The 72,089-nt window shown below is 43.5% G+C and overlaps 2 protein-coding genes across 2 annotated transcripts; one reads left to right on the top strand and one right to left on the bottom strand.

Annotated features, from left to right (window-relative positions):
• Positions 1 to 15,059: 15,059 nt before the first annotated feature.
• On the top strand, positions 15,060 to 37,418 carry LOC146194951 (monocarboxylate transporter 12-B-like). Its single transcript, XM_084596683.1, has 7 exons — positions 15,060 to 15,285; positions 15,507 to 15,909; positions 20,689 to 20,734; positions 23,814 to 24,066; positions 28,894 to 29,037; positions 34,390 to 35,241; positions 36,746 to 37,418. The coding sequence occupies exons 1-7, from the start codon at positions 15,060 to 15,062 to the stop codon at positions 37,234 to 37,236; spliced, it is 2,415 nt and encodes an 804-aa protein (XP_084452809.1). The 3' UTR covers positions 37,237 to 37,418.
• Positions 37,419 to 46,562: 9,144 nt separating this feature from the next.
• LOC146194950 (uncharacterized) lies at positions 46,563 to 50,675 on the bottom strand. Its single transcript, XM_084597595.1, has 2 exons — positions 50,346 to 50,675; positions 46,563 to 46,886 (listed from the first exon to the last, which is right to left on the bottom strand). The coding sequence occupies exons 1-2, from the start codon at positions 50,652 to 50,654 to the stop codon at positions 46,857 to 46,859; spliced, it is 339 nt and encodes a 112-aa protein (XP_084453721.1). The 5' UTR covers positions 50,655 to 50,675; the 3' UTR covers positions 46,563 to 46,856.
• Positions 50,676 to 72,089: the final 21,414 nt, after the last annotated feature.

The following is a 72,089-nucleotide window of genomic DNA, read 5'->3' as shown; positions in this document are numbered from 1 at the left end:
CACACACACACACACACACACACACACACACACACACACACACACACACACACACACACACACACACACACACACACACACACACACACACACACACACACACACACACACACACACACACACACACACACACACACACACACACACACACGCACACACACACACACACACACACACACACACACACACACACACACACACACACACACACACACACACACACACACACACACACACACACACACACACACTAAATAGCCAAACCACGTAAGCAAAGCTTTGGTTTTAGCTAGTTGGTTAGCCCGTATGGTCAAGCTACCACGTCTTGTGAAAGACGATCCTACCCAAAATGAAAATCCGCTTTAGTGCAGCCTTATTGTTAGCCCTTTAGGACTAAGCGTAGTGTCCGGCTAGATATGCTAATGTTCCGGCCGGTTTGATTCTCAACTCATTCTTTATCTTAAGAGGGTTAGCCAAACTGGCAATTCTTGCCAACGCTTCCTTGTTATAAGGTCTACTGATGTCACACAGCCCGACGATCAGTCAGTGCGTATCTGTGACACTTGCTTACGTCATGGCCGTCAACGTTCGGCCACCGTGCCACCGTCATGGCCTACACTAGACTTTCTTGAGTACTGGGACTTTATAGTTATTCAATTGTATTTAAATTTTAACATTTCCCGATGGAATCTACAGAATTCGAGACGGTTATGCTTTGTTGTATTGTATACAATGCATTCTTAATCTACTTGCAACACATCATATAAGCTGGGCTGACCCGTGTTTGGTTTCGCGACAAACAACTGAGTTCAAAATTCAGTTATGACGTCTATTCTACCCAAGTCATGCAGCTGCTACAGGTTAGATTACCGGTGTGGCGTTCTTTCGACGATCGAAACGCACGGGCCTAGCGTGTGCAGGAGTGCCAATGACCAAGGCGAGAAATGACGCTTCCGGTAATTTCTCCCTGTGTAGAGTTTATAGCTGCTTACGTGTGCTTTGAGGAATGCATATATGTAGGTGCTTTACTCGGCTCTGGTAGTCAGAGTGGTCCGATTGTTATTCTTTCCAAAGTCATTGAAATACTTCCTGCATTATAGCCCCACGTGTGCGCCATCAGTTATCCTGATGGCGTGATAACCTTCACCGTGCTCCGCTTAGCCCGGAATAATTCCGCTGTAATTGCTTGCAACCTTTCTCCACATGTGTCCACATCTAGTGTTCATAGCGGTGCGGAAGTAACGTTGGAAACAACATAGGTGGCAACGTTGGCCAAATGCATAGACGTCATTATTTTTCTTATCGGGCGAGGGTCAAAAAACATCTGGTCAGTGCCTTATAACGGGCATGAGCGTGCAACAAGGCTAAAGTTCGCGCACGTGCAAGAGTCATATGCTATGTTGTTCCGATCACAAGGATATACGCCCTACCGCAATATTTGTTCGCAAAAAAACAAAAAAAAAACACACACACAGGAAGAAACGTCCGCACACGTGCTTTCCTTGGTATCCCTTCATCGCGTTCCAATCTCTCAAAGGGCTGCACAAATCAGTTTTGCAAACTTGGCAACGCTTTCCACGTGCTGCTGTATTTCCATTCGTTTCATTGTTTTCTTAACTCCGTTTCCCCAACGCGGTCTCCTGTAATAGAAGAGAAAAGAATATCTCCTCTAAAGCATCTTTTTCATGCGCACGCTTTCTGCACCACGTCCGGTTTTCGCGAACACATAATTGTGGCAGATTGTGTGTCCTTGTGATCAAAACAGCGCACGCAGCAGGTGACGCTCTCTCTTCGTGCGCGTGCGTGAACTCTAGCCGCATTTAACGCTCATACACGTTATAAGGCACTGACTAGCAGTTTCGTCAATGCTCGCACTGTGTTAAAAATCATGACGGCTGTACTCTTCACTATAGTGACATTTGCGCAAGGCCTTAATTGCACCGCCTATAGGGGTTAGAGTCACTTTATAAATTTCAGTGTACCGCGATTCTTTTCCCCGCTTGTGCTCCACCGATCGGCCAGAATGGGTCAAGTGGTGCGTCGCGGCCCGCTTTCGCCATCAAACTTTCAAACAGTAAACGCGCAGACGCCTTGCCTCGCAGTGCGTGTGTGGAGATTGGTGTACATCGCGTCTGGATTTTGGTGCCCGGGGATTTTTGTTTTTCTTGTAAGGGCACTTAGTGGTAGAATGCCAGGCTACAGCGCTTTTGGCTGCAGCAGCCTGCATGAGTCCGGAATGTTCTTTTTTTTTTTAAGGCGAAAGCATTTAGATGCTAGATCGTTTAGCGAAAATGTGCGCGAGTGAATTGTGCACTAAGGCGTGGCTCGCAATAAATAGCGGACGTGTGAGGAGGGAGATTAAGAATGAAAATGATCGATGTTGATAAGTACGAACAGAAGTTATAAATCGACTCGGTATAGTTAGTGACTAATTAAGATGATCAATAATTACTACTAATGACCACTATATCAAAATTCAACTTGTAATGACCGCGCCTGCTTGGAAATTAGTAAAATGCTTAGCAATGTGTGTTAATTACTACAACGAGTATTCATGACTCATCATGACTTCTAATGACTTCAAAAAGACCAATATGACAAACTATGACTTGTAATGACCACAGCTGATCGAAAACGAGTAAAAATGCTTATCTATGAGTGGTAATGAATACAATGACTGGACATGACTCATCATGACTGCTAATGGCTACGAAACGACCAGTATGAACAACGATGACTTGTAATGACCACAGCTGATTGGAAACGAGTAAAAATGCTTAGCCATGACTGTTAATGACTACGAAACGACTAATATGCGAAACAATGACTTGTAACGACTGCCCCTAATTGGAAATTAGTAAAATGCTTAGCGATTTGTGCTAATACTAAATGACTAGTCATGACTCATCATAACTGCTAATCACTACAAAACAAACAATATATGAAAGGATGACTTGCAATGACCACAGCTGATTGGAAACGACTAAAAATGCTTAGCTATGAGTGGTGATTACTGCAATGACTAGGCGTGACTCATCATGACTTAGAAACGACCAATGCGTCAAACGACGACTGGAATGACCACAACTGACTGGAAATGAATAACAGTGCTGGGCAATTAATGTTACTGAATATTTATCATAATTTTGATTGCGGCATAAAGATGTTTTACAAGCAAGCGCGAGCGGGCTTGCGTCGGTGTGCGCACTTATGTGCGACGACGCAATTAGTTTTCATCTCCATCATTAATGAGAATAATTCAATGTGATCATTTAAAGTCATAATCGAGGAAGGCAAGAAAGTTCGAGTTATAACAAAACTATAAAAACAGAACCGAATATAGCAATTTGTCAGATTAATCCATAGAGCTCTCTGGCAGGACTGGGATGATTCGAATGCAGACCACCGCTCAGCCTTCCATCAAGCTTACCGTTCACAGTTCGGGAATTCTACTGTTTAAACATACATAGACAAATGCTCATGCTGCTTTCAAAATGTCCTCTAAGTTTGATCTGAATATAGCCGCGCTAGAGGCGCGCCTCAAGCAGTTGGAAGGTTCATGGCCGCGCCGGTCGTGGTTGCCAGCACGCGAGGAGACCTTCGCTGCACTATAAAAATTATCGAGTGACTTTAATATGGGTACCACTGAAAGCCGTGTAGCGGTCGTTTTCAAAATTCTTTCTGGGATACGAGTTGCGCTGCTCATGCGTTACTGCTACGATTGCCGATGCTCGCGGCGCAGATGTTTTTTTTTCTCTCAGCTCCTGCCATTTTTTTCGAAGGATGTCTGAAGCATAACGCCCAGGTTCACTTTTGTGTAGAAGCGAAAACGATGATGCTGCAGCCACCTGGGAGAAACTAATTAGTACGCGCAGCAGGTGTCTCTTACAAGCAAGCGCTAAAAACCTGCTGCAATTTTGAGCGCTCCTTTACTGCGGCTATACTGCATCGAATGATCAATTACTTCAACCGAATAATGGCTGTGTTGTTTCTTTTTCTTTTACAATGGCTTTGCTTTACAAGCTATTTTATATGTGCTGATGATGACGCGCCTCGATCTAATTTTAGTGAAGCTCTAGAGCAGCATTTTCTTGAGTAAATTAGTGCCGTATTGTTGCTTTCGCTTACTAATTACAACCGATCGAACTGCCGTATTTATTTTATTTTATTTTAATTATGGTAATTTGATCTTTCACTTGTAATGTGCCTTGTATTGCCTCTCCTGTATGGGCCAGATACTGGCTTGGAGTATTTTGAAATAACAATAAGTATTAATATATGACACATTTTGTGCCACCCGCGTTACATCGCGACCAATACTTCTTCGACCAATACGTAAACATTTAATCGAATGTCGCCACGGGCTTCGCGTCGCAGACAATTCAGCTTTCATCGCCGTTGTTGTTTGAACTAAAATCTGGAAGAAAAATTCAGGCGCTGTTTCTAGGAAGATCCGTAACTGAATGAAGGTACTTGAACAGAAATGAAAACTGAATCAACCTGAAGTGAGAGTGGAAGTCTAACCCAAGACGTTCGTGTTTAGACTCAGGAACGCGCTCATAGGTAGCGGAGGCTCCCTGTTTCAAGCTGAACAAAGGTATATGTACTGAATTTGGCAATATGAATTGGATCCGAAAACTGAACCGCCTTCTGATCTTAATAGGCGATGTTAAATGAAAAAAAAGAAGGCCCCGATGTTTAAAGCCTTCCCTACGGGCATATATCCGTAACGATGGATTGTATTATGGCGATGACACGTTTCATAGCGTATAGAGTCTGAAATGGGTGAAACAAAGTAAAGCGAGCACTTGCAGCCTTCACTTCGTAATGCTTATGCATTTAGATAAAAGGACAAAATACTTATAGAGGCTGCTCATAACAAGCACCGCTTATAAGCCAATAAATGCTTCTACAATGCGCTTGAAGCACCATGTTTAATAAATAAATCTCCTACATGACGGCTAACATATCCGTCTTTACTTCGCACTCGGGAATTAATGAATGACTTCAATTATTAAGCGCCACAAAAAAATGCAGCACTCTACTAAGTGAACGAACTATTACATGATATGAAGTAAGCAGCATATTTTCACTCCTAAACGAGGATAATAGCGATCGTCAGAAAATATCTGATGATGCACCGATATTGTTCGAAGTGTTTTAACATGGAAACACAAGATAGGAATGACAAGCGGCTTGTCAACGTAAATTGAATTCAAACAGTACGCTATCGGTCCTATCACTTGCTGATCTGGGACGAGTAAATACAATATCGAGCGAAATTTTCTATAACTGTGGAACATATACCCAGAAAAAAACTATTGCTAGAGACTCCCCGTAGTTTGTGTCATAGTGCATTGGCAGCGGATGCTGTTTATACAATGACGCAAACGTCGCGGGATAACGAATTTATGACTGGTGGACCGCATAGTAACACATGGCGAGCAGGCAATGCGGCCTGCTCCACTCCCGGATTGATTTACTTTCAACTCCGCCGCAGGTGGCGTGGTCGCCGCTTTGCACGGGACCTATCGGGCCGTTCTCATTTTTTCAGCACAGTGCCGTCTTTACGTAATTGTTCTTGTGACATTGATATTTGTCTGAGTCGCCAAGCCCAACGATGACTTGAATTGTGTTTATTTTTTGTCAGCAAAAATAAATTTCGCCGCTCCCCCGTCATACAGTTCGCTGTACCCCCAAATATTGAAGATTGAGAACGATTTGGCATTCTCGTTATCAGCCTGTTCGTCAACCGCAGCGCCGCACTTTGTCATTTCGGTGATCCGGTGATCTGTGACGTGGGCTCATCTTTTTTAATCGCCAATTTACAAATTACCTGTTCGTTAAGCCGGATAACCAGTTAACTGTTGCATGTTGGGTTTGAAACTGCTTCATCGGCTTCTTTTAAAATCCACGCAAATTCTTTCTATAAAGATATCTTAGTGACAACGATTACACAATAACTGAAATTAAATGAGAATCTAAGTACGTTCTGAGCCACATCTTCTGGGTTTCATGTGCTTCTCACCATTGCTGAGTTGACTGTATAGGTTCAGCGCCTGAATGCCCTTGCGGTCTCACAGCTTCTTAGCAGCGCGATGCAATTTAATAGAGCAGAACGACGGCTTCGCATACTACGTCTATTACGCCCTCGACTCTTAACCAATTTGCATAGTAGACTGGAATTCTCAATCGGAAGTTCCTAAAGTAAAAATCATTACAAATGCAGTTTAGTGCAACAAAAATTTGGTGACTACGAATGTTAGCAAGTCTGATGTATTCATGTTGTTGTGAGTTTGAAATCAACGCACATTTGACACAACGAGGCCTTATGCGTTACATATTGCAGGTAAATATTGAGTCTTAAAGAAGGATGTAGAAGAAGCATGCAGCATGTAGCACGTAGCATGTAGCACGTCTTTTAACATGTTTATGGTCCTTCAGCGCTGAGGGCATTTGATAGATAAGGATGGCATTCTATCTGTAAAGTCATTCGTTACTTCTCGGAGGTGTAGTTCGTCCGCGGCAGCCAGTAAAATGGATGTTTTCTTTAAAATGTCCAGAATTGTAATAAAGGCAACATAAGTTTAAATTTAGCCCTGAGCTTATATTGAGGGTTACAGCCGACAGCAAGTGAAAGACACCGTGCTTCCATTACATCGGTAATAAACAAAACCGTAAATTAGATTGAAAAGTTTCATTTTAAGTCGTCTGTTGAATGAACAAAAATACATGTCCTTCTCCGGTAGTAGGACGAAGAACTCTTGTTAGCGAAAATTGTAGTGGGCATTTGAACGCCCATGGATATCAGCCTAATAGTTGGCTGCCTATAATAACACTGCGCCAGAGGGCGCGTGTGGCGTATGTCCCTCCGTCTTGAAGCATTAGGACGGACTGCGAGAGTGGTGACTACATGCAGACGGTACTGACGGGGCGGCTATCAAAGAGGCAGCGATCGAAGCAAAATTAATAACAAACCTCCGTGCGCCAGTGAGGAGGAGGGTGAGGAAATCTCTGGTTGGAGCTATCTACGTCGCACAAGCGGGCTGGCGTTTTGTTACAGTTTGAGTTGGTCTATCAGCTTGACATTTATTGGCCTTATAACGCTGGCTATAATATTTGTCAATTGCTGTCCTGGATATACTATATTTAGAAGGCGCGCTCCAGTTCTGCTAATACAACCTAGTACCTAAAGAAAATCAAAGTTAACGCATTTTTTAACTGGCGAACTAATTGAAGAGGTCCCTCTCATACCTTGTATTCCTAGTAGCCCCAGTATGTCTTCAGCGCTAAAATAAATCTAACCCCAGATGCATAATTTAAAAACTTTTATAGGTTGTAAAAATTTATGCGTTTTAACCATTATGTCCCTAGATATACAAATCACAAACATGGGCTGGATGATCAGACGCGACCTCTCTATGCCGCCGAAGAGATCACTCTCTCGTAGTGCTCCTCAGAAAGGCGAAACAACAGAAGAAACTCCCGGCGAAAAACTGTTATGTTCTACCTTCCCCTTAGTCGCTTGGTATCAAAACGGCGAAGCTGGCTGCGCGCGAAGCTTTGCCTCTCCGCAGGGAATTTTACAGGCTTCCGTAGCCATGAAGAAGCATCAGTGGTGCGAAAAAGGAGTAGAAGCGAGCGACGCAGGTTCAACGCGTTGCACTTTCGGTCAAGTTAAGATGCACGCTGACTTTAAACTTGTAACTGGTCCACGTAAACCAGTCTGCCCTTTCGCTCTAAAGAAACAAGGTACACTAGTTCCCTAACAGGCATTTGCGCTGGAAGTGAAACACGGGAGACGAAGAAGAGGTATGTCATACGCCACCCCTCAAAGAGTGCAGTGCGCGCCGGTAAATATTTGAGCTAGCGATGACACCTGAGGAGACAGGAGCATGAGGAGCCCAGAGAAACAAAGAAGCAGCCACACTGCAGAAACCGCGTGCTGCTTCATTAAAATGAGATGCTGTCGTTGGCTACCTCCCCTCCCAGGGGAGCCTTTGCTCAATGCTACTCGTAGATTAGATAAAGTATGCTGGCAGTGCAGCTAGAATTGACAGCCACGCCATAGCATTTAAATTAGAAATGCATGAGAAGAATTTAATTCATGAGAAGAATTTAATTCCCAGGGCTTGAGCCTACAGTCGGAACACTGTTAAAGTAAAATTCAGACTGCGCAGGCTGCAGTGTTTTGCAAAGCTCTCTCACGAGAGCCGATGAAAAACAATGGCAGAAGGCGTACGCGTAGTAACTATAAAAGGCTGCTTTTTCCTATAATGCACACGATATTACCAATTTTCACCAGTTGTCCGCGGCAGTACTTTGCGGAGGGGCTTGCGAAACTCGATGAAGTCGTGAGCTCTGCTGTGTAGGGCCACCCAAGATAGACAGGTCACGGCAGAGAGTTCTGACAAAATGTGATTCACTGGAGAAGATACTGGCAACTCACTCCAGTATTTCCTGCCAAGAAAACCCTATGGCCAGTCACAATACCATTAAAGATATGGCGCCGGAAGATGAGCCCCTCAGGTTGGAAGGCGTCCCACATGTTACTGGGGATGAACAAAGGACGATTCCTAGTAGCTCCAGGACGAATGAAGCGGCTGGGCTGAAGCCAAAAGGACGCTCAGTTGTGGATATGTCGGGAAGCGACCGGAAAGTCCAATGTTGCAGGGAGATGTATCACATAGCAACATGGAATGTAAGATCTATGACGCAAGGTAAACTGGACATCGTCAAGTGAGAAATGGGCAGATTGAACATTGATATCTTGGGTATCAGCGAGCTCAAGTGGACCAGAATGGGAGAATTTAACTCCGGCGACCATTATGTTTTTTATTGTGGGCACGAATCCAAGAGAAGGAATGGGGTCGCTCTCATAGTAAACAGAAGAATGGGGAAAGCAGTGCTAGGGTACAACCCCAAAAACGACCGAATGATTTCACTTCGGATCCAAGGTCACCCTTTCAACATAACGGTTATCCAAGTCTATGCACCGACCACTACTGCTGAAGAAGCTGACGTTGAGAGGTTTTATGCGGACCTACAATGCCTTTTAGACCGCACCCCATCATCAGACGTCGTTTTTCTCATAGGAGACTGGAATGCTAAGGTAGGGAGTAAAGAAATATCCGGAATTACAGGCAAGTTCGGTCTTGGTGAGCCAAATAAAGCTGGGCAGAGGCTGGTGAGTTTTGTCAAGAAAACAACCTGACCATAGCGAATACTCATCTTCAATAGCACAAAAGGCGCCTGTACACATGGACTTCACCGGACGGTCTGTACAGGAATCAGATCGATTGTATTATTTGCCGGCAGAGATGGAGAAGCGCTATACAAGCAGTAAAAACAAGGCCTGGGCCGATTGTGGCACCGATCATCAGCTTTTTGTTGCCAAAATTAAGCTTCGATTGAGGAAAACGCAGAAACTTAGAAGGCCTTTCAGGTATGATCTGGATCAAATTCCATTAGAATATGCTGTGGAAGTGAGGAATCGATTTCAAGAATTAGATCTAAAAGACAAAGAGCCTGAAGAGATGTGGACGGATGTTCGTGATATAATACAAGAAGTTGCTACTAAGGCAGTTCCAAAGCAAAAGAAATGCAAGAAAGCAAACTGGTTATCTGAAGAGGCTTTGCAAATAGCTGAGGAAAGGAGGATGGCAAAAGTTATGGCGGGAAGAGAAATATGCAAGGTTCTCAATGCGGATTTTCAGAAAATAGCAAGGAGAGATAAGAATGCCTTCCTGAACATACAGTGCAGAGCAGTTGAGGACAACAGCCAATTAAGGAACACAAGAGCTCTGTATAAGACAATCAAAGATATCAAAGGAAGCTTCTGTGCAAAGCTGGGCGTGATAAAGGACCAACGAGGTAAGGACCTCACTGAAGCCTCAGAGATAAAGAAAAGGTGGCAGGAATACACAGAAAAACTGTACAAGAAGGACCCGAATGTGCAAACGCAACATAAGACGGTTGTGATCACTGATCTCGAGCCCGGAATCCTGAAGAGTGAAGTTGAATGGGCCTTAGCCAGCCTTGCTAAGAACAAAGCTAGCGGAATTGATGGCATTCCAGCTGAGTTGCTTCAAAACCTCAACCATGACGCTGTTATCATTCTGCATACATTATGTCAGAAGATTTGGACAACCCTGCAGTAGCCACAGGATTGGAGGAGGTCAGTTTACATCCCCATTCCAAAGAAAGGCAGTGCCAAAGATTGTTCCAACTACCGCACGATCGCGCTTATTTCGCATGCTAGCAAGGTGATGTTGAAAATCCTCCAAGGTAGGCTGCAGCAGTATGTGGATCGATAGCTTCCGGACGTGCAAGCTGGGTTTCGCAAGGGCAGAGGAACTAGAGACCAAATTTCCAACCTTCGCTGGATCATGGAAAAAGCAAGGGAGTTCGAGAAACCCATCTACTTCTGCTTTATTGATTATGCGAAAGCGTTTCACTGCACAGATCACACCAGATTGTGGCAACTCTCCAAGAAATGGGAGTTCCAATTCACCTCATCTGTCTCCTCAGGAACCTGCATGAAGGGCAAGAGGCCACAGTCAGAACTGGACATGGTCTTACTGATTGGTTTCCGATTGAGAAAGGAGTGAGGCAAGGCTGCATACTGTCGCCCTGCCTATTTAACCTATATGCAGAGTGCATCATGAGGAAGGCCGGTCTGGACGAGTCTTCAGCTGGAGTGAAGATTGCTGGAAAACGTATCAACAACCTTAGATATGCGGATGATACCACTTTAATGGCAGAAAGTGAAGTGGAACTCAAGAGACTTCTGATGTGCGTACAAGAAGAGAGTGAAAAGTTTGGGCTTAAACTGAACATTAAAAGGACAAAGATCATGGCGTCTTGCCCTATCAAGTCCTGGAGCGTCAAGGTACAAGAAGTGGAAGCTGTGACAGATTTTCTCTTCTTGGGCTCGAAGATTACCTCGGAAGGAGACTGCAGCCATGAAATATAGGAGACGCCTGCTTCTGGGAAAGATAGCAATAATTAACCTTGACCGCCTAGTAAAGAGCAGAGACATTAGTCTGCCAACCAATATCCGTATAACTCGTGCTATGGTCTTTCCAGTTGTGATGTATGGATGCGAGAGTTGTACTGTGAAAAAGGCTGACCGCCGAAGAATTGACGCGTTTGAATTGTGGTGCTGGCGAAGACTCTTGAGAGTTCCTTAGACAGCGAGAAGATCACATCAGTTGCTTTGTCGACCATAAACCCGGACTGCTCATTGCAGGGTCAAATTCTAAAGTTAAAGCTCAGCAACTTTGGTCATCTGATGAGAAGAGAGGAGTCGCTGAAGAAAGATTTGATGTTGGGAAAGGTTGAGGGTCGCCGGAGAAGGGGTAGGCAGCAAACGCGATGGTTAGATGGCATCCTCGAGGCACTGCAGATGAAGTTATGTGATGTTAGGAAGATAGTGAGAGACAGGAAAGCGTGGCGTGACATGGTCCATAGGGTCACGAAGAGTCGGACACGACTGAACGACTGAACTGAACTGATTCCACGTGACCGTGTTGTACTTGTATAAGTGAAATTAGACTCGACATCACGCTTCGCCCGCATCAAGACACTCACATTTGTACTTTTCCCTCTCGTTGTCACTAGTTCCACAGAGCTTCCACTGAGATATGTTCTTCACTACAACCCGCCGGGCTAGGAGGGGACCATCATGGGTTCCTACGTAATACGGCTTAAGGCGCTAAGGCGAACATTCTCCCACCTGTCACTTTACATATCAGGATCAGGTGAAACAGGCTCGACGGCGTTGTTTTGCGATGACGTTTGCTTAATCCCATATTACAGACCTTAATGCTTGGCGAGCAGTTTGTGTCAGGACTTGTACGGGTCCTCTGCCGGAGCCCACTACGAAACGACACCCTGGTGGAGATAGGCAGATCAGACCGAAGGTTTCGGTGCGACCTTGCTGACGAAGTTCGTCTCCCGTCATGAGTGTTCGAACCACGCGTCTGCAATCTTCCACAGGGCGCTTTTCGTCTTCGGCATCAAAAACTGGGGCACTTTCAGAGCAATCATTCGAAACCTTGCTGCGCCACCTCCAAGACACTAGCTGTTAGCCTCTACCTCTTCATTGAAGTGTAGTCTGGGGAATCTTCGCCTGTGTCCTTTCCTTGTCACGACACAATACATGATCGGATGAATGAGCCATTCGTGAGGATACAGCGTATGTTTGAAAACACCTCTTTATTATGATGTTCAGATTAACACAATATATCAAGAAAATTTCAGGAAAAGAACATCCCCCCAGGGGCGGGATTTCCCATTGCGCTCCAAGATGCTGTATATAGCATCAAACTAATGTTCTTGTGTATCCAGTAGACTCAATACCAAATTCACTAGAGGGAAAAAGATACTGATGCTTTTTAAAAGCGAAACATTTAATAGCGTGTAGCAGAGTGAAATACATATAGGGTGTGAAACGGCGAAGTAGATGTCACGCCACTGACCATAGCTCGTGGAGAGAGGGAATGGTAGGGCAGAGTGAAACCGTGCAGGAAGGTGGGAGTTTGGTGTGAAACTGAAAGTCGCGTAGGTTGCTACGGTAGCGGCACGGTGTAAGAGTAGCGGGCGAGCCACTACGTAGATACGAGGCCGCAGGATTCTGCTTGCACGGAGCTTCAACAGATGGCGCTCACAACTACTGCCCTATTTCGCCCTTCGCGCCATTCGTGTTCTTTGTCTGCCGCGACTTGCTTCTGCTTTCGTGCTCGCGTTTAATGAAATCTGGATCTCACTGATCAAGTTATTTTATGCGGCGTTGTCATGGTGAAGTGTTTTGTGCCCTTTTGTAACAGCGGCTACAAATCGTGCAAAGAGAAGTACTCGCTTTTCAAGCCGCCGGACGACGAAGCAAAGCTTGAAGCATGGCGGCGAGCAATATCTCGCAAAGATCGTGTACTGCAAATAACCGTTCGTGTTTGCGAAAGACATTTTGCTCCCCACTTCACCTGGAAGACGTGGTCAGCGGAAATTGATGGCTGCATGTTAATGTCCGGAAAGAGAAGAGCTGGCCTTACAAAAGACGCTATTCCGTCTATCTTCGTAGGGGACCCGAGCTACCTCTCCAAGCGGATCAAGAGTCCTCGCAAGACAGCGAAGCGACTCTCTGATCGTACAGCTTCAGTCTCTCAAAGCAGCAGCAGCGGCGGCGTCAGTTCAACATTGCCCACCGACACAACTCTCCCTGCGGCAACCGGTCATGATGAAAACGACGTTGCCTCATCCTGCGAGACTGTCGCGGTTAGCTCACCATTTTAAACGCTCTTCAACGTAGCAGGAAGCATCTGCCTGCCTCAGAATTCGTTGGCAGAGCATCGCACTGACGCTGCAGGGTAGACGGGCATTGTGTTTATCGACGCACAGGTAACACACAGGCAAAGGGACGGTTCTTCCGATATTTTCAATAGAAAGACTTTGCTTGTGAAGAGTGACCTGACGGTTCAGGATTATGTCTTCGGCAGGCCTATGGATTACGCTGCTATTGGAAGTTATGCTCCAAACTATTGATAACATTATTGTGTGCTTGAAGGGCCGAGTTTGAAGGACTTCCCTAGGGTGCATCCGGAGTGTGCCTCCGTCGACTGTCACAAGAGATGGAGACACATTAAATGCCGATTACTGTCGCCTGGAGGTGTCATATGTCATCACTGCCGCGGTCTCGCCGACATCTTTAGGTTGCATGCCGACCGGCAAGCTGCAAGAGCGAAACAGGAGCGACCATTGAAGCGCATTAGGCTTTCCATGCCGCCTTCCCAGCAGGAGAAGCTCAAAGCTTTACGCCATGCAAAATTAGCGTTGCAGTAGTCACGAGTGCGGCTTATGAAGCGCAACAAGCTCTTGATCAATTAGATACAGGACACCAGAACAGAGCTAAAAAATTGCAGGACGAAAACGTCAGAATTAAACTGCAAGCGCTGAATATGCCACTAGCGCAGATGCTTTTGCTAGAGGAATGTATTCCAGCTGCCCGGAGCGCACCAAAGAGAAACCGCCGATACACAGATGCCTGAATTCTGTTGTGCCTATTGCTACACATATGCAGCCCTGCTTCGTACGCTTTTTTAGGAAGCAATGATATTTTGCACTTGCCATTGTTACTACTGTGAGGAAGTACATAAGCATGGTGGGCCTGAAATGTGGTTTTGACGTTAACTTCTTTCAAGCCTTGAAGGTGAAAATCTCTCAGAAGGCTCTTTTTCAGAGCCGAGAAATGCTGATAATAGATGAAATTCAAGTAAGAAAAGAATTGGCTTTAAACTCCAAAACGATGACCTACGCCGGTCTGGTCGATCATGGGGAGAGCGACAACCAAAGCAATGGGCTTGCGGACCATGACCCTGCTTTTGCATTTTCGCCTTTCGGCGAAAATTATTTACAGCCAGTGGCTGTGTTTGCATCGATGGTGTCAACAAAGGGACCGCTCCTTGCTTAGCGTTTGATTCAGTGCATTGTACATTTAGAGAAGGCCGGTTTGTTTGTCGGCGGAGTTGTGTGCAACGGCGCTTCCACGAACCGCGCAATGTGGAAGAAGCTCGGCATGCTTAGGAATCGAGTAAAACAGTGCTAGGGGAGACACAACACGTGAACGACAGACACATGCGCTGTTTCGTCTCCCCTAGACCCGTTTTACGCGATTTTTAAGCATATACCAACCAGCCCGTATTTGCTCTCTTCCAGCTCAGCATCAGTGGCGCATTGGGACATGTCGTTAATAGCTTTGAACATCCAGCGGACGTTTCAAGAAAGGTGTATGTTTTTTCCGACGCACCTCATCTCTTTAAGTGCATTAGGAACCGTCTGCACGACAAAAAAAGTTTTGAAGAAAGATGGCCAATTTATTACATGGTCGTGCTACGACGCTGTGTTTGCTGCCGACAGCAAGAACAATGGAGCGCTTCGAACCTGCCCCAAGCTCACTTACAATCATGTAAACCTATCCAATATGCTGAAGATGATAGTAAAGCTGGCCACGTACCTCTTCAGTAACTCTGTTGCCAAAGGAATAATGTTTTCTGCCCGCAGAGATGCGCCAAGGCTGGCTAATGCGGAACCGACAGCCAAGTTCACACTTTTTTTTGAATGACCTGTTCTACGCTCTAAACCGCCGCTACCCTGAAGAAGGCATTCGACTAGGATGCAGAGATTTCACTACTCTCCAGACTGTATGTGAGTGGCTGTACTCATGGGAACAAGAGGTCATAAACGATGGCATTCCAAAAGACCTCTTTCTGACCCAGTCGGCTGCCGAAGGTTTGCGCGTTACGCTGAAATCTGTCCTACATCTTTCTAGATACCTTCTACAAGACCGCGGTTTAAGTTATTTGCTGTCAGCCAAAATGAATCAGGATCCGTTAGAATGCTTCTTCGGTATCATCAGACAAGCGGGAGGACAAAATGAACATCCGACCTTTCCCACATTCTTGCAGCCCTCTCGCATGATATGCATGTATTCTTTTCTAAAACCTCCACAGTTTGGAAACTGTACAGCGTCAGAGAAGGGCCAGACTGCTGTTGTCACTCTGGCGGATATAAAGGAGACATACAGAAGTTCGGAGGAGCAGCGGCTGATAAACTGCAGGAATTGAATCGGAAGCTTAATGGGCTAATTGACGAAGGCATCTTGGACTGTGAAGACGTTTTGGAGCTAGACGACTGCGATGCAGCGGTTCAAGACTGCATCGTTTACTACGTTACTGGCTTTTTCTCAAGAAAGCTTGCAAATGAGACCTCTTGCACGGATTGTAAGCAGGCGCTTGAAGGAACAAAAGGGGTCGCAAATGTTCCTGAAGCCGAGCTGGTGAATCTCAAAACAAAGGGCAGGCTGACGTCCCCTAACATGCATCTTTTTGACCTTTTCAAGTACCGCGAGGAGAGGTTTTGAAAAATATGCGAGTGACAGGAACGTGTTCGATAAGACCATTGATGCTGTGCTGGAAAATTTCCAGTTTATATTTCCATGCAGTCTTCATAAAGAAGACATGCTTGCGAAACGGCTGCACTATTATCTGTGCCTACGCATGCGTCAATATTGCAGGCAATTGAAGAGTGAGAAGGAAAATAAGAGCCAGGATTTGCGAAAGGTAGGGATGAGGGCAATGGTGTTGAAAATTACTTTCTCGCGTTTATTTTTCTTCACCTTCGTTTGCCACATTAAGAAGACCTTTTGCGACTTGTGCTTGTTTCAGAAATGTTAAAGTTGTATGAATAAATTACTAACGTGACATTCATGCGCTGAAGCGACTTGTGATCTGCTTTTTTTTTTTTTGGGGGGGGGGGGTAGGAATTTAATTTATATGTTCGTAAAAGGGCGGTAAGACTGGTTGGGTGGGTCCCTGTATCCTGTATTTCTCCGGTATCGGCATGAGGTCGGTTCCTTAGACAGTGCACTGTTCGACATATAACTAGTAGAGTTAAGCGGTAACTGCACGAGGCGACAGTTCCTGGCGATCCGTCGAGCGATGCCGCCGTCAACGTCTGTCGTTGCCGTTGGTGCACACCGCACGGAGAGACGGGACTTGGTGACAGAAAGGCGCGTTTTCAGCGCTGCTTTGTATCCGCCGACCCGCCGTTCGATCATGGGGAGTGCAGTTGCGCCATATCCCGTTCATTGCTAACACTAAACAGCGTGAAGTACGGTAAAAAACCAATAGAACTTTTTGTAACGCGTAGCGTTAAAACAAAAAAGGTCACAGTGCAGCAATGCGATACTACACTGCGATGCCGACTTGCATTCCAAGCCCTGACCTTCTCCTGCTCCTTTACAAGCTTAAAAATCTATTTGTTTCTTTACTACCCTACTGAGGTTTTACTGAATTGTAACGATGCGCTCGTATATGCAAGGGTCAGACGAAGTGTGCGTCTTCGGATTCTTCACTCAAATCGAACTAGTAAAACAAGCTGCACTTATAAAAAAAAAGCCGGGATGGAAGTTCAGTACCCTAAAGCCTTCTGCGATTGGCTACCTCGCTAGCTGCTCCCAGGGGACACGTGAAACTTTCTAAAAACACAGAACTTGAGCGACAGCGACGAGCGTCAATGCTTTGGCGCTCTCCAGCCTCTCACGCGCGACGCCGTCGAGCGGCATGCGGTCGCGAATTCTCGCCTCATGTGGTTGGAGCTTAAGTGTGAAGCGTGCAATGCGACACAAAATGTGGTGCTTTATTAAAACGCGTGCCGCCAACGCCGTGTCAGCTTTACCTTCTTGAGCAGCAGTTATGTTGGTTTTGACGCTCTGCTTTAACCTAACTAAAATTATTCTTGTATATAAAGTGTTATTTACATGCCCAAAGCAAAATATCAGAGGAGAAAGTTTTAAGGAGCATACTGACGCAGCGAGGCCAAATGCATGCCGACAGTACAGTGGCCCGACAGCACCCATAGCGCCGACGTGGCACGGCCGTTCGCGGAGCGGGCCACAGTTGCTCGCGCCATCTGTCGGCAGCCCTCAGAAGTAGAATTCTTCGGCAGAGGGCTGGACGCGGCCGTTGTCTCACCTAAACTACCCTTACACCGTGGGTAGCGGAGATGACAGTCATGTAGCGCTTATTGAAGATCCGTCACCGTAGTAGGCGGCAGCGCTTGTCGAATGTAATCAAGTGCTGCGTGAAAAAACTAGTATCATAGTAATTTTTGGATCTAGTGGCCGATAGTTTATGGATGTGCGATATCTGATGAAGATTAAAAGAAATCATTTTAATTGTTTAATTGTTGGCGAATATAAAAAATTATAAAAATCAGAAAAATGGTGCGCAAAAATGTCAAAATTTCGGGTCGAAAATCCAATACTTGAAGCTGTAAATTAGAACAAAATGAGTAATTTTGCAATTGCTTGCATGAAAGTCAACACTTTCTGAAGTGTAGCGTTTGCTAGGCTAGTTGGTCGGTTGCGATTAAAAATACAGCGGAAATGAAGTAGCTCAAAGGAGGGAAAGGAACAACGTTCTTTACTGCCATTTCTTCTTCTCGCTTTTGGGCTACTTCCTTCGCGCTGAAGTCGTTTGATATTAATCTCTGCTCAAGACGAGTATGAGTGTGTAAAATAAATTAAGACAAAAATTGAAAAAAAAAACAACGTCATTCGTGTGTGTGAAACACTGTCGCGTCATAACCTTAGCGTCGGAGCTCACGTGCCCCCCCCCCCTTTTTTATTTTTGTCTTGCTCTTAGAGAAAAGTCAAACGGGGCGAGTGGGAAGTGATACCATTTGATGTGCGTTTTATCTTAATATAATGTGTTGAGCTTTGCTGAGCCCCATTTTCCCTCTGAACTAAAATGTTAGTCTTCTAAAAGGGCGTATGTTCAGAACCGCGTAGAATCGACAAAGATCTTTTCTCGCAGGCTGAAAATCATTGCGTGCATTTCGTCTAGTGCTTGTGATCGTATTCGTAGCACAAAGCGCGGTGAACCGCTGCTTGAAAAAGACCGTGGAGAAAGGCGGTGTGTTTGTCCCTCCTCCGTCATTTACTCAGAATTTGAAATATACAATAATGTTGTACTCAAATCGCAAAATAATCTGTTGGTCAGAAACATCGCACATGAATGTCCAAGATTAGTTGGAACTCAAGTGACAGACTTTGGCATGTATGTTACCTTGTGTTCCGCACGTGCAACAGGACAGCCGTTGTGTCTTACTTGCTTATCGGACGAAATACAAAACAAAAAACTTAGAGTGAAGATTTGTGACATAGATATTGCACATGAACTCATTTTTAGCAGCAGTGACTTTAAATTATTTACCCACCAACCAACTGGATTCCAAGGGGAAGCAAGCGTAGCAGGGAGCAGTAGAAAATTTAGCTGGGTGGATGAGGTTGAGAAGTTCGCAGTGATCAAATGAATGCAGCTAGCACAGGACCGTGTTAGCTGGAGGCATACGGGGGAAGTCTTCACCCTGCAGAGGGTATACTGCGGCTTATAAGAATGATTCCTTACAAAAATGGGTTCTGAAACTCCATTGCCGGACTATTTATCACCTTTTGAATCTACTCAATTTCGATAGACATCCAACCCCAGTTGAGCGCAGTCTTCACACAGACAAAATTTTCGTTGTGTTCTACACATTATAATTTCTCTCGCATTATACCTATAGGCTTTTTGTTGACAATTTTTCAAAATTATGAAGTAATTAATGTATGCTGTTTGTGCTGACTCCTGTTTTAAGTGGTTCTTGGCGCCAATGATAACATGTAGCGACTTCGTTATGCTCCTTTGATCTCGCTTGTAATTATCGATTGGCCAGATTACGCAATGTAATATAGGAGCAGCATGTAAATGTGTGCACGCTCATGTTTTATAAAAGTGCTTGGACATTTTTAGCATTAACGGTGGACACTAACTCATGCTTTGCAACAAAGCAGCGAAAACATGGAAATGAAAACTTCGTGGTGGCTAAGGCTATACTCAAAATTATTGCAAATCATCGCTAAATACTAATCAAAACTCGTAATAGATCATCTTCTGCATGTCGCAAAAGGAAACTTTAATGCTAGGACAAGTATATTTTATATTATCATCAAACAAGTTGAGTGAGTAATTATATTAATGAACACCTAATCTAATCAAAACTAATCAAAACTCGTAATAGATCATCTTCTGCATGTCGCAAAAGGAAACTTTAATGCTAGGACAAGTATATTTTATATTATCATCAAACAAGTTGAGTGAGTCATTATATTAACGAACACCATACTGGATTTAACCTACTATTTAGTGCAGGACAAAGCTTCACAAACCCATTTGCAAAGTTCCCTACATGCTTCATTCGCTAACATTCTGTAGAAGCTTAGGTGCTTTGCCCGTACCTTGTTGCCGCAAAATGAGGTGCAGTCCGCACTTAAATCCACCAACGCCCTCTGTCTTTCGAAGGTTCTTTTGTTTTTCCTGTGTTAAAATTAACACCACGCTAAAATTAAGCCGCTTTAAGTATTGGGTTATTCTAATAATCATGGTTTGATCTCACGAAGGCTAGAGTGAACAAGCATAACAAAAATATTCACTGTATTTGAAGAAAGAACAGGATTTCGTGCGTTTTTCTTTGGCGACTATTTTTTCAAACATTCATTCGGCCGCCTTGCCTTGTCACCTTCCGCACTCTCTCCGTGCCCCGCGGATGGCGCAAGCAAGTCCGGAAGGGTAGGGGTCTCTTCCTGTTTGTCGGAGGAGGACTCTCGACTGCTTTTCTGCCTATGCATTATCCGTCGGGTCTCCTCAACGGACAGCCTTGGCTTCAGCACGGTCAGATCGGCGCCGTGGCAGCAGCTTCCTTTTTTCCCTGAAATGAAACTGTTTTTCTGCGCTTTATTTCTGCATGTGTTTTCTTTGCACGGCGACGCGGGTAAGCGTGAATGCGGGCGGTTGGTCAGTTGGCGCTTTCTCGCAACCTTGGCCGCATGCTGCACTGTGAGCGCAACACCGGCCCTATGTAGGTTCTTTGGTGGACATTATAACGAAGTTTGTTTTGTGCAAATATTTGCGCGAAGTGAGGTCAGACCCGCACGCATTTAACTCTTTTGAGGTCTCTGTTGTTGGACTGCAGCCTCTGAGCAGAGAGAACGTGTTTAAGAAGCACAAACATAGCAGGCGTTTGGATTCAAGGCGAAAAGCGGCGGGGGCTGAGCTTTTGCATTTTGGTGAGTGTTTTGCTTCACCTTTTCAGGTTTATGCCAGTCTCGTGCAGAATGTGCTACGAGATACTGAAGCGCGTATGTACGTATTCCTGTCAGTCAAGCCACGCACGTAGGGAAAACAAAGAGGGGGGGGGGGGTAGGAGAGAAGGAGGTTTGTCGGCTACCGCTGGAGCCTGGGGAACGACAGTCATGGTGGCGACACTTTTTTTTCTTTTAAACGGTGACCATTTTCGACGGGTTGGTTGGCGCAGTGTTGTACTTTTTCGATACGATATTCACGCTACGACGGACACATAATCGAGATCATAGTATGCTTCAGTCACCCATTGCGGATTATCTGAATCTGTGCAGCTACATCATTTTATACTACATTTTTTCCCCACTGATTTCAGTGCCTATAGATAGTAATTTTGCTTGACTTTTTCTGAACAGTAATATTTACGACCTGCTTTCCCATTCATATTCGCAATTCGAAATTTGGCGGCGGCATCATTTGTTTATCAGAGAAAAATGAATCATAAGGTAATGTTGCCGAGTTGTGGAGGCAGCGGCGATGTCATCTAAGCAGTGAAAGACAATGCCAACTCATTTTACACAAGAAATGCAATTTCTTGGCCCATGACGTGGTGCAGCGCTCAGATGTCTCTGCTTTATTTTTCGGTTAGTATATATCGCACCTTAATTATGACTTCCATTGTTTATTTCAGTATACGCATGCGAAGAGTTCCCGGATGTATCAGCCTTTTACACAAAGAACAGCCTGGCGTCACACCTTGCGCATGAATTGAAATAAAGCGAATAAACAACCCAGCTCCTGTTATGGGTTCACCAATAATGCAATCCTTATTTCTTTTCTCACTAACGCGCATTTTAAATCTGTGTTCTCTTTCCAGTGCAGAAAACAGAAAATGATATATGATCAAAGGTTAGCCAGGAGCAGAAACGAGCTGGTTTACATTAATGCAAAAATAGAACAGCACATATCCTTGCTGAGATCAGTTAATATATTCTATGTCCTGCTGGACCAATAAAATTTAGCCAGGTCAGATTAGGTTACTAAGTGTTTACCTATAATGAGGCTTAAAAGAACGAAATCATTATTATTTATCTTTGAAGCCTCACTATACTCATCATTAACGACTGGTCGAGCAGAACATAGAATGTGGTGACTTATCGCAGCTGGGATATGTACGGTACTACATTTGCATTATTGCACACCCCCTTGTATCTGCTCCTGATAAACCGATGGTCGGGCACTATTTTCTATTGTTCAAAACTAGAAAAGTAACATAAAATCAAAATGCGTCACTTTGAGTTTGCGAAGCATTTCAGCCTGAAATGAACATACGTTTAGTAGTGCGGATTCGGCAAAGGCTCTTAAAAAACATGGGCCACTATTCGATAAGCGCTCAGCATGTGGTCAACACTGCATCTTCAAAGATGTCCATATTTGATAGAGGTTCAACACCGTATGTTAACATATCTGGTCCAAAATTTTACAAATGCAATATTCGCTTTTATAAGGGATCAGGAGGAAATATTTATGCTCATAGGCAAACAGTACAGTATGCAAAAATCCCCTGAAGAGCCCTCGAAAGCGTCATTATATTGCATAGAGATGGACATCCTGTCCTGATTGCGAAAATCATCAACGGCTTGACAACACAGCCGCGAACTGACGTGCGCGACTTGTTACAAATATGACTGTTAGATATGTGCCAGGGCACCATTAGCCCAATATTCAATAATATCTTTGAATGCCTGTGCAGAAATTTTATATTTTATATCTCAAATGTCGTCCAAAGCTACGTAAAAAAAAGTTTCACAACGACAACTAGTATGAAGGTATAAAGGAAACAACCGAAAAATCAGCTTTTCAGCTTAAATAATCCGACAAGCTGCGCATCGGAGAGACTGAATGACCACTTTAAAAGGAAGCTTTTCTTCTATTATACATTTCTTTGTCTTTCTTTTGTGTAGTGTTATACAACCGGTGGGAACAACAGCTACCCTTTCTTCTCATAAGTACCTATGTGGACATTTCACACTTTGTTCGATTTTGTTGAGCCGTTATCAGCTACTCAGCTTAGATAGTTCCAAGGTTTAGCATACGGCACGTTCAAAGTGCTGCCGTTAGCCTCACTAAGCTTACTCCTAATTATCCGAGTGGTGAGTGTACCCTTGAGCAACCATTTATTAATAAAATTTCTAAACATAATACAAACACACCATATTTTCGCCGCTCTATTTTACTAGGTAATTAATTGTCAGACAAGAGATGCCGCCGTCTACATGTGTCAAAGAGGATATCAACTACAGCGAAGACAGTACACAGTACTGAAATCGCGAAGCCTATTACATATTTTACTCCAGTGGAAACATTACCACAGCATCTGTAGAGTTCTAGTGTTTCTAGTAGTAATTCGTACTTTCTTACCTTGTAGTGATTCGCATTACCAAAGAGATGAACGTAAGAACCTATAATGGCTTCCGGTAAGCTCTGTTTCTGCGTTTGCAGAATATGCCCAGGCTCCACGCTACGATCGAATCTTGGGTCCGATTTCACTTCTTTTCTTACCCTTTATATACCCCTCCCCGACTTCATCAGCAGTTATTCAGGCATTTCCTGGTTAACCTACCTGTGTATTTTTCTTCACTTCTTTTCTTACCCTTTATATCCCCCTCCCCGACTTCATCAGCAGTTAATTCGGCATTTCCTGGTTAACCTACCTGTGTATTTTTCTTCGGACTCACCTTCCTCTCCATTTGCGATAGGTGTTTCACCACCGAGGTAGGAGACCCGAGTTCGGTCCTTGCCGCAGCGGCTGTAGTTTGAAGGCTGCGGAACACAAGGCGCACGTTTGAAGGTGGCGAAACATGAGGCGCCGGCGTACTAAGTTCTGTGCGTGCACGTGGAAGAAATGCAGGATCAAGGAATTACCTGCAAGCCCCACTACGAAGCCCTTGTATTCTAATCAGAGTTATGTCGTTAAAAACTATCAAACTAAATCTTTCTATCCTTCCATCACAGTCTCGAAACCAACCGCTTAAGCCAAGACAAGCATGTGGGCAAATCAATGTTTTTATTACGTCTTATGTATATCAAAGAGGCATAATTTTCGCTTCTAAATTCCTTGCATTTCTCATTTTCCAGCATGAACAGGCTCCAGAAGGGTGCGCGGAAGATGAAGCGGGTTCTTGCGATGACCCTCCTGAAGGCAATAAATCGAGAGAACTTCGCTCCAACTGGCACGTGATATTGATCGCAGCACTGATGGATTTCGGACAGTCGGCGGTGTTCCGATCATCAGGATTCATCTATGTGGCCCTCATGGACCACTTCGACGTGGACCACGGAACCGCATCTTGGCCGGTCAGTGTGCTGGGCACAATCGTAGATGCCGGAGGTAAGGTCACGTTTTTTGCTTGCGAACGTAAGCGCGCGAAGTCAGCAATGCGTGGATATCTTTTTATTTTAGTTTTGATTTCCGGTAAGCAGAGGTAAGGCTGCTAATTATTTCATTTTTAAATTTTATTTCCTGAAAAAAGAAGAGTACAAATTTGCATCTCTGTTTCATGGTAGTAGCATCAGTGAAAACAGAATGCCTACAGAAATTTCTGAAGGCTGGGGTACAAGGCTCACCGCCTCAATAGATTTGAGATTTTTTTTAAACGATGTCGCAAGGGCTAAACATTTTGACAGAATAAGTATAGAAGTACACAGGACATAAGTCACTTACGAGCTAGTTGGGTGAAGCAGTAAAATAAACCATTGTGTGCGATCATGCGGACAATTCTACAAGGAACCGGACGCAAATATTCAAGGCCAGAGTTGGTGGAAACGCAGTCACATAACATTAAATTCGTCAACTTCAGCGAAAACATGCGAGCCCAAAAGCAAGACCATGCGGAAGCAGGCATAATGATTACATCCACATTTCTTATATCCTGGCCCAGAGACCCGAACAGCAATGAAAATTTAATGAACTTTAAACTTTTTCCTATTTACATCCGCAAACCTTACTTAAATTCACTACGAACAATACTTTTCGGACTCTGGGTATCCTATGGATCAGAGTGGCCATGAATACTGTTTGTTCCGCTGTACGAAATTCGATAAATGCGTAAAGACAAATCTGTGTATCACATCTCCGTAGGCTCCTAGCTCAAGAGGAAATTGAGATAATGTGATATGTCTCTATAAAGCTAGAAGTCGCCTCTGGTAGCTTTAACAAGGCCTAGACAAGTGTTGCAGTTGTACCGTAGCAGCAAAGGCGAAAACTAGAAAGCGGGCTCGAACTGCTAAATTTATTAAACCTTATGAATGACCTTAAAAAAATTATTTATTAAGTGATATCTTTGTTTTTTATGCATCGAAAGGAGCGTGCTTTGAACTGCTTAAAGATAGAAAAAAATTCCTGTTTTTACACAACATGCTTGCTTTTATTCACAATATACATACAGGTAGGTAAACAGTGCTTTCAAAATTGAGCGCTTTCAACGTTCTCCTGAAATATTGGTGAACATACCGATAATGAAGTTATCTGCTGCCTTTTTAGTCATCAATTGGAACAAACATTGCAATGTTTGTCATTACAGCTACACTGTCTGCTGAAAATTAATTTGCCCAGCCTCAGATAAGCAATGTTTGATAGATTTCAACCACACAGAAGTGGGCCGCGTGGTAGTGATGTTGTAGCTGCGGCTTCCTCCATTTCGCAGTCAGAAAACTAAACTGTTAGCTTGAAGTGCACCTTTACGTTAAGGCCCTTAATTTAATACACATTATATGCTGTAATATACGGTGTAATTCAAAATACAGATAATGTTGATTTATAGCTATATATTTGCCTCCTGTGCAGTATGGGGTTTGTGGCCCTGAAACTAGTGATTCCTAGCCTGTCTGAGTCAAGCTTTGTGCCACTGATACAGCGAGTGTAATCCCATACCTTAAATTTTGAGTTACATGAATCTTGAACTGCGGACGGCAAGGTAGTTTTAGCCACCTATTTCCGCCAGAACTCTAAATAAATGCTCAATGATGAAATACCGCATTGTCGTACTACGTCCAAAATACTTACCACTCTGTCAAACGTAAGAACGACGCTATCGTGTTTAGAGATCTACAAAAAGAAATCCTATTTTCTGATGAGGGTTTCTTTTGTAGAGTTAGCGTGTTTGCGACGGGAGTCTAAGAGCCCGGTATAAAACATTATTATCTGCCCGCCGCACTCGCGGATCTCTAGGTTACGGCCTCTAAGCTTACAAACTCGTCAGTAATAATTGTTATTCCCAACTGTCATATGAAAGTGAGGGCTCCTGCTTTATTAAAGCCAATGCCGCGAATACACTTGGCCTTACGTTTGCGCGAGCATACTGGAAACAAATAAGTTGTCATTTTTTATTGTAGTACCGTCTCGGTGCCTACTCTACAGAAGTCCGCTTTTTATCGTGCTTTGCGTTGCACTAGATTTCTTCGGAACATCTTTTATTCGCCGTATGAAAAGCTCTCAGCGAAAGAAGGCAGCGTTATGACAATATGACACCGTGGTGCTGGAAGGTTGGGTTACGCCGGGTGCACCTTTGAGAAAGAAGTATTTACAACTACATGGGGAGTTGTTAACTGCGGTGGAGACGCTGTATGTGTGTCACTCCGGTTCTTTAAATCTTAAGAGTTGTGATAAAAGCATGGCTGCTGCTTCCTTTCACATAAGCCCAAAAATGTGACATTTCCGCGCACCTCAAAGCACGCGTTCAGACGCGGTATTCTAAGAACGCGTTTGTAGTTTCAGAAACCTAGTTTATATTCGCTTGTGTCAGGCGGCTTTTTTCCCACTTCTGTTCTCATTAATATACTGAAAATATCATGGGATTGCTTCTCTGCTTTTTCATAGATGCAGACATTCTTTATTTTAAACAAATAAGAAACAAATCAAAAATAAAAAATTGAAACGTTTATCCTTAACTATGCGTTCGTTACACGTCGTCTTATACCAAATTATGCCGAATCATAAAGAATGAGCCCCGCTTTGAATGGTGACATAGGGCTCTAATAATATCATTTATTTCACTCTTCGCAATGAAACCATACAAAGATACCGTTCATGCCTAATCTTTAGCCTGTGAGCATCATAACGGGCCTGAATAGCCTGTATAGTTTTGTTTTGCCTAAAGAATTACCCGCATGTTTTTCCGGTAAGTTTATTTATAAATGATCTACTACATTTTTCTTCCCCTTAGTCGTCCACGTGAAACTAATAGATTTGTCGACAAAGAAAACATGTAAGCGCTAATATAGAACAAGTTTCATGACTCACTTTTGATATTTTCCCCTTAAAACAAAGAACCTGCTTAGTACGAACAATATTATTACAAAATTTGTGCCAGACTTATGTGCTTTGTGTGAATTAGGAAGCAAGACAATTAACCATATATACTTGGATTGACTGACGGTTAGTTATGCACCTTTTATCCTAACTTCGGTGCTTGCAGATAGAGCATTACATTTTTAACTTCAAGAGAATTTAAGCATTTTAGCGGTAGGAGTAGATACCGTACGAACCGCTACTGCCTCGGTACTGGCATGGCCCTTTTTGACATTGCTTGCCTAATGAATTCTTTTTTAAGCCTAAATTTTTATATGCAAATGTGCAGGAAGATATTGGTTATCCTTGAATATATATTGGAAAATATTAGTATATTCAAGCTGACCAAAGGTGTATGAACATGAAAATTGCTCTACTGATATGATTATTAAATGACAAAATATTTTCTCGAATGTGCCTAATTGAGAGCGATTGCGCAGCGAATTGCGCAGAAAGTGCGAACATCTCGATGAAGTCACATGATGGCCTTAAATCATCAAACTATTATTTGTCCCCACCCTTACACCGGCCATAAACGTTTACTCATTCTTAAGAAGCTAATGAAGGCCATGAATCTCGAATGGACACTACAACGCAGCAAAAGCATTCTTTTCGCCGGCATGTTTATTCGAAATACAGGGTAACGGTACGTAGACCTCAATAATCAAATGTACACTTAAATTTAAAGTCTTCTTCTCTTCTACTTTTACGCTGAATGCTAACGAATACATGCTAGCTAGACAACATATGATAATGCCGTGCGGACCATATCCATACCATAAATAAGGTGATAGAAAAATTCTTGCGATATAACCAGCCCTAGAACATAGCATTTAGCTTCACAAATTAGAACGAAGATGACAGCGATTGTGGCTTTTGCAAATATATTACCGCCTTTATCAGACTGTGACCGCAAATAGAAGGAACAAACTGTGTCGTGTTAAATTTAGAGTTGGAAAAATTATGCTTTGCCATGTGCAATCATGTACAGGCACACGATGACGACCGCTGTCAATAGAGAGAGCCCAGCCGACTGTCCCTCCGATCAAATTTTACGCGCTTTATTAAAAGGAATGTTTATTTTTCAGCGCGGCACAACTCCCGTTCCCTTTCTCGGTGCACTTGTCATATTATGTTAAGTTAATCAGATAAGTAAACATGCATTGAAAAATATCTGTGATGTTTATTTGTTGTACACCCAGTTATACAGAGAAAAATTATCTTTGACGCAACCGCCGAAGAGTTGATTCAATCTACCCGGCCCGTGGTTCCGGCATGGGGATATTGGAGGGGAAACTGCCGGTGAAAAAACCGTTACTATACCCTCTCCTAGTCGCGTGGTATCAAGCCGGCGAGACCCGGCTTGCGCGCGAAGCTGCGCCTCTTTGTAGGGAACGAGATAATATGACGTCAAAGTCACACCTGCACTACACCGCCTCAAAGTCAAACGTTCGCCAAAGTTGATATTGGCAGACATGCAGTAGTAGAGCTTATGGGTAAAAAACGTAAATACGTGCTGCGAGGATCGACGATTGGCGCAAATACCGCAGCTTGCAGCTACGTACGTACTCTTTGTGAAAAGTTTAGGGCCCGAGGATTAGGGCATGTAGGGGTGCTCAATGGAAGTTCATTTCATTGGAAACTGTTGAACCTCGAATCTTGTTGTCTTCGGGAGATCTGGAACAATGGGAATGTAGTACGCGCCACGCCGTGTGGAGCTAAAGCACACCCCGGTGCTTCAAAATTTTGCCAAGTACTGTACATCACTTGATGCACAAGGACTGCTACTTGCAATAGTATCATAGATTCCAGGTCGCATCGCGGTGACACTGGTACAGCGTATTCTTATTGGGCAACCTTTATTCCTAGGCATCCTGGCTGGCCCGCTGTGTCAGTGGTTCGGCGCTGTCGTGACGCTGAGAGCCGGAGCACTCGTCACTGCGGTGGGAGTTATGGCATCCGCGTTTGTGCCAAACATCGCCTGGATGACAGTCACGCTTGGACTTATCCATGGTGAGATGAGCTTCAAGTGCAAAGTTGTGGAAATTCTATAATGAAAGGTGGATATGTAGAGCTTTACGGGCTTACACTTGTTGGTGGCGACGCAGTTAGTTCTTCACGGTGAACAATACAAATGTTTATATCTCAGGTCGCGAACAAGGCCTCTTTTAGAATATTCATATTTGTTCCCATGGACAAAGACTGCGTTTATGCAGCATGACACTACCTCAGGTAGCACAAAGTGGACTATGAAGGGGGGCCCCTTGTGGGTCCGATGTAGGCAATGCAGGACAGCCCCGGTGGGCTCAATGTGGGTGCTGCAAGAGGGGCTGACGTAGGCCTGAAGAGGGCTGTCGACAAAGCCCCGATGTGCCCCACTAGGGACCGATGCAGGCAGCCCTTGTGGGGCCGCCCACATTTTTTCCGCATCACCAAAAGGGCGCATCCCGCCAACTCCACACGATGGTCCTACATTGGACGGATTCGGGCAGCCGCTCTGGATGAACATTTATTATTTTTTTTTATTTCGGTTAGCCCCTCAGATAATGACATAGGACCGATGCGGGTTCTATAGCACAAGCCGCATTTGGGCTTGCCTACATTATTCTCATAGGGGTCCGACGCAGGAAATTGATGGAAAGCCCCTGTCCAAGTTTTCCCAATAATTATTTATGTACATAATAAGGTAATTATTTTATGCATGTCAGCCCTTTCTAAACAGCCACGATATTAAATTTTACTGTATTTCCATCATTAATCTAGCCTAAATGACTTCGTGTGCATCCTGGTCATTCTATGGAGATGTGTATTCTGAACAGTAATACTGTGCTGAGTGTTGCAGGCTATCCCCAGCAACCACATTAGGAGCAACAGCTAGCAATCAGTATGTTTTAGTATATTTAGCGCAATTTGCATAAGCGCGAGAACTAAAGTCACGTAACATTTCTAACCGACAAAACACGGCAACAACTGTTATACAAATCATCTATAATAGTATTATAGGGCCGCATCTAATATAAATAAAGGTTGGAAAGCATCATTACACAATTGCACGTACGCCTTCTAGCTCCATTGCAGCCGATGTGGGACCTACAGCGGTTTTGTGTGGTTAACCCCAATTGCGCTGAGTGTTATTTTTGAACCTAAAGCCCACTTGCGGTTGCGCGTGTCTTCAAATTCCCCACAAGGGACCGATTCTGGTATCATGCGGGCCGGCCCGCCTTCGAGCCCCATTACGGCCTTGTGTGGTCAGCCTCAATTGGGGTGGGCGTTGTTTTTGAAGCTAGAGCCCACATGCGGTTGCACATGCCTTCAAATTTTCCACAAGGGTACGTTGGTACCTTGCGGGCACGCCCTCCTTCCAGCCCCATTACAGCCTAGGTAGGACCTACAGCGGTTTAGCTAAGGCTGCCTCATTTGGGCTTCACAAAGGCTTGCCCAAATTGAGCTCTTATTCATATTTCACCTGCCCTGAAGTTACCTACAAGGGGCCGATTGGGGCAGCATGTGGGCATGTCCGTTGTTTTGCCCCACTACGGCCGATGTAGGCCCCACAAAGATTTTATGAGGGTGGTCTCCTTTCGGATCTATGAGGGCTTTCCCATAAAGAGCCCACGTTTAAGTTGGATTGCCCTTAAATATCCGACAAAGGACCCTTGCGCTCTGGATGCAGGAATGTGCTCTGCATTAGCCCGAGCAACGCCTCTATGGGACCCATGCAGAAGGAACAGGGGCAAGCCCAAATGGGGCTAGCCCACATTTGCCCCATTGGGGAACGATGCAGGTTTTATGGTCGATGCCCCAGCCCCATTTGCCTACATCGGACCTACTGGGGCCCCACATTCTGTGCTACCTGGGAGAGGCTGACTGAGAGCTTTGTCGAGCGTTCAAGCTAGAAATATTCTAATCAAACCAAATCAGTTTATTTGCCACCTATAAACTTATAGACTAAAGAGAAATGAGTGAAAAAGCTACCAATTGGCAGCTTGACTGCCCCGCAGCACCCAGTTTGGCACAGCGGCAGCATCCGTTACCAGCACACAAGCATCTAAAAAGAAGTATAACGCTTGTACAGTATAGCATTGCCATGCATTAAGCTCAGTCACCACTGAAAAATTCATACGAGAACAATCATATCCTAAATCGTATTGCAATCAAAACAAAAGAGGAAAGAAAGATAAAAACTCAGACACAATCCTCACAGAGGAAAACATTCAAGTGTCAAAAATAAAAATAAAAAAATGCATGTATTCAAGAACGTGTTACAGCACTCATGGAGATCACAAGTAGGTAGCAGTGCTGAATATTTCTTTGTGCTCCTTATACCTGCACGAGAATTGATCAACGCCATCCTATTCATACTTGTTTAGTAAAGACGGAGGTAGATACCAGAGCCATTATTTAACAAATTTAAACGAGCTGTGGGCACGAGCCAGGTCCTTTTGTCCTGTGCTTTATAAGCGCAGTCTCTTTTTTGTATTTTGACAATCCTATCCAAGTTGTTGATATTGTTTTTGTTCCCGTTTTTAACTTTCAAGCTTAACCGATATTTGCAAAGGTTGAAGATTTCAATTATTTTTGAAGCACGAAAAAGGCGCGCCCTGAGCGCTGCCTAAAGGGTATTGTATATATGACGCATATATTTCTTTTGCAGTAGGTGAATCGTCTGTAGGGTAGAACGTGGTGCCGTTTACCTGACGAAATGCCAGTAGTTAAGATGAGAGCAAAGCCGTGCGCTGTATGATAACCGTTTCATCTGTATAGCGAGTAGAGATCGCATACGGTCTATAATTTCAGTAAACTAAGCTGCATTTTGTGATGCATGATTGACATGACCATCCCACGACATAATCAATGCAAATATCACCCCAGGACATTTTATATGGGTGACAATATCAATTGTACTGTTTTTGGGCAGAATATTTAGGATAGGTGAGACGCACCTATTTTTTTGCTAGAAAGATTACTGCTATTACTGCTTTTGTTTTCTTATCATTAATCCGCATGGAATTACCATTGGATCAGTGATGTAATTATTTAATTTAGTGTTACAAAAACAAATTATTTTTTTCAAATAAGACCCTGAAAAGAAGAGGCTTACATAGTCAGCATATATTACATATTTTGCTGTTGTGTATATATTAACAACATCGTTGAGATATACATTGAACTGCAATGCTCTAAAATGCTCACCGGTGGCATTCGAAAATCTAGAGAATTAATTTCATAAGTTTCGTTGTTTATCCAAACAACTTGTTCTCGATGGGACAGATATGAGTGAAATAGTTGCAGAGGTAGTCTATGGACGCCGTATGTTTCAGGTTTTTGGAGCAAGATATTGTGATTTATAAGGTCAAAGGCTTTCAAGAAATCCACAAACACACCAACCACGAATGCCTCATTCTCGAACTGAGATACAATATATTCTTCTTGCTCAAGCAGTGCCAGTTCTGTTGATTTATAATTAAAAATACATATTGGAATGCTGTTGAAAGTGCCAAACATTATAGCCTCAAGTTTAAGAGTTTCTCGAACGTGCTTCAAAAAATAGGCAGAATGAATACAGGGCTGCAGTTGCTGAAGTCGCTCCTGTCACCTTTCTTATACAAGACACTAACCTTCGCTATCTGCATTTTATCTGAAAAAACTCGGGGGATCAAACCAATGTTAAAAAGATCAACGAGAATCGGTGCGATGACATCGGCTGGGTGCATGAAGTGCTGTATCTAAATTCCATCGATATCACAGCGGGCAGAATTGCTTGTGTTTTTAGTAGATCTGTCACTTCTGCTTTTGTAGGATGAAAGAAAAGTGACCTGTTGTTTATAGCATGCACACATTTGACCTCTTCAGCTTTTACTCTATTCGAACCCATATTTGTAAAGAAGTCATTAAATGCATTAGCTACTTAACATGTGTCTTTCACGTATGCTGCATATTATACATTTAAATGTTGTACAAAAGTAAAAAAAAAACGCCAAATCAACTGCCTGAAAGGCTAGTGAACGCATCACTGGCGCTAAGGTTTTAATTTATTATATATACATGTCAATATTACTTACTATATTGATTGAAACGTTTTAACGTAAAAACTTTGTGCATTTCAATTGAGAAAATAATAAGCTATCAAGTGAAAAAAATAAATTTCTTTAAACGTTTTCCGCGACATCGATTTCTGTCAGGCTTTTTTTTTATTTGTAGCTTAACTAATTCAGTCTTGGTCAATGGCAGGGACAGTAAAGACTTTAATATGCTGAGAGTATCCGTTGCGCGCTTCTGCATTTTAGCATTTAAGCAAGATGATGCAATAGTTCTTAATTTTGCAGTTAGGGAATTACAAGGGTGCTAGGGTAGAATAGTTTGAACCGTCTGAGAACAGTTATAGAAGCACGTACTAGATGTTTATGCAAAGAGCACGTGAATCAGAAATTCATAACTACTCCTTCTCGCGAAAACAGGCACCCATGAATATTTCGAATAAACAACCCTTTTCGTAGTAGATCAAATTATAGTCCCAAATTGGAGTTTTGAAGCATTCTAATATGGCTGATTTTTTATAAGTATGACCGTATTATACTGATATTTCGAAACCTAGCCTAAGGCTATACGCAAGTAATAGTAGGGCGAACTTGATCAGTATTTTTACTTGAGTATTGATTGGCGTTTACGTTTATGTGCCTGCCGCCTCAATCACGTTTTCATTTCGCTTTAGAGGCGTTTGCTTTTGGATAGCCATGTTTTTAGCGAAACAAAATATTTGCACTGCCATGCTGAAACGGCTGTTCACTTTTCTTTTATGAAATACGCTCTTCAAATAAAAATAAGCAATGATAGTCCCAAGAGGCATCTGCTACAAGATGCAAGAACCGACGAATGAAGGCAGTGTACTTGAATAGAACGAGTTTCTCAGTCAAGACCATCGCATACTGCATTCACATTGCACTTAAACTTTAGCTTGAAAGTGCAGATCATCTGTTATGCGCCTAAAAAGACCCATCAGTTGTTAAGGCATGCATGTACCTGTCAAAATATTGGACCGCGCTCCCCTTTTATTGGGTCCAACATGAGAGTGTTCTAAAAACATTTGGCATTACCCTTATATTGGAACGTATATATAAAAAATGGTCATTGTCGCATCATACAATAAATAAGACATAATCAGACACTTGAATATGTTCAATATAAGAAGAATACTGCTATCGTTTATGCATTGAATCGGTTCTGTGCGCATATACGTTAGCTACCGGAGAATGTATTCCACCATAAACGACCTAGAAATTACTTAAATATCACCTTTAGCTGGCGCGAAAACTACCTTTTCGGAAGATTAGTCCTCTTACACTGGGTGGCTCGACATCCACGCAGGTGCTGGAGCCGGCACCGTCAGCATGACGATGCAAGTTTTCCTCAGCATGTGCTTCGAGGAGTATCGTGGAACGGCCCACGGAATCATGTTCATGGGTTCGATACTATCGTCACTAACAGTGCCGTCAGTCCTCTTCTTGCTCGAGACTTCTTTTGGATTCGACGGCTGCCTTTTGATCTTTGGCGGACTGCTTTTACATCTCGTCCCAATCAGCTTCCTGCTGCGCGATAGGCGACCTACCGTTACCTGCGGACGGTTTGGCAAGAAGAGGAAAAGTTCAGACGGCGACCGCGACGTGACCCTAAATATTGAAAATGATGGAAGCATCAAGCACGGTTCTTCTTCCGGCTCACCGAGCATCAAACAAACACCGAGCGTGCTGGAAAGCGCGAGTGTTGTTCTGCGCCTTCCAATGTTTTACGTAATTTTGGTGACTTGGACTGTGATGTGCTACAATGAAGACATATTTCTCACAACGATCGTGGACTTTGCCGTTGACAGAGGTGTCTCGAAGAATTTGGCCGTGCCTCTGCTTTCGTATTTATCTCTCACGGACGCCATAGGACGCATCGGCCTCCCACTGCTTGCGGATCGCAAGATCGTTCGACGAAGCACACTGGTGGGATGGAATGCGATTCTCACGGCAGCCTCCATAACGATTCTACCTCAAGCCAATTCGTATGCATTTTTAGTAATCGCCACCCTACTTACGGCATGCTTCAATGGATGCGGAATGACAATGCACGGCGTGCTGATGGCGGATTATATTGGAATGGATCACCTGGCAGTGGGTTACGCTGTAGCTGGGATTCTCGTCGTCCCGCTCTTGCTCATCAAACCTGTCCTGATTGGTAAGAAGGCAGTTTATAGTAGTTTAGAAGGATGCGTCAAACAAAATGTTTTTTTTTTTGGGGGGGGGGGCGTGGTTGACTATTAAACCGAAAATCCCTGCTGCACTCGAATATGTCATAAACTGCGGGAATGACGATGAGGAATTCGAGCAGTTTCCGCCATTTAACTCAGTGAACACCCCGTCACGTTCAGAAGTTATATTTTTTTTCATTGCAGCACGCTAAATGTCCATTTATTAGCATAAGAACTAAAACAATAATTTGATATAGAGCCACGGTGTTTTTTTTTTCAACTTTCCTATACAGTCACATCTTGTACTGCTTCCGCTTTTCTTGTATTAAAGTTGCTGCACCGTGTGGGCTTCTTTCCGAAGAAGACAATGTTAATAAGAAAACAACGTCAGATCTTTCACACGAAGTTGGTTTGCCGAGAAAAGTAAAAGTGACCCCCCCCCCCCCCCCGCACGTTTAAATAAAAATACCTGTTTTATTTCCGATTGTTTTGCACAGTCTGACAATTGGTAGCTTCAGCAGTCCAACTAAAACAAAAAAACCAAACTTCATTATTGAAAAGAAATCCTCTCAGCTGCTCCCACGGACTAAATTTTGGCCACTGAGCAAAATGTGTTTTGCAAATAACCCATTGTGTATGAAAAAGCAGATTTAATAATGTTGACAAACCTGTCCACTTAGACAACTCTTTTTTAGCCGGTGCTATTTGGTTGCACAGCAAAAAAAGAAAATGATTGAAATCGCCGCTTACAAGTGTTATTGGCAGTTATAGCGTTGCAAAAAAAGGGACTTACTCTAGCACTTTCAGAGCTGCTTTAGAGGCAGACCAAGCTCAACTATCGCAATGAACGCCTCAAAAAACGGCTACGAAGATCTTACGCTGTTTAAGAAAAACGCAGTTTAGTTATTTATCTTGTAACTTTGCAGGATGTCTCTCGTGAAGATCAGAACCTATGTGTATATGTTTCCTTACCAAGGTGAAAAGCCTGCAAATCTCAACATTATTTTTATGCCGGGATAAAGGAATACTAAATATTTGAGACCTATCTCAAGATATCTAATAAACACGGATAAAATAACTGGCACATGAAAACAAAAAAAAAAGCTGCTGGCACGATAGTGCACGACCGCCTCATGACCCCTCCAACACACTAGAAATGTGTGCACATAAATGAAAGTGGAATGCCGCTTATCCTACAGTCTTAGTTTACTAGGCTCTTCTCGTGCTAGTCCACTCGTCGAAGCGCTATCTCTTTCATATTCGTGTGCAAGCTGTATGTTTGCGTTTCATTCAGGGCTTTAGTGCGGTATAAGTAAAAAAGATGACGGGGGGCGTGTCATGTTTTTACCTGCTTTGGTCATGAGCAAATCGACACTTTACTATCTGCTACATATACAAAAGGTCATGACAGTGCTGCAATTAAAACTCAAGCTATAAACGTAAGTTCGGCTACTTCGCGTATTAAATGCATTGTTTCCGACATCTGCGCAGGTTATTTCAGAGACATTCTCGGATCCTACGACGACTTGTACAGGATGCTTGGAGCAATGCAGGTTGTTCTTTTCCTAATGTGGCTGGTCATTTCTTACCAAGAACGTCGACGAAAGTGTTCGTGGAGCACTCCTGCAAAAGAGAAGGAAAGCACTGACGAGCCGAAAGATACATTCAGCATGTCAAACACTGAAAATTTCTTTCGTCAACCTACGCCTTCTCGCAAGGCTTCATCGCAAATACACTGCAACGGCACGGCGACGCCATCGAAAGTCAATAATATAGACTCCGCTTGGATTATAAGGAAACGTTTGGAACCCGCAGTGCACCTAGAGCAAAATAGTGCTCGGGGCCGGTTCGTAGAAACCAGTGATAGATTAATACTACCAAATACTGGCAACAAACGGCAGCCGGTGTACACAGCAGGATTGTCAAACTACGGAAGCGTGGTTGATTTTAATGGCGATAGGAAGATCGTTGCCGGTTCCTGAGGCAGTATGGAGTTGGAGGCTCGCTCGGGGCTTTTCCATCCGTTTCACGTACCAGAACAGCAATATCACTACATTGTAGGTACACATCACTTTTCCGTAAGTGTATGCATGCACCGTGATAATTTGTTTACTTTGAATTTTTATACTAGATATTTCCTATGGACGATGTGTATATTCGAGAAAATAAATATGCCTTTGAAAACCATTTCATAGAATATCCAGCCTAGTTTTTTTTTTCTCTATAGCTGAAGATTTTGTTTTTGTAAACACATTTCGCATCTCCGCCTTCTACCAATTTCGTGTGCATAGGAACAACCCTTCTGTAATTTGTAAACTCTCCTCGTTGTAGTAAGGAGCATACGGCACTCGCTGAAATAGAAACGGCTTAATTTCGGCCTGAGAGGCAACATAACACAACATACACCCGTGACTAAAAAAGTGCCAATTCATTTAATTTGAAACTCACGTGATTGTAAATGCCATAAAATGTTTCCTAAACCAGCAGCCTTATTGTTTGCTTTGAAAATCACTATCTTCAGTATTTGATATTGACCAGTAGTATCAAAGGCTGCGAAATCAGTATAGCGCTCCTTCTCACTAAAAGGCAGGGTAAATTTAATCGCTGCCTACCACTGACTGCCACGATTTCTGGTAAATGACTCTCTGAGTAGCCTTAATAATAAATATTTGAATACATCCTCACAAGTTGAACATAGCATACTATTTAAAATGAATTTAGTACTGGCACTACAGGTGTTGGCATGGTGGCTATCTCTGCAAGAGATAAGATTTTGTATGCTTTAGCAGAGGAGATAGGAAAAACTTGATTAAAAAGACTTGCCCTGGGCACCATTTTGCATACAGTGCTGCTTGTGTAGTGAAGCTTTATTCCCTTCCATGCCTACTGTGGTCACAGAGCTCACCACCGTCCCTACAAATCAGTAACCAAACAAAATGCGGAATGTCATATACACTTCAACATAATCGGAGCCACATTTTGTTCAATAAAACCCTTACTACTAGTGTAGGGTGCAACAGAGGTATCTGTGCGTGTACACACATTGAATATTGATTAGCATTCATCAGCGCCCTTTTCGTCCAGGACATACCATGATAGTTAAGAGAGATGATACGCGCTGCCTTGCTTTTTAAGACAAATCTCATAGAGTACATATATAATCGAGTAAATCGACTAAATTGAATCTTGAATGGGTGCAAAAAACTCCGCGACTGCAGGCATGTATGAAATATATTTCCGTTTGCAGCACTTGCCCTCAACGAGCAGCTGCACGGACACAGCCTGTCAGGGGAGGAATAACATGGGGCGTCCTTCAGTTAATATCGTGTTCTTCCTCCATATGTGCGTCATTCAGCTAGATGGCGTGGTCCGACCAGCGCTCAAGGTACATAATGTTACCTGCTGGCTGCCTCTGCGTCCATGCTCACAGTACCTAGCAAGGGCTCTGAACAGGAGTTCACCAATATTCCCAGTAACGTGGATTATATCCACGCGTTTTCCGCTCTTCAGGAATGCCAGAGCAAACTTTGAGCGAGGAATTCAGGAACGCGCTTTGCGAAAAGCGGCCGTGGTAGAGAAAAAAGGTGCCTTCAAAAATGTCTCACTGCAACAATTACAAAGAAATTTCATAAACTCGCACGCCATGTGACAGATTATTTTGCGGGGAAAGAGGTCAGCATGCTGATAATATAACGACTTTGGTCGCTGAGCTCGTTTAGCCCTTGTCGTTAATTACAATAGAACAATACTATTTGTTTAAGAAATAGCAAAATTACAATTGTCCCACTTCAGAAGCCATCGAAATTTTGGTACGTAAACTGCGTAAAAAAGTGCCTACTTTAGTGTTTCAGGTAAAGTACAAGTAATATAAGGACACATTAGGCCACAGACATCAGCCTAAAACAGCCAGGAGCGCAAACCTTTGAAATGTGCAGCATTCGGGCGTCTTCGTTGTTATCTCGTGACTGCTACCCACCGCTACCTCGGCTCAAAAAGATCTCAATTTTTGGATTCAGCTGTCTTAAAAAAAATGTTTTTTTTACATTCCATTATCTCGTTAGGATAATCAGTAGGAGTCGAATAACACGATGTACAATACATAATGATTACTTTGTTATTAAAGTTATAGCTTACTAATAGCAATATAGAGCGCAGTGTTCTAATGTTTGGCAAAATCTGGATACCAGTGTTTCATTCCGGCCACTGATTCCAGGAACATTAGAACAAATGGCGGTTTTATCCGTGCTACACTTCGCTTAACCCCTTGCATGGATGGATGCTTGTTAAAGCACATGATCTCATTCCTGCGTAACGAAGCACACACAGACCCCCACCTCTAGGCAAACCTGTCTACACAATTTTATCGGGTTCCTGTAAATATGTATTCGGGAAAAATGTCCCCAAGTATATCTCCCCCAAAACATTTACCTGGAAGAAACGGCCGAATTGTCGCCGCAAAAGCAAATTCCTATTTCCAAAGTAGGAACAAATGTCCCCAAACGGAGGCTTTTTTAGCCTTTGTGCTAAAGGCGGTAGACTGCATTTCCTCGTGGCGAGCTGCAACGATGTATGCTACGGCGCCTACACAGCGCCTACATCTGCGACCTGTCGTCTTGGAACTGGCCGAACATCAAACCGATGCAGGGCGTTTGTGACAAAAACATGATGGCACCAGTGAAAGAGAGAGAGCGCTTCATCGCTTTGTTTGCTTGTAAAGGGCGGCCTGACCACCGGCTTCAGTGTACCAAAAGCTTGGAGTAATGATTTAGGGCGGCCATGGTGCACGACCGGTTAAGCATCACTTTGGATTCTCTAATAAAGCATATCCATCGTAGCCGGAAATGTAGCAATTCTGTACTATCATCAAAGGAAGCGTTGAACCTCGAAACCGGAAGGTCTGGAAAGAGAATTGGGCGGTTCCCAAAGACTGCCACGTGCCGATCCGCTTGTACAGGTAGACCAAAAGTAAAGCGGTGCACGCGAACGCTAGCGGAAATGGGCAAAACGGCTTGCAAGCGCTCTCTATTTTTCAAGAGATCGGCAGCAGCAAGCTAGATAGCGCCTCCATATCCGGCCGGCCCATCTCATTGTTGTGATTCTTACCTTATCGCCGGCTTGAGCGAAACGGCGCTGCTTAAGCGAATTAAGCGGCGTTGCTTGGCGGCGAGGAATTTATTGCTTGATCACTAAAACTGAGCTTTTTGATCTGCGTGACCACCGTTTAGAGCTGCTCTCGCAGCTGCGTTCGTTGCTCTGCACTTTATAAACACCGCCAATCGACTGTTTAAATGCGGTTGAATATTTATTACAGCCATAGCGGCATTCGCTGGTGACGAAGCAGAATTCGCCACGGCGGCGATCAGCAGTTATTTATATCGAATAACCGATGATCCGATAGAGCAATTAAGCAAAGCGATGAGTCAGCCAGATGAGTATACTCACTTTAGTTCACTGCAGCGCAGCTGTTCACAAAAAGCCGTGGCAAGCAGTTTATGCCTCAACGGCCACCACTCGTATGCTCCGGCCGCCTTGCTATTGCTGTACCTGTACCTTTGTCAGTGGGCAATATTACCAGGCTGATTTAGACACGTCTTATTGACATCATACCGAGCTGCAAGCGAAGCCGGAACCATTCAACGTATAAAGATGCAGATGGTTCTTTCAACACGCTTTCGCCATGGCAATTTTCGCCCTGGGGACGCTTTTTCTTGTGACAGCTTTTTAAGAGATTTTATTTGTTCAGGTGAAGTTCTTTCTGGGGCCCTATCTTTAGCAAACCTTTTGTTCAGCGGAGGGTTTTACCTATACCGATTTTTATTGCACCATGTCTAATTTACCACGGGTAAAAAACCGTGGCGTATCGTTTCGGAGATGAAAACTTCAACTATTATCGGTGATGCGAAGCATGTATTTCTTTTTTTATTTTCTTTACTGCTCAACACTGTCACATTTTCAGATGAGATTGGCCTCGTGCATTTAGTCAACGAGGAGACTATTGCGTTAGTACGGAAGTATTCATGGAATTTTAAACATGCAAGGATCCGACTAGGCACACGGAAGCCATCACAAAAAAAAAAAAATCGAGGAGAACAAAGCAAACGAGTGCAAGCGCAAGCAAAATCACCTATCAGTATTGCTGAGAAAGTGTGCTGAAACTCAGCAAAAAACGCGTCACAAGATAAAATGTCAACGTTTTCTAAGAGTTCCTTCTTCGTCCTTTCGGCTACGATAATACACAGTCATAAATGCACGAAATTTATCTGTTGTATGGTATTTTTGTTTCTTCCTTCCCTTACAAGCTTCATCCTTCCGCGTGATCAGGTGTCTCCAGTTCCGCCAGAAAGTCAATAGGCCCATGTTAAATGAGCTGCAACAAATAAATCACCTCCTGAAGCTTCGTATATTTTCACCTTAAATGCAGAGTGATAGCACTGTGGCGGAGAGTGGCTTGTGGATATATGTAGACTGGGTGCTCAGGTAAAGAGCGAAGAGAAGAAAATGCAAAAGTGAGAATTTTGCCGGCGTTTAGATTTCACTGGCATGCTGCTCTGTGTAGGAAGGGGAATCGGGGAGTGAAAGATTGAAAAAGAATGCGGAGGAAAATAAAACAAAATGAAGGGGGAGATAAAACGCGGCCAATAAATACGTTTTAAGGGGCTCTGTGGAGTAATGGTATAAAATGAAATGATGAAATGCATAATCCGACAAGTTTGCTTATAAAGTTCACAGCTTGAAAAGTGCCTGAGTAACATGTAAGGAGAATTAAGAGTTTATCAAGGCGTCCAATGTCTTTCAAATGCGTAAATAAAAAGTTCATTGCGAGTCTCTGTTGCCTAGGGCAGACTAAGAGGCCTAAACCCTGTTCATTGTTAAAGGCACATGGAGAGCGTCTCCATGCTATGTTCATAGTACGCACGCTCGTCAGCGTACGCAGGGCACTCAGGTAGGATATGTTTCACAGTTTCAATTGAGCCGCAATTATCACAATAAGGACTGTTGATGTGGCCGAAACGGTATCGCAAGCCATTTTTGTACGCACAGTTCAGGCGACGTCGGTGGTAGGGTTTCTGATTTGCGAGGAAATTTTGGAGGAAGTCTTGATCTTACATGTGGGTCAATTGAGTAAAGAAATTGGAAGTGATGTGTTCGCAAGATCCAAAGTCTATACCTTGTTTTGAAAGCAAATTGTTTAGTCAGTTGGGATGCATCAGATTTCTCGAAGAAAGCCCGATTGTATCTTTGATGTTGTCGGCCTTTAAGAGCCGCTTCATCTGCTTCTGCTTTTTCATTGGCTTCAATGTCACAGTGAGCTGGTATTGGCTGAAATATTATGAAGTGGCTTGCGGCAATAGCCAAATGATGTAAATACTCGATCTCAAGGAAGAAAAGGATGATGATCAAATTTCTTCAGCAGGTTATTCAGGATTTGCTGAGATGCTCTGGAATCACTGAAGATAACCCGTCGTCCGGGAGTTTGCAATAGGATATAGGAAAGAGTTTCTTTGATGCCATGGAGCTCAGCTGTCGTAAGTGATGCCTTCCGCTGCAGCTGGTAAGACAGGACATGGTTTGTTGAGAGTACATAAAGGCCACCAGAAGTGCCTTAAGCAGTTGAACCATGGGCAAATATGTGGGTGTACTGCGTATATTCTTTGACCAAGTAGGCGAGAACGGCTTGCAGAAGTGCTGTCTGTGACATGTGGCTCTTCGCATCCACGCCAGGTACAGACATATTCACTTTTATAGACGACAGTTGTGGGATTTGGGCTTGCTGCGGCTGCCCTTTGCGCGGCAGCCTCCCACTTACCTGTGGTTCTCCTCTTTCCCTTTCTCCCGCCTGAGGCGGCGGGGAGATGTCCGGACGACTTGTCACTGTCGCTCGGCCACAGCTCCGCCCTGGCATCCCAGTGGCTGTTCTCATTGGCGCCTTTTGGCGGGGACACGGCACCGCTTCGACGGCCGCGCTCGCGCGACCCTCCAAGCGGGGCCCAGGGAGAGACCCCTCCGAGACATCGCAAGGTGCGTACGCTACTGTTCATGTCTGTCAGCCTTTGGCCGCGCAGACCAGTGTGTATTCGAGTTCGTCTGCTCCGGGTCATACCTGAGAGCGCAGCCCGAGCATGTCGATCGTGATGCTATGATCCGCGACAGGCATACCTTGCGGTGGTTTCCCACTCTCTCTCAATGGAACCCTTTGGTCAGTGCGACAGAGAGATCACAGCACGCCCTTGCGTCCTTGCGGCGCGCATTCCGTGTCACTTCGTGCGAGCAGGGGAGCCTTGCTCCTCGCGCGCTCCCGGAACACGGTAACTGAGTATGTGTGTGTATGTTCGTTTGTATATATGTGTATGTTTGTGCGTGTGTGTGTGTGCCACTGGAGGATGGCGTTTCAATAAACGTCTCCTTTGTGAACTTGGAGGCTTGTGTCCTTGCAGCGAAGTGCTCTCCTCCCTGTGGAGGTTGAGTGCGCGCTGCGGTGTTTCAGTGTGTGCGTGGTGACTGCTGATCGGGGCTTCGGCTCGCGCGACCCTCGAACCAGCGGTGGTTAGTGGCCTATGCCCACGTAGAAAGCCGCACAGTGTCCATGGGGGAAATGTGAGTAGTACTAGATTACGGGGCTGAATAATAGCAGGGGGGGGGGGGGGGCATTAACTATACAGCTTGACCAAAGCCAGCGTTGCAGTGAGTTTGGTGGACATGGCGGAAGAAGTGTTTTTTCCCTTGTAGGACAGGTCGGAAATAGGTGCGCATAGTTTCGTGGGCAGCAATCACACCTAGCGGGAGACATCCATGCTTCTGTAGGTATTCCTGATACGGAGGATCCGTTTGGGAGTCCAAGGAGTATCCGCAAGCTGTTGTTTTGTACGGCTTCAAGAATCGTCTTGCTTGGTGGGGGCGATCATTAAAGCACCGGTAAATAGCAGCTTAAAGCTCCCTCAATGTAGGCATCGACCGGCAGGTGCTGCCCCATCGTGTTCTCACCATGAATCTCAAAATCTGCAATGGTGCAGTGACTTTCTAGCGGAGGTTTTTAATCTGAGGTGTCCAAGAGAGGTTATTATCAATTATAACTCCTAGGAATCGGTGTGACCGTACATACGATAGTGACCTGCCACCCAGAAGGAGTGGGTATCGAGTCATTGTTTTTCCTTGTAAAAGCCAGAGCAACAATCTTTCCTTATGAGAGGCGAAGACCCCGGGGAGCCAGCTACATTGAGATATGCAGCAACGCTCTCTGAATTAGCTGCTGCATTGTATACCGCGAACATAATGAACTCCAGATGCAGATATTGTCTGCAAAACATGTTATGCGTACTCGTATTGGAAGGTGTCTTTTTATATGTAAAAGGGCAATATTGAACAGGAGAGGGCTGAGCACAGCTCCCTGAGGTACGTTCCTCTTCATTGCGTTAAGAGAGTTAAACGATGTGCAGTGCTCTTAAAGGTTTGCCTCTTAATTTGCAATCCAGTTATAAAGCTTTCCTCCGAGGCCAAGGCTGGCTTCGCTGCGAGACTTGCACGATGTCAAGGCGAGGCCAAGGCAGGCTGCGAGAATTGCATGTTGAAATACAGTCAAAAGCAGCCTTGATGTCAAGCAAAATGGCTATCATGATGTACCCAGCGTGAAGGTACTCTCAAGTTATGAGACAAGGCTAATAACATTACCAGTTGCAGATCTATTCTTGCGAACCCCGTTCATTTATTAAGGATACTCATTTAGGTTCTCGAGGAACTAGTTGACGCGTTTGAAGATAATTCGCTCATAACCTTACCTACGCAGCTCTGTAGGGCGATGAGTCGGAAGGATGCACAACTTGTTGGCTGTTTAGAAGGTTTCAAAGCGGGCACAATCTTAGCCAACTTCCATTCCGTGGGCACCTCAACAGACATCCAAGCAGAATAGTTGTATTCCAGGAGTCGAATACGGGGATTATGAGATAGTTTTGTGATTGCGTCATAGGTCACCTCATCATGCCCCGGAGACGTCCATCAGTTTAATTCCGCGATAGCTGGGGATCGCTCTTCAATTGTGAAAGGTAGGTCAATCGCTGCCACTGCCACCTGGGGGATGCCTTACAGAGGATATGTGTGGAACTCTCTGACCCCGCGGACAGTAGTCTGCAGTATTCCTCTATGACTTCTTTAATAAATTTTCGTTCAAGCAGAATAGTCCTATGAAAGGGTGAAGCTGTTTGAGGGCTTGCGCATACCGCGAACTATACGCCAAATTTGGCTACTAATTGGCGCACATCCAGCGCAGAACAAAAATCACGTCATTAGAGTGTTCACCAGCGCACCCCTCAACCATAGCGGCGGACGTGGAACGTCCTGTGTTACCGCCAGCGTCACGTAGAACGTGATCAAGAGCGAGGGCGAAGCCTTTCAGCCCGCCTGCGAATAGCACACAGCCTTTGAAATGTCCGATCATTTGACGTTAAGCTATCTTTTTAGCTGTGATTCGCGTGCTTCCCTCAGGCAATAAGCAATTGTCGATATTTGTTCCTCATCTCGGGTGGTTGCAGTAGTTACTCTGCTTGCTGCGTCTTTGTATATATCCCAGTCTTTCGTATTTCTTTGACGCTTTCTGCGCACTGGCAACTGACATAAGGATTGGGTAATAGTCATTTTCAAGTGTTTCAAGATCGATGCGCCAGCCATTGTTGTGGTAAGCTGAACTTGTCACAAAGGTCACGTAAATGCGCTGGTAGTCGTCAGGCCTCTGAGATAGCTTATGCTACGGTCATTTAGCGGTTCATATGAATATGTTGCAAGAAGTTCAAGCTTTGCACCTCGAGCACATGTGTGTGAGCTTCTCCAAATTTCATTGGGAGCGTTGAAGTCTCCCCAAATAATATGGGGAGCTTGAGTCCTTATTATCAAAATTTCAAGCCTCGAAGCATCGGATGTCATGCCTGGCTCAAGATATAATCCAATAAGCATGTACACTTGTCTCCAAATTGCTGTTACGGCGCACACATATTCATTGTAATTGTGAGGTGGAACTTCAACCAAAGAGGCCGGGATATCCTTACGGAAGCCTTTCAGCATTGTGCTGAGGTCATCTGGTCGTCGCGAATGCTTAAAATGGTATTCCTGTATTCTGCGAGTTTCCTCCACGCGCGATTCAGAGCTCAATATGAAATGGAAGTAGAACACTCGCACAAGCTACCGAAAACCTGAGTTTCGAGTGTAAACGACGGGCGTTGCACTAGGAAATGGTGCATGTGTGAAAGATGTGGACGGTCGCGCTGTAGTGAAGCACTTTCTGTCGAAGCCATTTTATTTATATTTATTTATTTATGAATACTGCAATCCCATGCGGGATTTTAGCAGGGTGGGATACATCCTTATAGACAATAACATAGGCAACAACAACAAGAATACAAAGTTCAATAAGAGGCGGAAACAACAAACAAAGTAAGTCATGGCAAAACAGATGGTTGTAATGATTACACAAAACCGGACAGATTAAGGCGTGAACAAAATAAGTTTACAGATGGCTGTGAAACAGTGTCATTGTCTAATTTATTCCATTCGGTGATAGTCCTGGGAAAGAAAGAATATTTGAAGCAGTTATTGCGAGTGGAATAAGGAGCTATTGTTAGGGCGTGTCTTTGTCTTGTGGCATATCCTGTAGAGAAAGAAATTATATGTGACACGTCAACTTTGTAATCACCCTTTATCAACTGAAATAGAAATTTTAGGCGCAGTGCTCTGTTCCTTTCGGTAAGAGAAGGAAGTTTGGCCTTTGCTAAAAGTGTTGTCATTGAGGTGCGCCCAAAGCTATTGTAAATAAAACGGACTGCCCTCTTCTGCAAATTTTCAATCATATTGGTGTGTTTTTGTGTATAGGGATACCAGATAATAGAGGCGTATTCTATGCTTGGAAGGACAATGGTTTTATAAGCCATTAACCGGACAGCGGGTGTGGATAGTTTTAATGCTCGTCTTAGAAAAAAGAGTTTTTGATTAGCATTACTTTCTACGTATTTAATATGATTTGTCCAGCTAAGATCTTTTGAAATCCAAAGACCGAGGTATTTAAACTGCTCAACTTCAGATAGAAAAATATTCCGGGCTGAATACCTGAAATGAAGAGGGTTCTTTTTATGGGTTATTTTCATAAATACTGTTTTCTCAAAATTAACCTCCATTTGCCATTCTTCACACCATGAAACAGCTCTTTGAAATGATTCATTTAGCTTTAACTGATCATTAGCGCTGTTAATTTCAGAATAAATGACGCAATCGTCGGCGTACAGGTTAATCTTAACATCAATGTTATTTGTAATATCATTGAGAAAAATCAAGAATAAAAGAGGTCCAATAACAGAGCCTTGCGGCACGCCGGAGTCAACTGAAACCTTAGAAGAACTCTGATTCTTAAAAGAAACATATTGTTGTCTGTTCGAAAGATAGCAAGAGATCCAATTAATGAGCTGTGGGTTTGCTAATATTTTATCTAACTTAAATAGTAACTTTTTATGTGAAACTTTGTCAAAAGCTTTTGCAAAGTCCATAAAGATTGCATCGATTTGTTTACCTGAATTTATTGTAGCTGCGAAATCATGTACGGTAATAGCTAACTGTGTGGACGTGGAAAAACCTCTTCTGAAACCATGTTGAGCGCTTGATAGAATGTTGTACTTGTCAAGAAATTCAGAAATATGTTTGTGTATTATATGCTCAAGAAGCTTACATGATGTTGAAGTTAATGAAATGGGGCGGTAATTTGTAATTTGATTTTTCTTACCACTCTTATGGAGAGGCTTTATTTTTGCTGTTCTCCAGTCTCTTGGAACTTGACTGTCACACAAAGACTTAGAGAACAAAGCACATAAATACTTTGAAGTCCAGGGAGCATAACGTTTCAGAAATTCATTGGGAATGCCATCTGGCCCGGGTGATTTTTTAACCTCTAGATTTAAAAGTAGATTGAGTATGCCTTGTTCAGTGATGTTAATGTCATGTATTGGTGGATATGAATTATAGAAGTTTGATAGAATGCCATTGTCTTTAGTGAAAACAGACTTGAAATGGGAATTAAAAGCTATTGCAATTTGACAACCATCTTCACATTCAACACCATTAATTTCAAACACTTCATTCGTTCTACATGTAGGTGTAATCAGCCTCCAGAATCTCTCGGGGGACGATGAAATGAAATTGGGAAGTTTTACACCATAGTATTGATGTTTGTCAAAAGCTACTTGTGCCTTTAGCTGAAAAGAAATTTCAGAAATTTTCTTCAGTAGTGCAGGTAGATCCTTAGCAGTACCTTTCTTATGCTTTAAACGCTTAAGTTGCCTTTTCAGTTGCAAAGTCCCACGAGAAATCCAAGGGTTCCGACTTTTCTTTTTCAAAATTTGAGGAACAAAACGATCAATGCAATGGTTTATGAGGCACTTAAATCTTTCCCACAAAACATGAATATCATCGGTGCTGTTCAAAAAGGACTCAAACTCAAAAGATAGCATATCTATTATTGACACATCATCTGCACGCGAGAAATTGGGCACGGATATTTTCATAGGCTGCTTACGTAGAGAGACATCGGAAAGCGTTAATAACACAGCCTGGTGATCTGAAATACCAGGGAGAACTTCACAGGTGCTGTTTGTTCCAATTGCTCCACTTATGAAGAATATATCGAGTATTGATCTCGAGTTAGTTGTTATTCTCGTAAAATTTTCAACGACTTGAAGTAGATCAAACTCAAACGCTCTGTCTATCATCATTTCGCCACATTTATCTCCCCGAACATTTTGTGAGAAGGAAAGCCAGTCTACGTATGGCAGGTTAAAATCTCCGGCCAAAATAATCCGATCACCAGGCTTCACATGTTCAATCATATAGTTTCTAAGACCATCTAGTACTTCAGGGGAAGAGTTAGGTGGCCTATAAATAGCACCTATAATATACCTAATGTTGTCATGATAGGCTTTGCAGAATATTCCCTCGACGTTTTGTATGTCGGGCATTCTTGCCATCGTTAGACAGGCTTTGAAAAGGACACCCACCCCACCCCCTTTGCTACCACGATCTTTTCTATGGATATAGTAACCGCGAGGCACAAATTCGCTATCGTAAACGCTTTTGCTTAACCATGTCTCCGTTAATATAGCAATGTCCGGGTCACAGGCTTCCAAGAGTCCTTCTAATTCTGTGCATTTATTAACAACGCTCCTACAGTTCACGTTCAGGATTTTCAGTACGCGAGTGTCACGCATATTCCGTCAAACTGCCATTTTTCTTTACTTTGACTCGCATGCCCTTTACATCATCCCAGTAATAAAGCACACCATTTACACTGAGCTTGTCGTAAACTAGCTTTACTTTTGCTTTATCGCCCCTTTCTTTTTCTGAGCTCTTCCACAGGTTTTTGCGCTTTTCACGAATTCTAAGCGAGAAATCTTCTGAAATAGACTCATTAGAGCCCTTCAGCTTGTGTGCAGCCGCTAATACCGACATCTTTTCACGATGATCGAGGAATTTCAAAATTACAGGTCGGTCTTGAATTTGCATCGTTTTTTCGCCCAAGTCGGTGACATCTTTCAATGCTTGATGCTTTTATCTCTAGCTTAGTTTCGAAAAGCACACCCACTGTGTTCAGGAGTTCTTGAGGTGTTTCGGTGCAAGGTTCTTTTATTCCATAAATAATTAGATTATTCCTGCGACTAAAATTTTCCAAGTTATCTATTTTACTTGTTAGGGAAGCTAGTGCAGATTCAATTCCGTTCATATTTTCTTCCATATCTTTTACTTGAGCAGTTACCATACTAAATGCGTTAACCTGTCGCTCCACACCATCGACACGTTTCGTTAAAGAAGAGATTTTATACACTATGTCTTTCTGGGTGGTTTGTATATCCTGGATAGCTAACTGCATTGCGTTTTGACCAGCTAGCAACTGTTCTAGCATTTCTTTTTCACTAGGGCCAGGATTAGATTCTATGTCCCCACAAGCTAACAGGTCAAAAGGAATCGAACGAACACATGTAACAAGGTATTTCACACATGGTGGGCAAGGCAGCAGCAGCAAAAATCTGTTGTCATTACGATAACATTTGACCGGTAAGTACCTACTGACCTGGATCATGAAGCAAAAAGGGTTGCTAAGCATGTTGCCTGCACGGCTGCTGCCAGGCCCACTGGTTCGATGCGGCATCCACGGTTGTTTTATACCCATCGGTGAGCTGTCGTAAGGTGACGTCACTTTAGATTGGTCCCAGGGGGGCGCTACGGTGGTTAAACTTGGCTGTTCATTGATGACGCAGCAGTTGACGGGAGGGGACGGTGATACCATAGGCAAGCGTAGCTTCTCGGTGCAGATAGCGGCAGGATAGCAGGTGCACGTGGAAGACGCCTCCCAGCTGATAAAAGCCACGACCTGGATCATGAAGCAAAAAGGGTTGCTAAGCATGTTACAGATGTGTGGTATTAGGCCCCTGTGCATCGTAAGAGGCCGACAGCAGCGGCTCCATTGCTAGAAAAGCTTCTACTTTTTGGAGTCCTCGTGACGAAGAGTTAGCGCGGACAAGTGCCTTGATGGCAAACAGCACCGGAATCAACAGGCATGTTATTTATTGTTCAGTGCTTCCGATTCTCTGCCTTTCGCTGATCTTCTTTTTACATTACATAGCCTTAGGCTGAGAGTTAGAGAGGTTGTTTGTCGTGTCTTGTGCGGAGTGCCGCTGCTGCTTTGATGGAGGAGAAACGCCAACGTACTTCCCAGGCTTCTTTTTGACTGCAGCCGCGTATGTCTCATCACGCGTTTTTTGGATCATGTGATTTTTCAAGTTGTGGTAATTGATTTTGGGATAGATCTAACGTATTTGTAAAAATTACGTCAAGGTCAGGTGGTGGATCCGGACGCTGAGGTAGTTTTTCTTGTGCTTGCTTGACTGAACGTGCAAGTGTGGCAACTTTCTTTTTAATACACCCTCCGTATGAAGCCGGGTGTGGGCCATCGCAGTTGGCGCATTTAGGTTGTGCTCTCGAGGTACTACATTCATTGTGCGAATGGGGCCAGCACACACTTTGCATCGCGCGATGCGAGTACTATATCTCGAAATGTGGACATGCCTCAGCATTTGCAGTATTTGCAGTTACAGGATAACAGCAACAAAGTCTGATTATTTTAATCAGTGCTGCATCTTTTAAGAATTTTAATATAGAGGAGTTACCTGTTTGATCTTGCCACCATCCTCAGGAATATACGTTGTTTGCATCCGTGCTGAGAGGACACCTTGGCGACGTAGATATTACTGCAGATCTTCATTTCAGTAGGTTACAGTTAGGGCTTGAATTTTCCCGTAGTTGGCTGTGTAAGAATACTGTACCCGGTCCTTTAGAGTCACTACAGCTACCTTAGTTACTGTGAGCAAACGGTTGGAAGCAGGCAATGTCGATACTGTAACCATCAAGCTCCCATCATTGGTAAGACGATAGCTGAGAACTTTTTTTTTTGAGCCGATGCTACAACTGCCGAAGCCAAGATGTTAGTGTTGGCTTTCCATAGATTGCCTTCTACCTCGGTGAGTCTGAAGACAACCGGAACACAAGCAGGTCTATTTTTTTTTGTAGGACACAACCGTGAAGGATGCCTGGTCTATGTCCTGTGCGTGGCCGCCCAAATGTGCATCGCTGGCTCGTTCTTCGCGTGGTTTCTTGTTCTTGTTCGCAAGTTCCTGCTCTGTTGCCGCCACTACAGCAGCCGCTTGACTGCACAATGGCTCTGCTGCCACCAGTACAGCATAAAGTGCGGCTGATGGTATTTTTTTGTCGGAGTGCATATGGCGCAGAACACTTAGGAGGTCGCGTGACGTGCTTCCACCGGTGGCCAGGGACCCCCAGAAGAGTCCCCAGGATATAAACCACAAAAACACTGAATATTCTAAAATTCTGAAAAAAAACGCCCAAAATTAGGAACCGGTCTCAGACAGCCGATCCCAATTGTTCAACATGCTCACATAGTATGCTAACCAAGCCGTTTGCCTCTTCAGTGTCTTCCATTACCACCTGGATCGACTGACTTCGAGCCGAGGCATAAGAATAGCATCGGCAAGTCTCCAAGCGACTATGTTCGCCCTCTTAAGTATGACCCAATGAATTTATTTTACTGCTTTTTATTTGATAATATCCCAATCGAAATGGTTTTTTGGTGTGTGATACCGAAGCCCGTCTCGCGATATTAAGCTCCTGGACGCAGTTTCTACGTAAACGAATTTTCTTTTTAGCTCAACTATGTTTTTATTGTTGTAATCTATGTGAAAATTATAGCACTTAACCTTTCTCTTCCTGAAATTCTATGGACCCTCAAAGGGCAGATTGACTGTCAAAGGAAGCTGAAAACGCCGCCGTAAAATTAATTGTTTTGTTGTTACTGCTGCATTGCTATCATGCGTGAAATATTCTTTTCAATCATTACAACTATTGACAATTGGGGTAACTTGTGTGATTGCAAATTCTTTATAACAATTTATTATAGGCCTAACTTATTGGTCACAATGACATATGAAGCCTAACATTCTATTTCAGCCTAAAAGCAGAAAAAAATATAGGCATACATTTGTTAGTTGGTAAATGCATGCGAAGCAGCAGTGAAGACAGAACTGAAAAATAAAGTACTTGCTAAAATATTGTTAGTAATTGCAAGGAAGTATGCATCAATACAAAACAAAATACATTTAATACAAAAAAATGAGGCTGAGGCAGAACAGTACTCCTAATTTATCTTTGACAAATGTCGCGGTTTCGGAGAATGAAAACGTCACTCCCAGTGTTTATTTCTATCTAAGGTGCTTCGAACACTTGTCTTATCTCTTTAAGACACGAGACTTTCATGTATAGGTTTCCAGGTTGCGTTGAAGTACAAAACAGAGAACGTGACGGGAAAAGGTAACAGCAGCGCCATTGGAGGGTTCTGTAAAAGGGGAATGAAGTGTATTCGCACAGCTGAGGAAAATGTCAACGGCCGCGCAATAAGGCCTAAAAGTGCAACAGCGGCACTGGGAAGGAGAAGATTGTCGGTGCCGCAGGAGGGAAATGTCAGCGTACCTTGGTAGCACATGCGACCGGCCCGATATTGGAAAATGTGGGGGACGTCTGGTCCACCAGTGGCCCGGCATTGTCAATGCGCTACCAATAATGGTACAGCCATTCGATAACATTGACCACTCTTGGAACAGTGATTTACATGTTCCCCAAATGATGGCTGTTCATGGGCTATCAACGGGCAATAATGTCCTTTCGTATAGAATTGCTTGCGAACATTGCATGCACAATAATATATTATGGCCAATATTAGCCAGCCATCGGCAAAGTCTTGAACATAATTCGCGAATCATGGCGTACATTGGTAAATATTTTTCTGCCAGTATATATGGCTTGCCGACATTGAATATCGATTGGCATTCATTGGTCAATATCGTGCCGCGGGTCATAGTGGCTTGCCAACATTGTATGCATCTCTCAGTTCCAGTGGCCGATATTGCCCAACGAGTGGTGGCCACTGACCTACATTGAAGATATCATGGCATGCATAAGTAAATATTGTCCTGCCAGTATTGGCGGCTTGTTAACATCGAATATATCTTGCCATACATTGGCCAATATCCCCCTGCCAATCATGACGGCTTCCCAACATTGTGTATATCTGCCGATAAAATGGTCGATCATGGCATACAATGGTAAATATTGTCCTGCCAGTATAGCTGGCTTATCGACATTTAATATATCTTGATATATATTGGATAATGTTATACCACCGGTCTTAGTGGCTTCCAAACACTGTATACTTGCTGGTTCTAGTGGGCAATATTGCCCAATGAGCTGTGGAAACTTGCCAGCATGGCACCTATCATGGCATACATTGGTGAATAATGCAATGCCAGTATTGAATGCTTGTCAGCATCGACAGTATGTTGGCATACATTTGGTCAATATCCTCCCTCCCGTCGTCTTGGCTTCCCAGCATTGTGTATCTGCAATTACAGTGGTCGATGTTGCCTGAACAAGTGTAATGGCTTGCCAAAATACCATACATTTTTAAATAGGTTTATCAATATTCTCTTGCAATCATTGATGGCTTGTCAACTCGAGTTATATACTGCCATACGATCGTAAATATTTTACTACTAGTTCAGATGGTTTCCCAATATTGAATCCAGCATGGGTTATCATCATTATCATCAGCCTGAGTATACCCACTGCAAGGCGAAGGCCTCTCCCATTTGTCTCCACTTTACCCGGTTCTGTGCTAGCTGCATCCACTTGACCCCTGCGAACTTCTTAATCTCATCCGCCCACCTAATTTTCTGCCGCCCTCTGCTACGCTTTCCTTCCCTTGGAATCCAGTTTGTTACCATAAGCGACCATCGGTTATCCTGTCTTCGCACTACATATCCTGCCCATCTTCATTTCTTCTTCTTAATTTCCACTAGAATATCGGTAACTTGAGGTAAGAAAGGTGTTAGGCAAGGAGACAATCTCCCCAGTACTATTCATAGCTTGCTTAGAGGAAGCATTCAGAGACTTGGAATGGGAGCAGTTAGGGATAAGGGTAGATGGAGAATACCTCAGTAATCTGCGATTTCCTGATGACATTGCCTTTCTAAGCAACTCGGGGGATGAACTGCAAATAATGATTTATGACCTAGGAATGGGTTATAGTGGTCAATATTTGATGGGCAGCTGCGATGGCTCGCCAACATTGCACGCATCATTGTATGCATTGATTGACATGATCCTGTTATTATAGCTGGCTTATCTACATTGAATACATTTTGACATACAGCGGTCGATGTGTCCCCGCCAGTTTTGGGGACTTTAAAACAATGAATATGACTGGGTTATTGTGGTCGACATTGCCCATTGAGTTTTGACGGCTGGAAAAACAGTCTACATAACATGACGTGTTGGCCGGAATTGGCTTGCAGATATTAACAATCAATTCTCAGTCTGTATATTCTGATATATTTTTAACGTCCCGAACAATACTGTCGTGTCCTGCGCGATGGCTTACAAGTATGTTTTATACATCTTCAGTGATATAGTAACAGTAGTCGAGAACATTTATTGAAGAAAAATGGCTTAGGCGGTAAGGGCACGGTTGGTATAGGATCCTCCCCAATTGCTCCGATGGCTTAACCTCTGCGGGCATTAGGCTTCATTTTCTTGACAAACCCATGCCATGCGATAAAGGAAGAGATTCTTTAGCCAAAACATTTAGAAAGCCCCAAAATTAATGATTGGGTGGCACAACGCATGCAAGCAGGGCATGCTTCGTGCATGTTGCCGCCGAGTCGGATGCATGGCTTATACCGTCTACGAAGCGCTTAGAATTTCCCGACTTCTGCGCTGTTCTCAACTGTGAAGCAGTTAAGTACAGAGGTGGAACGCGTAGCAGTTACTGGCCCTACCATTCCTTTATATGTTTTCAACGTGATGCGTGAGGCCACTCATACGTCAAAATTTTAAGAATATTTCGTCGCCCTCTTCGATAAAATCGCAACGAAACAGACGCATATTTTTTTAAGCTGACAACGGTCGCTGCCTATGTATAGAATCAAAATACGGTGCAGTATATAAACGCATACACTTCTGCAATCTGCAGTAGGCCAGTAAGACGTAGCACCTTCAAACCCACATATACTATAGGATGTCATCCCGGCTTAATTTGTTGCGACGAGGTTTTACAATCGCATCCTGAAACCTTTTGTCCATAACTGGAAATCGACACATAAATGCTTTATGCATTAGTTCATTTTCGTGGTGAAAGAAAGGATCAAATTCTGGAAAAAGTGAGGTCGAAGAGATTGTGCTAATGAAGGCAAATGCTGCACCGTTTCGTCATGTACGTTAGCTGCTCTTCAACGAGGCGCCAGCACCGACTGTATTCCGCCGTAGGTGGTCTTCTAAGCACAGAAGACAGGCTAGTTACAGCATATTTTGTGTTGTAATTTATATCAGCCATAAACTTGCACTTGATTCCTATATGCCGGCATGCTCTGCTTTGAGTGCCTCAGCAAGAGACGAATGATGAACAAATTCTTTATGCTCTTGATACAGCATAGCTCATATGCAAAAAGTAGATCCCCCCACATAAAAAAATAAAAGTATTATTTGCTTACGTTCTCTACCTTCGCCTGGCAGAGAAAAAATCTAGCTTTCTCAGATGTTCTGGAATGAAATGTATTTATATTCAATATCATTGCACGCTGCCAACCTTTTACTACAAGTTGTGTGCTTGCTGTGGCAGCTGTTAATTAGTTCGAACTTAACATTTCCTGAGAAAGAGTTAAAAGAGAAAATATTGAAGAAGCCTGAAGCATATATACCCCACAATTGGAGACTGGAAATAAGTGTCAATGAACATTTTTGTTTTACAGAAACAAAAAAAAATCATGAATGCGTGCTGACCACCGAAATATTTGTTACACAATAATTGTTGCCTGGTCATGCTGCTCTTCAAGGAAATTATTTTTGTCCGAAAGTTGTATAAGCGCGTGTATAACTCTCATGACCTGCCTTCGAATATTTTTACAAAGTCAGCCTAACATCACGCGTTGAAATGCTTGTTCTTATGCAGTATTCTGGGACGATTCTCCATGCTTTTTAGAAATGTTATCAAAGCACATTGCAACCAGACCGAGGGTATTTTAATCTAGAAATTACGTTTTTTCGCTCTAACAGTTTAGAAAAAAACGTGCCCTCTTTGCCAAAAGAAACATGGCTGCTGGGTTTCCTTTTCAACCGTGTTTAATCTAGAAATTACGTTTTTTCGCTCTAACAGTTTAGAAAAAAACGTGCCCTCTTTGCCAAAAGTAACATGGCTGCTGGGTTTCCTTTTCAACCGTGTTTGGAGCCCTTGATCTATTTAAAAAGGCAAAAAATGGTATTTACAGATAAGAGTGATGGGCGTTGTTTTCCGCACAGGTGAATAATAATTTAGCATGTTCTATAAAACGCTTAACTACAGGGCGAAGGAGCAAAACGGCCAGCCTGGTTACAATTTCAAGAATTTTCGCGCTACGATATACACAGATAATTTTGGCCTCGTTATTTTTGGCAAAGACGGTCTTTCTAGCAGTGATAGACATGCGGATATTTGCGGCGCAGCGGCGCCAGCCTTCGCTGTGGCAGCGTACGCATCCTTCGTACCCACGCCTGAGCAGCGTCCAGTCACCCCCGCGGAATTCCAACTTGCTGTGTCATACAAAACTATATGGACAGCGCTGCTTCGCTCACACGACTGGCGCCGGCGCGCTCTCAGCCTCTCTCCGATCTTCCCTCTGCTCTCTTGCAGCGCAGGTGCGCACCTCGCGGATTGTGTGCTGCAGCTCCACTCGCACACGGAGAATAAACTGTAGAACCACGATCAAAGACGCCCAACTGGTCACGCAGATAGCCAGGCTCCAGCAGATTCCTACGGGGCGCTCGCTTCTTAGGCGACTGGGGCTAGGTGAAACTGCGGAAATCGAGAATCGTACTGCAAGCATACCGGACGCAATTCGCCAGACGCTAAAGGTTAGCTCCCTTTTCCGGAACATGGACCCCAACTTGTATGTGGCCCGTAGGGCAGCCCGGGCGAAGTATGTACAACACAATTTAGCTCTTAAATCCACAACGGTATACACGGACGCGGCTCCGTATACAGAAAGCTCACATAACAGCGCAGTGCGGTAGATATTGATTGCAACCTAAACGAACTAGCTAGAGCTTCAGTCAGGGATTGCACGGTAACCGAAGGGGAGGAGCTGGCCGTTGCTCTAGCGGTGGTAGCCGGGTATGAAGCAACACGTCCCTTACCATACTTACAGATTCGAGAGAAGCGTGCCGTAACTACATGAACGGCCGCAGAGGTCGCGCCGCGCTCAGGCTCCTCCAGAGCGCGACCCCATCAAAAGTCACACACAACATCTACTGGGTGCCAGGAGATGCCGACATAGCGGGGAATGAACGCGCCGATGAGGTAGCTCGAGGGTACACGAGCCGAGCTTCCTTCCAATCGGACAATCTGCCCGAGCGAGTCGGCCCTACGTACTCAGACATTCTGAACTACTATAAGAGGGTACGGATCAGCTATCCGCCGCCTCATCGGGATCTAAAACAACAAGAGGCAGGTCGCTGGAGCGCATTAGCCGTCATGTTTTGTACGTATGGGCGTCTATGGAGCCTTCGCGACCATAGTACATATACCTCGCAATATCAACGTAGTTTCTAATGTGTCAGAAGTAGTCGCACGTCGTTGTGTTGGTTACGGTAAAGCTTGTATCGTGCAATGCTTCTCGGACGGTGTTGCGTCAGCGCTTCTTCGGAGAGACGTTCCGTCGCGGCATGCACTGCTCGAATGCTGTCTGAGTGCGTCGCACTGAATTTGTAACTCGGAAAGTGAGCAATCGAGCATTTAAGTTTCTTTATGGGCGCATGTAGCATTCTGTACAGCCATCCTCCTGTTAGCTTTGCTGCTAATTTCGGTTACTGCGTCGAATTAACGAGCATTAACTGCAGGAGTTCGCTCGATGAGGTGTTACTGGCGGTCGGCGCGTGGGCCATAGTTTTACGTGATTCACATGACTGATTTAAAAGGTTATGTTTAAAAGACGTGTTGATAAATGACGTTGCCTAGACGGCGGTGATGCCTCGCGCCTCTGCGAGCCCAGCAACATGGCGTGAAATCCTCATTGTCGTTCCTTGGTTATCCTTTTTTTTTACGTTTTAGAATACATTTATAGAATGCACTTACCCCTCTGGCACGTTATAGCAATATTTATTATAGTGCTGTAATAGAACTTTAAATAAAGCACACGAGTTCTATGTGAATTGTCAACGTTGAACAGTAAAAGAAGTATTCATTAGTGCTTCTTAAAATTTCTACTTTCCTTTTATTGCGCTTATTAATGAACTTGCAGAGGTTATTATTAACGGTTTGATAAATGCGTACTATACATGAGATATACTGGTGGCGGCCAGGATCGGTCAATCAGTCTAGTCGGGATTCCCCTCAGATGTTACGAAATTTGGCGTGCATAAATTTCCTTCAATTGTTTCTAATTCATCTTGCAGCGTCCTGTACAAGTACCAGCTACTTCAAGAGCGCATCCTGAAACTTCAGCAGTCCGCACAACGTCGTCACCAGAGGACCTTGGCCGAAGTAGTAAATGATATAAGCACATAGGCATCGTCATCAGTTGTTGCACTGGTTGAAGCTCACCAGCTCTAAACGCTCTGGGTGAATTTGCAGAAGCTTCTACGAAGACTTTGCCCTGGAACTTCATTTTCGTCCCAAAAGGGCTATAGATAATTTAGTCAGTTTTTCATGTGAACATAAGTCGGGGCACTGCAGCTCTGGTAGAAAATGTGGTGTCTTGAAAATAGGTTTTCCTAAAATATTTAACTAGTAAAAAGCGAAGAGCTTCGTTTTTGGCACCCGGGCGTACTTGTACTGTAATGTTTGATGAGATGTAGATTTAGAAAATGTCCGGAAACACACCTTTCGATACATTTTAAGACCCTGTGGTATACTGTGGCATGCAAGGGTGGACTCTTAGCGATAAGGCACTGGTGCCCATGGCGGCATTAGAACGTCACGGGAACAGCTTCTTGCTTATTTGTATGTGCGCGGGCATGTATGTGTAGGGCTTTTATTGAGAGACTTGTGTCTCGAGATAATACCGGTTAATATCTTTGTTTTCTCCATCCTTGATGAAAAACTAGAACATTCTTGGCAGTGTGCCGTGGTGGTGTATATGTTGAAATGTTTTTCTTCTTTACACGGGTTAGGCTTTATTGGCTTGCAAGGCAAAACAAAGACCAAATTTTGCAATGCGCTGCCCATGTGAAGGCAGCACACAGAAAAAAAGGCCACGTACTTGAGTCTATTCAGATGACAGACGTTGTAGTGCAGTTTTTAATGAAGGGTACGTTTTTTTGTGGCATATATATATTTCAGTACGACATGAACGGAGCGCAACTTCCAATTGGTTTAATTTCGAGAAGGCCGATACATTTAAACCGGCGCTGTGCAAACACAAGATTAGCAAGAAAATAAACGCAATGCTTTTGTAGCGTCCCGACGCCAAGTGTTCCGCCAGATATCAAACGTGTAAAACTGACATCCTTTGATACAATAATCAAATACAAGAAAAGGCCATGACACGAATAAAAGGAAAGATGAAGCATGAAGTGAACGAAAAAAATAGCATTTCTTAGCAAAATCATGTGCGGAGGAAATCAAAAACCAAAAAAGCGGGCAATGTGTAAAATTTGCTCATCGTAGCAATAGCAGTATCAAAAAGTAAGAAAGAACTATATGCCGAAAGGCCAGAACAAGGCACACACGGTGGGTAAAGGCTCATCTAACGAAACACCAAACGAAGGCTAGGTCAACAACCCACAAAAACTAAGGTGAGGCAAACAAGAAAAGGAATTCAAACGTGTCCATCTAAGAATGTTATCTCTTTGTCTAGCAGTAGGACAGAAGCAGTGCTAATGCATTTGTCACTAGGGTTACTAATATGAAAGGCTTCTATTATTTCTCTACTAAGTTATGTTTTTGCGTGTGTCAGGATCGAGGTACTGCTGAAGGAAGGCTTGTATTTATGAGTCGCGACATGCTCTGGCAGGCAGGGTCTTTCACTGTTTTGCACTGTCCTGTCAAGTTCCCGCAGTCTGTCGTTGACGAATTTTCCCGTTTGTTCAATGTATACACAACCGCAAGTTAGAGGAATGCTGTACACTAGGTTGGTGCAACCGACTTATCTCTTTCCGTGCTTTTTCTCACATGACTCCCGTTTCCTTGGCAGGACAGTGCAAATATAAGATAGACGACTGGGAGCTCAGGAAAGAAACTTTACATCATGTCTCTGGCCTATCTTCTATAAGTTGTGGGAAAGTTTGTGAATATACGGAGCAACCTTCATGCGTGGTCTGGGAACTATGGGTCTCGAAGGCTTCTTGTTTCCTGCTTTTAACTTCTGTAGAAGATTTACAGCGACACTCATGATGACATCGTAGGGGTAACCTGCTTTCTCGATATGGGCGACCTGATTTCCGAAGCTGTTTTTCGTGAGGTGCGGACAAATTCTGAAGAGCTCTGCTCGAAGAAGAGCCGTAACTATGCCACGTTTTATCAATTTAAAGTGGGCACTCTCATACGGAAGGAGACTCGTCTTTGTGCGTTTGTTATATTTGTAGCACAGAAACCATTCAGAATCCCCAAAGATGATTTGTATCTCCAAGAACAGGATGCATTTGCCTTGAGGGAGTTCCAAGGTAACCTTAAGGCCTTTGGATTCAATGGTAAACAAACTAACGATATCAGACACCAAATCAGTTCTATCCCCTGATTTTGTGAGCTCATAGCTGTGCACACCAATTTAACTTGTAAATTATACACACGAAAAAATGTCTTATAGTACACGCTTTATGTGTCTTTTTCATCTTCAAGCTTGGCCGTACTGCTGCTGCGACATACTACTTTGTGTTATTATTGGAACTGTATATTACATCTGGTTTTAGGGCTTTCTGTTTCATTTACAGCTTCATGTTGCTGCTTGATCACGTCCGAGAGCTAAGATTAAACTGCTGTTGCTTCTCCGATACTCCAATCTGCCTTGGAGTGTTTTTGTGATGCGCAATCACTACGGCGCATTCGTCACTCATCAGGCAAATGCATGCCTGAAGATTGAATGTGGATGTAACTAGCGGAGTGAAGATGCATGCTTTTACATCATTCGCACAGAAAGGCAAACCAAAGACAACGAAGACAAAACAATGCTTGAACTCGTCGGCTGAGAATACACCCTCTTCAGCAAGAGTTGCCTTGACTTGGCTGTGAAAGTTTTCGTCAAACTTTATTTTCACAACAGTTACGAGGTTATTTTTTGCCGGCTTGGCCTAGCATCGTTCAGTCTTCGTCGTCTTTGGCCTTGTCTTTCGTGTCTACGGGAAACATATTGTAACATATTGTAACAAAAAACTGAGTATGACGTCACAGTGACGTATGCCACAGTTGACGTCATACTCAGTTTTTTGTATTAGCGCTAGTATTTACAACCATTCGCAGGGGGCGTGGCGGTGCCGCACTCAATCTATCCCCATGGAGTCTATGGAAATTTTGCTACCATTTGATCTATCTTGGAATTCCTGCGGCGAAAGTTGTGTCGGTCACTGGGACAGCAATTGCCCTAAGAACATTAGTCGTCATGCCGTCGTCAAGCAGAGCGGCGGTGATTTGAGCCACTACAGCAATACTCCCAGGACGAGCTTCATTCTATCTATGCCCTTTTAGTGCCGAGTTGGGCGTCCTCCTGAGATTTCGGATGTGAAGCTTACTTCCAAAAATCTAACATACCATCAATATCTCGTTAGCATTTGTTAAGACCAGAAATGGATGTACTGTTGTGGAGACCGACTGAACAAAGCTAAATGTCAAAAGGAAAAGTACAACATTGCTAGAAGCAAAAAATAAAATGTTGTGAAAACCAAAATGTTACATACACAGTCGTATATATATTAATACAAAGCTGACTCGAGTGGGAGCAATAAATGAACTTTTATATGAATTGTATGCCTTCTTCCAGATTGTTTTCATGTATTATATAGTCAGTGTAGAGGATAAGAGTGCAGGCATAAGGACGACTATACATTTGTCATTTGCTAATTCTACACAGGTGACCACAATAAAAGCGTCAACCAACTGTTACTGTTCTGAGGTTTTGCTCAACCGCAGTGTCAACAAATAGCTGAAATCATATCTATGCCCAGACCTTGCAGAGTTGGGCGTCTTCCTAAGATTTAGGATGTGAAGCTTACTAACAAAGCCCAACAGACCATCAAAATCTGGCTAGCATTAGGGGAGACCTCAAAGGCATGTAGTGTTGTGGAGGCCGACTGAACAAAGCTAAATGTCACAAGGAAAACCACAACAGTGCTAGAAAAAAAAATAAAATGTGGAAACCAAAATGTTACATGCACAGTCGCATCTATATTAATACAAAGCACAACTCAGTGATAAAACGATTTGTTACATTTCACCTAATGACTCTTGGGAGATACATTGCACATACCTCAGCACGTCACTGAAGCATTCACGTATGGAGCCAAGTAACTACCACATCTTCTCTACAAAACTCATGGCATAATTTCAAACTCAACAGGCATGGTCTGCAGTGTTTTCGAGGCACCTGTGCATTTCAAACTATCGTAGTTAATAGTCGGTGGGATTAACATGCTATGGCCATTTACCACCAACACAAAACCATAATTTTCTTATACATCACACATCATGTGAGGGTAGGTTTTGCTAACCACTACAATGTAAGTAGATTTGCTTCAGACTGAATTTTTTTCACTGACTACACAATTATTAAAAGAAATATTGCACACAGACCAAGGCAGCTTCCCATTCATACTAGCATCTTCAGCAGTGTTTAGGATGTGACCTTAATCATGTATCCCTGAACGAATGATGGCTTGCAGAATGGCACTGCAATGTGCTTGCTGATAAATAATCTAGTGCCTCCCTCAATTGTGCTGTAGTGTGTAGGTGAGAAGCAGGTAGGCTCTTGGCATTGGCCAGTCTGAAGTGGTCAGGTAACTGCATATATATAGAGGGGAAAAAATCAACAAGTGAGCTCAGTCACGTAGCTCCTTTCCGAATAATCAAAACAGACAGCTATAAATTCAGTACCTACAATCAATCATGAGGATTCTGGACAAGCAACTTTAACAAGACTGTTCGCAACACGGTAACAAAAATTCTAGACTTCAGCCTCAATGCAATATACTGTGTTTGCCAAAAGTAACCAGCCTGCATGGTTTACTTCTCGCTGGTATAGGAGAGCTTTTATAGTTTCCCTAAAGATAAAAAGTTCATGAAATGCAGTGAAGGTTTTACCTTGCCTTCTAAGATTTAGAATGGGAGGTGGCATAAGCGCTCCAAAGTATGGATGATAGGCAAACCTCGAAGCCTGCTTCCTAGAAAAAATTTCTAACATGCCACAAGTCTAATGAGGCTATTTTGAATCGTATTATTTTTACTCCATGACTGTGAGGCACACTTACCTTAAAACTAGAAAATGAACAATAGAATTGGTGTTGTAAATGTGTATAAATGTTTCTGTTATGCATAAAATTAAAGCACATGAAACATTTTTCAATTATATGGCATTCTTTAACACACTAGGTTGCTTCAAAAAGAAAAATTACCCCATCGCCCCATAAATTAAATTACATTTCAGGAACTAGGCTCCTGGAGGAGATGAATAAAGAGTCTTGGTGAACATATTTCATTATTCTGCTTCGAACAGCGTTATAAAAATGAAACATACGGCTTCTCAAGCATCGTCGCAACTATTTGAAAAAAGGTGCAAAATTAGCAAACAATGCCGGTTGCTAAAATATTACCCTTATGTTAAGGCCTGCACTGTGAAGAGACGGCATATGTGATTACATTATTATGAACAATTGCTGGTTTGTTACATATACAGAATGTAGCGGCACAGCCATTTGTGGGTGAAGGTATCAGCGTGAAGTGACGCCCATAGGAATGGACGTAAACAATCGCTTTGAAATGTCCAAGTTTCAGACTGCAACTATGTCACGCCTATGGCAATTTCCTTCATTTATCATAACTAGGTGCATTGTAGAGCAAAAAAGGTTGTGTAAGATGTCATTTCAAAGCCAGTATATTTAAATCCCTCCCACATGAGCTTTTCACATTTATTTCACACATCCACATTTTGTTCAAATTTTAAAGAAGGCAACCTGATTTCTTTATCTTGTAGTACTTCTGATGGGCAAAACTGAACAGGAAACTAATAATTAGTATGGAAGTGCCTGCTCTACGAAGAAATAAATAAATTTAACCAATGGAAGCAAAAAGATTCCCACCATGTATTTCATTATTAAATGCCTGTTACAAAAGAAAAGTAAAGCAAGTATGCCCACAGGGGAAAGACAAAACAAAGATCTGGGGATGTGAAAGTCAGCATAGATGCACAGGGGAAAAAATGTACAGAAAACTCTCCTTTACAACTGGATTACTAAGGGCGGTGCCACAGGCGGGTAGCCCCACCCATGGATAGTAGTAATAATAATAATAATAATAATAATAATAATACTTTATTTTTCCTTTACTACAAAGAAAGGAAAGGAGCAGCCGCTAAAAAGCTGCTTCGAAGAGCAGCTTGAAGGGGCGGCTGCCCTTGCATATGACGGCATTTCACAGCAGAGAACGTCACGCCCAAGCAGTGAGTAAACAATCAATGGAGAAATAATTTGACTATAAAAAAGCACTAGGTAAATCAGGAAAAATACCTGAAAATAAAACAGAAACGCCGCCAGACAGAACACCTAACTTAAAAATATGTATTTATAGAAACATTTCGCGGATTAATTTAATGGGAGGAAGAAAGAAATCTTGACCACTATTAGCAAAGTATTTGATTTAATATGGTAGGAAGGCTGAAGCGAAGCATCTGCCTGCCATAGTTCGTCCGGCACGCTGTAACGTGCCAATGCTCCGGGTTACGGGTGTTGTATGTTTTTATGTTGTCTTGAAGCGCTGCTATGAGTGATAGTGTGTTGTCTTTTTTACTGATGCCTTGTTTATATAATCTCAAAAGCCTGTAGTTATACAAAGATGTTACTTTAACTATTTTTAGCTGCTTAAATATTGGTCCTGTATGTTCGAGGTAAGAAGCTTTAGTAATATTTCTTATTGCACGTTTTTGAAAGAGTGGTAACTTTGTAATGTTTTCTGCTGTTGTTGTTGCCCATACTAGCAAGGAGTGGTTCACAATAGACGAAAATAGTGAATTATAAAGCATAATGTTAACAGTAAGTGAAAATACACGGAAACGTCGGCGTATAGAACCTATTGTGCGTCATAATTTGTTGACTAAATATTCTATGTGAACATCCCATGTCATGTGCTCTGGGAAGTACACGCCTAACGTTTTCACAGAGTGAGCAATTTCTATTTTCGTACCACTGAGTACAAGAGAAGGCAGCTCGAATGCTTTATTTCTGGGATGGAAGAGAACGGCTTTTGTTTTACTGACATTTAGTTTTAGACTGTTTTGACACGCCCAGTGTTAGATTTTTTTTCAAGGTTATGTTAGACCGACTGGATAGCTCTATGCCTGAGTGACCATAGAAAAACAGACTTGTATTATCAGCGTAAATAATGTGTTTCGCAGATAAATCTATGGAAACAAGATCATTGATGAAGAGAATAAAAACAAGAGGGCCTAAAAGACTGCCTTGTGGAACTTCCGAGATGACTGGCTTGACTTTAGAGGAGAAACTGTTTATTTCAACATATTGCGTCCTATTGGCTATGTAGGAAGATATTAAAGAGTAGGTTGTGCCAACGTATGCCATACCTGTCTAGTTTATTGAGTAAAGTTTTGTGGTTGATGCTGTCGAAAGCTTTAGAGAAATCTAAAATCATGCCCAAGACGAACCGCCATAGCGTTCGTCTGTTACAGATCAGCATTGGCTTACAATAAAGTAATCAGGTATGCTTTCCAATTATATTAAAGGTCACAGGGTTAGCGTATGGGCAATATTCTGATGAGCGGAGATATATGTTGATTTTGTGCCTTCCCTTTACGCCCTTCTCCCAATGCTCGAAAAAACAAACACATTTAAGCTTTGATAACGTTACTGGAAACAATACCATTCAACATGTTGGCTCATATTCTTCTCATCTCTTAGAAACTTGATCGTTAATTTTAACAAAAATTAGAAATAGGGTTTTTCCTTTTATTCCTGAATAAGACTACTATGTTAAAATTGACGGAATTTAGGACAGTGTTTAATGTGCTGCCATTCTTTATGTGAAAAAAAAAAATATTCACAAACATTTCGCTATTAAGTGTTTATTCGTTCTGCACAGGTGTGCCTTACAGTCACCATGAAAAAAAAAATTTAAATGGCCTTTTTTCAGACTTGTGGCACATATGAATTGTTTTTTCTAAGTGGTGACTTTCTCACAGCATCAGAAATATGCGTGACATTCTACACTCCTTTTTGCTCCGAGAACATAAAATATGTTGATCAGTGCCTGTATATCTCAATCCAAATTGATTACAAAGATGCAAACAAAAGCGCATGCACCGAAGAGCTGCTTATGCCACGACGTGAGTCATGCTTCTCCTTCCGAAATACTAGCAATGACACAAAAGTAATTTCACTGCTGGTGTATTGAGCTATGTGGGTACAATATTAAGGCAACCAAAAAACTCTGCACAAATTAAGGCCTTTGATATCAAACTAGCTGGAAGCGCAGCGAACATAAATTACATTAAGGAAGTGAAATGACTTTCATTTCTGCTTTGAAACTGTTTCCCTACTGAAAAACTAAAAGTTCTACGGGGCAATAACCTCATAAAATCTCATTTAATCTCACAGAGTCTCATACGGTGCACATAACTGGCATAAAATATCGTACATAATTTATGATAACGTACAAGAAACTATGAGAACTAAAGCAATTATGTGCGACTTGTACGTGATTTCTTATGTGAATTCAGTGAGATTGTGTGAGAAAATGTGAGGTTATTGCCCCTTACAGTTTTTTCAGTGCATCATTTTAAAGGTTCCATCAAAAGCAACGGCAGCCGTTACTACCTTTTTCCTACCATTCTTATGAGTGTTTGCAGATGGCGAAATAGAGGTGCCGTTGGTATGCATGCAGTTACATATGTGCTTATTTTAGTAGCTAATGCACAAAAATGCACCCACCAAAATTACAGCACTCGCCAGCTACCACGGGAAGGATGTATCTATATGCGTTTTCAGCTAAAATCACTTTTTTTTTTTAAATTCAATTGCGCCCATATATACCAGTTGCTTTCTTTTTTTCAGTTTATCCTGAAATGTCGAAACCGGCGCATATAACTGCAGGGTGCTGAATAAAGGATGATTTGTGAAATCATTGTTTAGGACACCATTTAAAATAAAACATTCCCTGTTTCATATATGTCGTAAAACCGAATGTCATTATCAACTCAATGGCTATTTTTGTGGTGCTACATCATCATCATCATCATCATCGGCCTGACTATACCAAGTGCAGGGCGAAGGCCTCTCCCATATTTCTCCACTTAACCCGGATCTGTGCTAGCTGCATCCACTTGACCCCTGCGAACTTCTTAACCTTATCCGCCTACATAACTTTCTGCCGTCCCCTGCTACGCTTTCCTACCCTTGGAGTCCAGTTTGTTACCCTAAGCGACCATTGGCTATCCTCTCTTCGCAATACATGTCCTGCCCATGTCCAGTTCTTCTTCTTAATTTCCACTAGTATGTCGGTAACCTGAGTTATTTCTCTGACCCACTCTGCACGCTTCCTATCTCTTAATGTTACCCCTACCCTTTTTCGTTCCATAGCCCTCTGGGTTGTCATCAACTTAAGTAGAACTCTCTTGGTTAGTCTCCACGTTTCAGCCCCATATATGAGTACAGGTAAGATGCAATTTTTTTATACTTTCCTCTTTAGCGATACCGGCAAGCACTAGTCATAATCGGTGAGTGCTTGCCAAATGCGCTCCATTCCAATCTTATTCTTCTTTTTATTTCCTTTTCATGGTCCGGATCTGCGGTTACTACCTGTGCTAAGTAGACATATTCGCCTACTACTTCCAGTACTTCGCTACCTAATCTGAACTGCTGCTCCTTTCCGAGGCTGTTGAACATTACCTTAGTTTTCTGCATATTCATTTTCAACCCTACCTTTCTACTTTTCCTGTCTAGGTCAGCAATCATTATTTGAAGTTCATCACCCGAGTTGCTTAGCAAGGCAATGTCATCAGCAAATCGCAGATTACTGAGGTATTCTCCATCTACCCTTATCCCTAACTGCTCCCATTTCAAGTCTCTGAATACTTTCTCTAAGCAAGCTGTCAACAGTACTGGGGATATCGTGCCTGCTTGCCTAACACCTTTTTTATGGGAATTTTGTTACTTTCTTTATGCAGAACTATGGTTGCTATGCAGCCACTATATATTTTCCAGCACTTTCACATACGGCTCGTCTACCCCCTGATTTCGCAATGCCTGCATCACCGGTGAGGTTTCAACTGAGTCAAATGCTTTTTCGTAATCAATGAATGCTTTGTATAAGGGCTGGTTATATTCAGAGCATTTTTCTATCACCTGATTGATAGTATGGATATGATCGATAGTAGAGTACCGTTTCTGGAAACCTGCTTGATTGCAGTGTAAGGTTGTCCTGATTCTATTAGCGATTACCTTAGTAAATACCTTATACGTAACAGACAGTAAGCTGATTGGTCTATAATTTTTAAGATCCTTAGAGTCCCCTTTCTTATGAATGAGGATAATGTTTGCATTCTTCCATGGTTCCGGTGCCGTCGATGACACCAGGCACTGCGTATACAGGGTGGCCAGCTTTTCTAACAGGATATCCCCTCCGTCCTTCAGCAAATCTGTAGTTATCTGATCTCCAGCTGATTTCCCCGCTTGCATAGTTTCTTATGCTTTCTTGACCTCGTCCTTCGTCACTGGTGGAACATCTGACTTTTTCCCTACCGTCAATATCCTTACGGTCCTGACTACTTTGGCTACTGTAGAGATCTGTATAGAACTCCAAGGCTAGTTTGAGTATCTTGTCCATATGCGTGATGACGTTGCCCTCCTTGTCCCTTATCGCACACATCCGGTTTTTGCCTAAGCCCAATTTCTTCTTTACCGCTATAAGACATTCCGTCAAATGTCACAGTAATCGACGAAGCCCCGCGCGGTGACATCCAATTGACAGTTTGAAATAGAATCGCATGCGTCTGCGTCATCTCAATTGTGTGCTGTACGTAATTTTGATATGTTGCTACTTGTTCAGCAAATGTTAGTGTGTGTACTGGCTAATTATATGGAAGTGCTGCAACAATATAACACCAGTCAGCATGACACGCAAGTGCGAAATTTGCAGGGATACGAATATGGCGATGATTTCATAGTCGTAAATAACTGCATGTTTAATATATATATATATATATATATATATATATATATATATATATATATATATATATATAGTGTTTCTGAGCGGTATTCGCTGGTCGTGCTGAAGAAAAAAAAGTGCGACATGACTCTCAGAAGAGAAGACGCAGACGAGTGCTGTGCTGTAATCATCCTCAGTGATGTGGACAGCTGCCGTACTGTGAATATTTCCCGTAATATCTCTTGGTGGAGGTGCATCTTTTATCCCGGTCACAAGCTGGATCTCCGCAGCGGCCGACGCATCGTTACCACCACTATGACTATTGACGCCGCTACATCTACTGCTGCCGCACCTGCTGTCGTCATGGCCCATACCCGTGACCCCGGAACCTTCTGTGGGACCGACAACGTTGATGTCGACGACTGGCTGGCCTTATACGAACGAGGCAGCAAGCACAACAGGTGGGATCCCACACTTATGCTCGCTAATATCATCTTTTACTTGACTGGGAAAGCGCGGGTGGGGTTTCAGACCCATGAAGAGGACCTCACATCTTGGGATTTCTGTAAGCAGAAGCTCCACGACCTCTTCGGAAAGGCCATTGGCCGTCACCTTGCGCCAAAAAGGCGCTCGCTTATCGCTCGCAAACGTCTTCAGAGTCTTACATCACTTATATATAAGAGGTCCTATCCCTGTGCCGCAAAGTCGACCACGCCATGCTAGAGGAGGATAAAGTCGGCCACATAGTAAAAGGCATTGCCGACGATGCTTTCAGCCTCCTTTTATGCAGGGATTGTTCCACCGTGGACTCTGTACTACAAGTGTGCCGAGGTTTCGAACAAGCGAAACAGAGGCGCATATCTCATCGTTTCGACCGGCTACCGAACACGGCTGCCAGCTCTTCTTGTGTCGATCTTCCGCCTCCTCGACCGCTAGCTAATGACACTACTTTGACGCGCATCGTCCGCCAAGAGCTCGAGGCAATGACTCCTGCAGCGTCACTCTCGCATACCCCCGACAACACCTTGGACACAATATCACTCATTCAGGCTGTTGTTCGCCAAGAGATTGCCAATATGGGTCTCCCTTCTACATGCCGCACCGACACCGTGGATTTAGGACCTGCCCCTCCAGTGATTGCAGCTGCCTCACTCACCGCCGGTTTCTCGCCCCGATATCGGTACCGCAATCCGAATGAGTGGCGTACCCATGACAAATGCCCCATCTGCTTTACTTCTTCCCGCGTTGGCCGCATTTCCCGTCACTGCCGTAGCCGTTGGTACACGCCATCTCGTCAATTCACCTACTTCGACCGCCGCGGAGACTATGCCCCTCGCTATACCTCACCTCGCCCCGACCAGACCACTGTTGACCCCGGTGTCCCTGCTCGTGCTGCCAACCGTTCACCATCACCGCAGACCCGACGCTCGCTTTCTCCTCTTACTCGCCGCAGTTTGTCTCCGTCCTATTCCAGCCACATACCAGAAAACTAGCCAATGCAGCTCCCGGAGGTGATGCTGCATTTGTGGCCCGAACTGAAAAACCTCTGCTGACCCCTGCCCTACAAAATAATCGCATCGACGTCCTTGTGTATGGTGTTCCCATTTCTGCTCTCATTGATACCGGCGCCCAACTGTCCGTTCTCAGTTCCTCATTTCGCCGTCGCCTCAAAAAAGTCCTTACTCCAGCCATCTCGCCCACAGTTCGCGTCGCCAATTGAAGCCCTGCTGCCGTGGTTGGCATGTGCACAGCGCGAGTTGCCATTGGTGGTCGTCATGCTCCAGTGTTGTTCACCGTCCTCCAAGAATGCCCTCATGATGTTATCCTTGGCATTGACTTTTTATCAGCCCACTGTGCCCT

This window comes from Amblyomma maculatum, chromosome 3, assembly GCF_055883805.1.
Source record: "Amblyomma maculatum isolate TAMU_Amacu chromosome 3, ASM5588380v1, whole genome shotgun sequence".
In the NCBI taxonomy this organism is placed as follows: domain Eukaryota; kingdom Metazoa; phylum Arthropoda; class Arachnida; order Ixodida; family Ixodidae; genus Amblyomma; species Amblyomma maculatum.
The sequence above is the reverse complement of the archived record's forward strand: the minus strand, read 5'-3'. Positions and strand labels throughout refer to the sequence as shown.

Bases quoted from the DNA above. Each gene is read 5' to 3' on its own strand.
- LOC146194950 (XM_084597595.1), bottom strand. From the start codon at position 50,654: ATGATCCAGGTCGTGGCTTTTATCAGCTGGGAGGCGTCTTCCACGTGC. The intron at 46,887-50,345 runs GTCAGTAGGTAC...CTTTCTCTACAG, and splicing joins CTTTTTGCTTCATGATCCAG to GATATGCCACAAGACAAAGA.
- LOC146194951 (XM_084596683.1), top strand. From the start codon at position 15,060: ATGCGCCAAGGCTGGCTAATGCGGAACCGACAGCCAAGTTCACACTTT. The intron at 24,067-28,893 runs GTAAGGTCACGT...CTTTATTCCTAG, and splicing joins CACAATCGTAGATGCCGGAG to GCATCCTGGCTGGCCCGCTG. The intron at 29,038-34,389 runs GTGAGATGAGCT...ACATCCACGCAG, and splicing joins CACGCTTGGACTTATCCATG to GTGCTGGAGCCGGCACCGTC.